This window comes from Eschrichtius robustus, chromosome 10 (genome assembly GCF_028021215.1).
Source record: "Eschrichtius robustus isolate mEscRob2 chromosome 10, mEscRob2.pri, whole genome shotgun sequence".
NCBI classification, from domain to species: domain Eukaryota; kingdom Metazoa; phylum Chordata; class Mammalia; order Artiodactyla; family Eschrichtiidae; genus Eschrichtius; species Eschrichtius robustus.
Window position 1 is genome coordinate 92319089 of NC_090833.1, and position 71136 is coordinate 92390224.

General features: G+C 50.4%; 2 protein-coding genes and 1 long non-coding RNA gene across 4 annotated transcripts in view; all 3 read right to left on the reverse strand.

Moving 5' to 3' along the window:
• The window catches only part of SUSD3 (sushi domain containing 3), an 18909-nt gene extending 18826 nt beyond the window's left edge, over window positions 1-83 (reverse strand). Inside the window, exon 1 of the mRNA XM_068552931.1 lies at window positions 1-83. This exon is cut by the window's left edge and continues 5 nt beyond it. Coding sequence (XP_068409032.1) covers window positions 1-83 — 83 coding nt within the window.
• Window positions 84-17853: 17770 nt separating this feature from the next.
• FGD3 (FYVE, RhoGEF and PH domain containing 3) lies at window positions 17854-51203 on the reverse strand. 2 transcript variants are annotated; one of them, XM_068552355.1, is made up of 16 exons: window positions 50724-51203; window positions 40872-40961; window positions 40027-40163; window positions 38270-38426; window positions 36921-37059; window positions 36272-36330; window positions 34387-34533; window positions 33956-34048; window positions 32671-32750; window positions 31256-31286; window positions 30242-30349; window positions 29120-29182; window positions 21346-21468; window positions 20906-21046; window positions 19035-19181; window positions 17854-18768 (listed from the first exon to the last, which is right to left on the reverse strand). In XM_068552355.1, the coding sequence occupies exons 1-16, from the start codon at window positions 51192-51194 to the stop codon at window positions 18526-18528; spliced, it is 2229 nt and encodes a 742-aa protein (XP_068408456.1). In that variant the 5' UTR covers window positions 51195-51203; the 3' UTR covers window positions 17854-18525. The 2 variants fall into 2 exon arrangements, with proteins under 2 accessions (XP_068408456.1, XP_068408455.1); XM_068552354.1 differs by having other exon boundaries at window positions 19035-19130; window positions 50724-51194.
• A 9-nt stretch (window positions 51204-51212) lies between these two features.
• On the reverse strand, window positions 51213-55337 carry LOC137770024 (uncharacterized). Its single transcript, XR_011075115.1, has 3 exons — window positions 55230-55337; window positions 52155-52338; window positions 51213-51243 (listed from the first exon to the last, which is right to left on the reverse strand). It is a non-coding gene; the product is annotated as an uncharacterized lncRNA (long non-coding RNA).
• Window positions 55338-71136: the final 15799 nt, after the last annotated feature.

A 71136-nucleotide genomic window follows, 5' to 3' on the forward strand; every position in this document is an offset into this window, starting at 1 on the left:
CAGTTCCCCGGGGCGGGCGTGGCGTCCCCCATGCGGCCCCCGGGCCTCGCCCTGCGGCTGAGGGTCGTGGCCTCCTCGCGCATCCCTGCGCGCTCCGCGGCGTTCGGCCAGACTACCGCGCAGGGGCCAGCGGGGGCTGGGCCGCCCGGTCACGCCCATCCAGGGTTGAGGGCGGGGCCGACCCCGCAGGAACCCAAATCCCCGAGGGGGCGAAGCCAGCAGAGCGGGAAGTCTCGCTCCAGGGCTTTGCGCAGGTGTTGACCTCTGCCCCTGCGCCTCCGACCACCAGGGCCCCCCACAGACCAGGTGTTTTTGGTGAGTAGCACATGTGAACCCCATCTGTGTCACTGTGGGTCAGGCCCTCTGTGGTGGGTGTCGATATTGTAGGTCCTCAGTGAGGGACCCCCGAGTCGTGGGGGGCAGGATTCAGACCTCCAGGGTCTGGCCCTGGGCTCACACACTCGGGGACCCTGCCGTATCCTTGCTCCTCCTACCCAGCTCCCTCTGAAGGGGCCCCTGGCTAGGCTCAGAGCTGCGGCCCGCCCCTTCCTCTCCCTAGGACCCCGCCCAGCCCAGGCGCAGCACCCCGCCCAGGCCCAGGCAAACACTGAGGGAGCTCTAAGACAACAGACTCAATAGACGACCCCCTCCCCCACCAACCCCCCCGCACCCCCCCTCCCCCCGCCAGGGCATCTCAGGGTAGCTCCTGATCAGGTGACCAGCCCGGTAGAGCTGAGGGAACGTAAGTGGAGGATTCCTGGGTCTGTCTTCGTTTGCAATCCTAGTCTAATGATGGATCCTTATGTCTATCTTGGTCTACACTATCTAGGCCAATGGTGGATCCCTGGATCTGTCTTGATCTCCACTACCTAGTGTAATGGAGACTCCCTGGGTCTGTCTTGGTCTGCACTCCTAGATTAATGGTTTATCACTGAGTTTATCCACCATTAGACGAGGTAGTGGTCACCAAGATAGACATATGGCTCCATCATTAGACTAGGAATGCAAACCAAGATAAATCCAGGGATCCATCCTTAGAATAGGTAGTGGAGAACAAGATAGACACATGGATCCAACATTTGAGTACAGACCAAGATAGATCTTGGTCTAATGAAGGGATCCTCCATTAGACTAGGTAGTGGAGACCATGACAGATCCAGGGGTGCGCCATTAGCGTAGGTAGACCCAGGGGTCCTCCATTACTAAGTAGTGGAGACCAATAGACCCAGGGATCCACTATTAGATTAGGAGTGCAGGCTAAGATAGATCCAGGAATGCATCATTTGACTAGGAATGGAGACCAAGATAGACACTGGGACCCTCCATTAGACTAGGTAGTGGAGACCAAGATAGATCCAGGGATCCAACAATGGACTAAATAGTGGAGACCAACCTAGGCACAAGGATCCACTATTAGACTAGGAGTGCAAACCAAGATAGACCCAGGGATCAAACATTAGACTAGGAGTGAATACCAAGATATATCCAGAGATCCACCATTAGGCAGTTAGTGACAGAGAGAACAACTGATGCAAAGGCCTTGAGATCTTAATACTTTGGAAGCTTGAGGTATAGCCAGAAGTCCAGTGTGGCCACCCCTGCAAGTCTGTGAGGTGGCCCAGCTGGACAGGCCTGGCTCTGGAGTGCATGGCAGGTGGCAGCGAAGAGGTGGATGTCTTGTGGGACAATAGAGCAGGGTTCCAGCGGGCCAGCCCCTCCCCACCTTTGCTTTCGTAGCCTGGTAGAAGCTGATGTTCAGTGCGATACATAAGGGCCCTGCCCTTTCCTGGGTCAGAGTTGTTTCACCCCATAATATCTAATTCCCACTTCCGACTTGTGGGTCACACATAATGACTTTCTTCATTTCCCTTGATGTGAACCAAGCGTGTATGTCCCATCTGCCACATCAGGAAGCCAGGTGAGTCCACAGGGCCCACTGTGATCTGCCCCCTCCAGACCACACTCAGGGACATGGGACCCCAGAATTCCCTACCACGTGGCCCCGTACCCACCTCTGGGATCTTGTGGCCTTCTCATTGGCTCTGGTCTTTTGTGCACCACTGTACCCAGGACAGCTGCCTGTAGGTGCATGAGCAGGGCTGGGAGGGGAGGTCTGGTGTGGCCCTTGAAACTACAGGGTAGAGCTGGTGGAAGCTGCCTGCGGGCTGCCTACAGCACCGCACGCTGGCCCAGGCCTGCTATGTGTATGCATCCTGGGGCTGCTGTAACAAGGTACCACAGACTGGGTACTTTAGGACTACAAAAATGTGTAATCTCAGGGTTCTGGAGGTCAGAAGTCTGAGATCAAGGTGCTAGCAGGGCTGTGCTCCCCCTGAAGGCACTGGAAAGGGTCTTCTCCATGCCTCTCCCCAGCTTCTGATAGTTTCTTGGCTTGTGGCAGCATCATTTCAATTTTCATACAGCTGTTTTGTCCCTTTGTGCATATCTGTCTCTGTGTCCAAATTTCCCCTTTTTATAGGGGTACCAGTCCTATTGGAATAGGGCCACCCTAATGACCTCACTTTAACTTGATTGCCTCTATAAAGACCCTATTTCAAAATAAGGTCATGTTCTGAGGTACTGGGGGTTAGGACTTAATCACTTGAATTTTGGGGAGGACACATTTCAGCCCATAACAGCCTATAACATAACAAGAATGAGACAACATGTTTTCTTGGCCATCTGTGGCATGGTTACATGTTCTGGGTATTCAAGCATGTGGCGCTGGCCTCCGTTTGTACCGATAGGGAACTGGTGGTGGCCTGAGACTTCTGTCACATGCTACAGGAAACTATACACCTCGTTATACCTCAGAACACCCACTTGTGTCAAAGACGTCTTCAGAAGCAGTGGGAGGCACTGGGTTTGGTTCTGGAGGTGGAACCTCAGTCAGTATGAACCTTGATCTGGACCGCCCCATCTACCTTTGCTGGGACTTCTTGGAACGGCGTGCTCCTGGAGAGCACCAGCAACACCTACCATGGGTAGGGAGGGAAACTGAGGCCGGGGAGGCGAAGGCACTAGTCTACCACAGACTCAGACCGCTTGGGCCACCACCTCGTCCCCCATCCACGTCAGGGATGGCAGTTCTGACAGGCATCCTGTGCCTGAGCCTTAGTATTCTGATCTGAGGGATAGAAAAGATCCTGCCACCCTCCCAAGGTGAGGGAGACTGTGACATGGTCAAGGAGGAAGCATCTCCTGAAAGGTGGGTTACACAGGCCCTGCCAGTGTTTGGACTTGCTGCCATCCCTATCTGCACCCCAGCTCTCCAAGTCCTGGCCCAGACTGGGAACAGTGCCTGTGCTATGCCAGGCTGGTGTCTCCTGGCCCTCAGGCCTTGGCCGCCTACTCAAGGGAGCCCTCCCAAATGCCCTTCCTGGACAAAGCCGTTCCATGCTGCATGACCTCAGGCCTGTGAAGCAGACAGGACATATGGCTCCGTGGTGGAGGCAATGGCAAAGAGGCAAGAAGAACCCAGCAGAGACACTTGAGGAACTGACCCAAGCCTTGGCCTCTCTGCATTTGGGGTCCAGCCCCTACCCCATTACCTCTTCCCCATCTGCGTTGGTATCTGGGAGCACACAGTATGCCCAAACAAACATTTGTTGAATAAATGAACTGGCAGGAAGGAACCAGGGAGGTGCGTGAAGGGGGAGGGGTCTGGAAGCTCTGGGTCTTGGTGTTCTGCTCTGTAAAATGGGCTTACACACATGCTACCAGAGACTTTGAGGGGATGATGAAGATCTGGCTTGGGGGTCTCCTCTTCCCTCAAGGCTTAGCCTGTCCCAGAGAGCCTTCCTCAACTTGATTGTCCTGACACAGCGTCCACAGGCCATGGTGGCGGGGTGCGGGGGAGGCGTTGGTCATTGGTGTGTTTCCCTCAAATTGGATAATCACTTTAGAAATGTAAAATGCTTTTTGTTTTTCTTTAAATGTTCTTCATTTTTTCCACCACTCAATATAAAAATAAGATTTTTATCCTAAAACCCTCTCATAAAGGACCAAGTCCAGAAAATTCCATCCCAAAATGAGAGTCAGGGAAGCAGGGTGGTCTCATGGGCTTTGCCTCTTTTTTAAAAAAATTATGTTTTTAAATTAAGAGCAATTATTTTAAAAAGTAATCTAAACTTGTAGCTCCAATGAGCTGGGTATTTGGGGAGAGAATTTTCCCAAAAATATTTTCTGCCAGGCTGTTTGGCATCCTCCACACACACTAGTCCTCTGGCTGCTCCACAGGAAGGCAAGAGCTGGTCCTCTTCTGTAGGGAACCCCGGGCTGGAGCCCACTCCCCACCAGGGCCCAGGCTCTGACCACTGGGCTGTCCTCCCTGGCCCTAGGTCTGTACAAGTGAGGCTTTCCTTGGCTTCCAGGAGGGAGACAGGTGACTCACCCCAGGTGACATCAAGCCACCACCCACAGGTTCACAGTGATGGCTTGGAGACATGTAGCAAGGAAGCTGGGAGGAGGCAGGCCTATGGGCTGTACGCTTTCCTCGGGGGGCAAAAGCAGGTGATGGATTCACAGAACAGAGAAGACCAGGCCCTCCTGAATGCCAAGCCTGCTCAGCAGCCAGGACACAGGGGGCACAGGAGGGACAAAGGCTGATGGGCTGCTTCCAGGGCTCCTCTTCCACCTCTGGGCAGCCAGACTATGGGTCATTTTTTCCTGCCTCTTGACTCTTTTCTGAGTTGTCTGAATTTTTTACAATAAGCATGAATCTATTCTCTCATCAGAAAACAGGAAACTCATAAAGATTTTAAGGGTGGGATACATGTAAATGGTAACACACATTCACAGGACAGTTCTGAATTCTACCTGTCAGAAAAGATATGGACTGGCCCCTCGTTAGCAGATGGGGAAGCTGAGGCTCAGAGAAGTGGAACTGTCCCATCTAAGGCCATTTGCCAGCTAGGATGATGCCTCATGACTGTGGTCTGAGGGCTCACTCATAATGATAGGGTTTGGCTGTGCCCCCGCCCCCGCCGGGTGGGGGCAGGGGTATGTTTTCACAGCCAGAAGTTTTCCTAGGTAAGCCTGGGGTAAGAACTGCATAGGCAGGTCCAGGGCAATCCAGAGGCTTAGTGGTTATGAGCCAGTTAAGCTTCCTTGATGCCATGCACCTGCCCAGCCAGCTTGGAGGGAGCCTGAGTCCCCAGTCACAGAAGTATGAGAGCCTGCCTCCCCCTGCCTAACACAGACCCTGTGGCCTCTTGGCCCTCATCAGCCCCTCAGGCTCAGGGCATTTTAGCTACTTCTGCAGCCTGCTGGTTGACTTTGGGTAAGCCCTGCCCCCTCTCTGGGCTCCTGTCTCCTCCCCACCCCCTCTCAAGCCACACCTGCCAAGGCTATGGCTCAAGGGCACCTCAGAGGCCCAGGCTTGTGGCCTGGCACATGCCTTGTGGGAAGGCATTCCCTGGGCCTCCTAGGGGGTGGTCTCTCACAAGGCCTGGAAGGCTGGCCAAGGCCATCTGCATGGACAGATTGAAGAGACCTGGCCTGGGACAGGTGCTTGGAGGGCTCCCATTTTACAGATGGGGAGTCTGAGGCCTGGGGAAAGGGTCTGTCCCTAGCAACACAGCTCATCCCCAAGGCCCAGCCTCTGGGGCCTGACATTCTGGCTCTCTGTGCCTCTCAGTTTTCCCAAGATGGGCATGTTAGCACTCCTCATACCAGGGCCAAAGGAAGGATGAGATGTACAGTGCAAGTCCAAGTGTGTCCAGCATGTGAGCCCTATAGTCAGGGCTAGTAGGAGGGTCAGGACAGAAGAGAGCAGGAAGGGGCTGCTCTGAGTCCTGCAGGCTGTATACCTGCTCTCACCTCCTCACTCCCTGTGCTGACAGCTGTGCTTTTCCAGTAATCATCAGGAGCGCTTCGCTGTCCCCGTTTTACAGGTGAGAAACTGAGGCTCAGGCCTGTGAGTCACACGTTTGCTAAGTAGCTGCTTTAGTCAGCTGCAAGGGATAGAAACCCAGTGTCAACCCAGAGGAGATGGCTGCTGGCAGCTTCAGAGTTCGGAGGGAAGTCCTTGAAGCTCAGGATCCCAGAGCAGGGGAGCAACTCTTTCAGCATCCCAACACCTCATCCCAGAGATGCACTGGACCATGTGTTCATCCCTGGACCAATCGCTGTGCCAGGCAGAGGCACTCGATGAGCCAGGGTTCCAGGAACCTGTGGCTGCATAACCACAGATACTGTTTACAACAGCAACAGTCATTTCTGCTCATGAATCTGCAGTCCAGGCAGGGCTCAGCACCTTGGCTCTGATCCACCGTGAGACTCCACTGGAAAGGCATCCCAGGGCATTGGCACCTCTCCACAGGGCTGCTTGAACTTCCTCATGGCATGGTGCTGTCTTCTAGGAGCAAGCGTTCCTGAAGACAGGGAGTGGAAACTGCCTGTTTATCCAGGCCTTGGCCTGGAATGTCACTTCTATTGTATTCTATTCATCAAGCAGCCATGGAGCTCAGGTTCAACAAGTGGAGACAGACCTCACCTTTCATAGGGAGGATCCTCAGCAAATTTGAGGGCCACAAGCACTAGGCCAGACTCTTCTTGGGTATCTGATGTGCACCTGCACACTAGCAGGCCATTCCAAATTAGAGAACTTAGATCAGATTCAGACCCCAAATGCAGGTATGACCTTACTGAGTTCTGATAAAACATGCACAAGCAGATGCAAACACAGGAGGACTGGAGGACACTAGTCCAGGGTGTTAAGTGCTGACAGGGGATACAAGTAATGTCTGTGTTTTTGATGCTTGTCCACATTTTCTGAACTGTTCAGAGGAATGTACACTCTATTTGTCTGGCCTTGGGCTGTAACGATGCTATCTGAGGGCAGGCGGGCAGAGCCTATAACCAGAGACAAGGTCATCTCTCACGTACCCACGTGTGGAGTCCTGATTATGGTGCCCAGGAGTTTTCCTTCCCATCGAAACCCAGCTCAGCACAGGTGGGTCCAAGCTCATGCAGATCTTGGATATTGCTGTACTCTGTTCTCCCCTGTCCTCGGTACCCCCATGGTCCCAGTCCTCCTGGAGATCACCTTGTTCTCATCTCCTTTGAGAGGCTCAAGGAGGGCCAGGGGAGGCCAAGGCTAGCCCATCTGGTGAAGGCCAAGACCCTGAGGGTAGTGCATGGGCTGGATCTCTTTGTATCTCTGTGCTCACTGGGGCCCCTGTGCAGCAGACAATCTGTCATCTGAACACTGTGATCCTCGGTGGGGGACATGCCCCTTCAGCCTTCAGAGGACTGTGGGCGCACAGGTCCTGCTTTCCCTTGCTGATGGCCACCACCTCTTAGAACCAGACTCAAAGGGTGATTAGGTTAAAAGCTCCCTGCCCAGCTCTTCCTTGACTCCCTATCTTATTCCATCCAGTCATCAAATACCTGCTCCTGCCTGGCTCTGTGCCCCATGCTGCTGACCTCTGTGATCTCTTGGGTCCACAGGGCCCAGGAATAAAGCCTTCAGTTAAGCTGACTTTCCTTGCAGTCTACCCAGCCCTGTGGCTCTCCTCGTGCTTCCACAATTCACTCAGGTGCCACTGCTTCCAGGAAGGACTCCTTGCCTACCCAGGCTGGCTTGGGGCAGACCATAGGCTTGTGACTCCTTCTCTCCCACCCAATAGACAGATTGTACCTGGAGTGCAGGAACCACACCTGGTTCATCTCCTTGGCCCCAGAGCCCAGCACAGGCTGAGCACAGGGCAGGTGTCACTAACTGTTTGAGGAATCTGAGAATGAGAGATGGTCCAGGTAGATAATGTTGGTGACACCTTGGGCAAACTCCTGCTATTCCTTTCTCTCCACTCACCAAATTGAGCTGTGGATCAGATTGTGGAATTTGGCACCAGTGACCTTAAGCTCAAATCCTGGTACTGCTGTGGTGACTTTGGGCAGGTCACCTGTGACAGATGCTGCCTGTGCCCACCATGTCTCCTCTGCTAAGCTCACTCAGGGCCCTAGGCCCAACTCCCAGCTTCCTGAGTCTCCCTCTGGGGTCTTGTGTTAGTCATGTCTTTTATTTTCTGTGTTCTGATGCTTTGACACAGGCCAGGCTGACCCTGGAGGGATGACCTCCAGTTCCTAGAGATAGTAAAGGAGTTGCCATGAGCACATCTTTCATATGCAAACCAACACATCCAGCGCCAACGCCACAACAACCTCACACTCCAGACCAGTGTCCACCCGCCCTAGTCACCCCAGGGCCAGCTACCAGACAACTAGCCTCTGTGCCCTGGTCCACTAAAATTATTCAAACTGGCCAGTCCTAAGCCTGCTCACCCTGCTCACTCGTTCCTTCCTATGGAAACCACAGTAAAGGCTCTCACCACATGTCCCCTTCTCCCTCTGCCTCCTGAGCAAACCTGGTGCTTCCTTGTGTGGCCCTACATGGTGCAGTGTGCTCCCAGCACCCTGGCCCCTCAGGCAGGTTAGCTCTGAGGTGCTGGTTCTATACAGTGAGAAAGCTGGGCCCTGGGGCTCTCCTGTTGAACATAAACCGTCACAGAACATCAACATCAGACAAGGTCACTCTGTGAGACAAAGAAACAATCAACTGTACCTATCCTGGTGATATAAGTGCCTGCTGCTTTGCTACCAGCTACAGCTTTTGCTTCCCTTCATTCCTTATACTTTCTAATAAAACTTACTGATACTCAAACACAGAACAAGCCCCACTTCCTAACAGCATCCAGTCCAGCTCTGCTTCTTTGAACCTCTTCAAAATTGCCTTATATGAGCCCAAACCCTACTCAAGTCCTCCCTAACACCGTTGCACTGAGACACCTTACGATTTCGCATGGCAAGTGTTTCACCTCACCTCATCATGGCAGGTCTAAAAACCCCGGCATCGTCCTGGGGTCTCTGCTGGGACAGGGTGAGTGGCACACAGGCTTCCCCTACAGCCAAGCTTCAGTTGCCTCCAGACCTAAGTTGCTTGATACCACACTCTGTGTATCAGTGTCCTGGGGCCACTACAACAAAGTACCACAAATTAGGAAGCTTAAAACAACAAATGAATCCTTGGCATTCCTTGGTTGGAGCTGCACCACTGCAATCTCCACCTCCACCATCACATTTCTGTGTGTCCTTTCTCTCTTCTTACTAAGGACACCACTGATTGGATTTAGGGACCGCCCTAATGCAGTAGGACCTCATCTTAACTAATTACATCTGCAAAGACCTTCTGTCTTGGTCACATTCTGACATTCCAGGTCGACATGAATTTTGGTGGGGGACACTATTTAACCCATCATAATCTACCCTTTGACCCCCTCAAAAGTCACTTTGGTCCCACTTTCAAAATACATCCACCCCATCCCAACATCTCCCAAAGTCTTAACCCATTCCTAATGGGAGAAAAAGGAAGGAACGAAGGAGTCACTGGTCCAAAGCAAGTCTGAAGCCCAGCATGCACATTCCAGTAGATTTCAAGGCCTGCAAATAACCCATTGTGGCTTGATGCTCTGTCCTTTGGGTGCATGAAGGTGGCCCTGCTCTCCGGGGCTTTGGCAGCAGCTGCATCCCACCTTCTTTGGTCTCTGCCTCTGCATCCGTGGCTCTGCCCTCCAAGCCATTCTTTCTTCACTTCATTTCATCTCTGGGCCTCTCAATCTAGACTGGCAGAGTTTCCACTAATGTAACAGTCTCAAAAGCCTTGTTGGTCTTCTGCATAATTCACAGGGAGCTACACCATCAGGTAAGAGGCTCCACAGATCTTTCCTGAGTAGCCCCATCTCTCTTCCTGCATTCCGCTGAGATGGTGGAGTATACCCGACAGTCACAGATTTAATCTCTTCAACAGTAGGTTCTCCCACAACATCTTTGGTGCTGTCTTTAGACCACACTTTCTGAACAGTGAATTTCCTAATTTTAACAGGCTGAGGACTTCCCAAATCATCATGTGCTGGTTCCTTTTGCTTAACAGTTCCTTCTGCAATTTATATCTTTCCTCTAAGATTTTACTACAAGCAGCAAGGAGAAACCAGGCCATATCATTCATATTTTGCTTAGAAATTTCCTCAGTTAAATATCCAAGTTCATTCCTTACAATTTCTACTTTCCAGTCAACACTAGAATACAATTCAGCCAAGTTTCTGCTGCTTTATGGCCTTTCCTCCGGTTTCCAATAATTGGCTCTTCATTTCCATCTGAGACCTCACCAGAAGCACCTTTCATGTTCGTACTTGATACCAACATTATGTTCATGACCATACATGTATTCTCTGAGACAATAGAAACTTTCTCTACATTCTCCTCACTTCTTTCTTTTCTTTTTTGGAGGTTCTTTTTTTTTTTTTTAATTGAAGTATAGTTGATTTACAATGTTGCATTAGTTTCAGGTATACAGCAAAGTGATTCAATTATACATATGTATATATCTGTTTTTTTGAGATTATTTTCCCTTATAGGTTACTACAAAATATTGAGTATAGTTCCCTGTGCTATACAGTAGGTCCTTTTTGCTTATCTATTTTATATATAGTAGTGTGTATATGTTAACCCCAAACTCCTCATTTATCCCTCTCTCTCACTTTCCCCTTTGGTAACCATAAATTTGTTTTCTATGTCTGTGGGTCTATTTCTGTTTTGTATATAGGTTCATTTGTATCATTTTTTTTAGATTCCACATATAAGCGTTAACATATGATATTTGTCTTTCTCTGTCTGACTTATTTCACTCAGTATGACAATCTCTAGGTCCATTCATGTTGCTGCAAATGGCATTATTTCATTCTTTTTTATGGCTGACTAATATTCCATTGTGTGTGTGTGTGTGTGTGTGTGTGTGTGTGTGTATCCCGTCTTCTTTATCCATTCATCTGTCAATGGACATTTACGTTGCTTCCATGTCTTGGCTATTGTAAATAGTGCTGCAATGAACATTGAGGTGCATGTGTCTTTTCAAATTATGGGTTTCTCCAGCTATATGCCCAGGAGTCCTCACTTCATTTTGACCTCTCTCTCACCAGAATTGCCTTTATTGTCCGTATTTCTACCAACAATCTCTTCAAGGAAATCTAGGCATTTTCTATCATGTGCCTCAAAACTCTTCCAGCATGTATACATTACCCAATTCCACAGCCACATTTTTAGGTATCTGTTATAGAAGCATCCCCCTTCCTGGTACAAAATCTGTATTAGTTTTCTACAGCTGTTGTACAAATTTCCAAATTTAGTGGCTTAAAACAACAGAAATTTATCCTTTCAAAGTTTTGGAGGCCAGGGGTCTGAAATCAGATGTTGTCAGGGCCGTGCACCCTCTGGAAGCTCTAGGAAAGGATCCTTCCATGCCTCTTCCAGCTGCTGGCCACTCTGGGTGAACTTTGGTGTTCCTTGGCTCATAGCTGCAGCATGCCCATCTCTGCCTCCATCATCACAAGGCCTTCCCTGTGTGTCCCCTCCTCTTCTTCTTATAAGGACACCAGTCATAGGACTTAGAGCCCACTCTATCCTCATCTTAACTAACTACATCTGCAAAGAACTTATTTGCAAATAAAATCACAATCTGAGGTTCCAGGTGGACATAGATTTAGGGTGGGGGACACCATTCAACCCAGGAAGCCAACTTGTGTTGGCTTTCTTCCCTTCTCTGCCTTATTCTTCATTCCCCTACTATTCTTCCTGGGTTGCCTCCCAAATAAACTCCTTGCATTCAATCCGTGTAGCAGGATCTGCTACTGGGAGAAAACTACCTAAGACACAGGCCCCCTGCTGTGAGTCAATGGGGACCCACCTAAGACATGCCCGCCTCCACCCTGTGAGCTACTGGCAACCCATTTAAGACATAACTCCTGGTGCTGAGCTACAATGTCCCCCTCTGTCAGTGGAGTGAAGATAATGGCCCTTTCCTCTAAGGTTTTGGGAGCACAGAGGAGAGAATGCCATAGGGCTCTGGGTTTAGGACCACACACAGGGAATAGCCACTCCCTACTTCTGGGAAGTGGGGTACTTTGGGAATGACCCCAATATTTTTCCTTGAAGTGGATGGGCTGCTCTTTTGTCAGTTTTCCAGTGCCCCTTGGGGGCAGATGTTGTTCTGGGGGCCTATAATGTACTTTCTGAGTTCTGATAGGGCACAAGGAAGTGGAGATCCCTCTCCAGGATGGAGATTCATGGGATGGTGGCATGTGCATTTTCAGCAGGCAGAACTGGAGTGCTTAAGACCAGGCTCCCGGGGCAGGCCTGGCCCTGGCAGGAAATGGAAGATTTTTGTCCCTCTCAGGGATACTGCCAGCCTGGATTCTGTTGGGGAGAGAGGGTCAAGGCAGGACTTTTTGGGGGGTGCAGGCTGGTCCCTGCAGATGGGGTCTGCGGGGTGGGGCAGGGCCATAGAAGAAATCAGACTCCAAATGAACTTTGTTCTCTCATGGCTGCTTCAGGTGAAGTCAGAGATGGGTTTCTTCCTGCCTCTGTTCTCCCATCCTGGTATGGGTTCCCCGGGAGGCCCTTCCATCCCGTTCCAGGATGGCCCCCCTCCACCCTCAAGTGGGGGGGACTATCTTAGGTCACGTGGCCATCTTGGACCAACCCCAGCAGAGGGAGCAGGAGAGCTGGTCAGTGAGCCTGTGCCACAGGAGGGCTAGCTGGAATCCTTCCCCTGTAACCTTCACTTTCTAGGATCTTGGGGCCAGGTGGCCCACCCGAGCCACCAGCTCTTCTCCTTGGCAGGAAATTCCCTAGGCACTACCTGGTATTTGCCATCCTGCTGGTCAGAGAGGACCAAGTCCAGTTTGGGGACAGCACAGTGGGGCCATCAGGAAGGTAAGACAAGGCTGAGAGAGCAATGTGGGTGTGCGACCATCCCCAGGGATCCCTGGTATGCTCCCATCGGGGGGGCCACTGAGGCCCAGCAGACAGCGGCTTGAGCACACCTGGGCTTTGAGGGAAAGAAATCTGCAGGCTGCGAGATGGCGCGGGTGCCATGGGACAATGGCTTCCTGGGGCTGCAAGGGCCTCCGTCAGAGCTTTGCACCTGTGAGCAGGGCACCAAGCCCAGAAATTTGTTGGGTCAGCAAGACCAGGCCTGGTGGGCCTTGTGGCCAGGAGGGTGGGGGAGGCCAGCTTTCTAGGACGGAATGTGCAGAATGCAGGGTGGGAACCTGGCTGCTCCCCATGGCCTTCCCTAGCCCCACCTACTTCTCTGGCCCTCAGTTTTCTCTCTTGTAAATGGGGGGCAGTGGTGGGTGTGGGAGGGTATGTGACCAGGGAGCAGCCTGGCCTCCTGTCACAGCTGGTTGCCTTGGGACCATCTGGAGCTCCTCGGATCACTTGGAGTACTTAGGAATACCTGGAGCCCCCAGGGGACACCTGGAGCCTCACAAGGACCATCTGGAGCCCCTGGGGACCATCCGGGGCCCCCTGAGACAAACTGGAGACCCTTAAAGATCCCTGGGGCCCTCGGAAACACCTGGAACCCCTCAGGACCACCTGGAGCCTCCTAGGACACCTAGAGTCCCTCATGGACCACCTGGGGCCCTCAGGACCACCTGGAACACCTTGTGACCACCTGGAGCCCTCTGGGACCACCAAGAGCCCCTTGGGGACCCCACGAGGAGGGGGAGGTGACTGAAAGGAATGGGCGGTGGGGGGTCCATAGTGCAGCCACCCTCTGTTGCCAGCTGGGCCTCCTAGAAGGATCATTCAGAGAGAGCTTGTCTGCAGACACATTGCAGTGGCTCCTGGGGAGGTGAGCCCACCCTCCTTCCTAGATGCCAAGCGCTTGGACTAGCTGCTCAGAGGGGCTTGGATTCCAGGGCCCTGTCAGACCCCAGGAGGTGGGGAGGCCCTTTGAGCATCTAGGGGATGAGGGCTAGAGCCCCCCAAGGCCTGGACTCTGAGGCTTAGGGTAAGCAGGGACTTCAGGGGCTGATCCTGCCACTTCCATGTGCACAGTGGTCTGCTGTCCCCTTGGAGGGTGGTGAGGGATGGGCACAGGTGTGCGGCGGACCCACCTGGGTCCAAATGCCCCTCTGCTGATTTCCTGGGGCATGGCAGCCCCTTTGGGTCTTGTGTGCTGGTTTCTGCAATGGGACCAGACATCTGAGGAGGAATTGGCTCTATGTCCTGGAGACCTGGGGACCTCAGAGGAGGCAGGAGAGCACTGGGCCTTTATGATCTCAGGCAGCATCTGTCTCTCTCTGAGCCTCGATTTCCCCAACTGTTAAAAGAGGATTCCATACCCAAAGTGCTCTGGAGCTGCATGGCAAGAACAAAGTCTCTGAGCTTTCACCCAAGCTGTTGGCAGATATTAACTGAGCACATACTCTGTGCCAGGCACTATTGTAGGTGCTTCATTCTGCTCTCAGAACTTCTGTTCTAGATGAGGAGACAGAGGTTAAACAAGAGGGCAAATATCCCAACAACAAGTAGAGAGACTGGGGCAAGGGCTCTTTGTTGAGGTTCACGGAGCAGACTCTTGCAAAGTCCTGCAGGAAGAAACCCCAGGCAAACAGAACAGCATGTGCAAAGTCCCTGAGATGGGAAGGAGACTGGTGTGTTCTGAAGGTCCAGTGGCTGGAGCCTGGTGACCTGGGGTGGGAAAGAAGCAGTGCGGGGGCACCGGACAGGAGAAAATGAGGCTGGAAGTGTGACAGGGCCAGAGGCTACAGGGCCTGAGTCCAACCCCTGAGTCCCAGAAATCCAAGTGGCTGGCACACCAGTGCCCAGCACACAGGAGGTATGCCAGCAGTGCCTGCTGCGTGAAGAAATGGACAAAGAGTGAATGAGTGACTCCTGGCTGGGTCCCTAACTCATTGTGTGACCTTGGGCAAGTGTATTTCCCTCCCTGGGGCTTAGTTTCACTGCCACTAAGACACCCTGAGTTGTCATTATTTTCAGCGAATGGCTGGGCTGGGTGCCTGGCTGCAGCAGGCCCTTGTGTATGCTGGCTCCTTCCTCTTCCCAGGACTGTGAGGGACACGGCCAGCATCCCCCCCGGGCCTAGTGGGGAATGTGTGTTCCCCAGGCTGAAGAGGAAGCAGCCCCTGGGGTCACAGAAGACCCTCAGCTCAGGCCTTTGACTCCTGTGACAGTTGGGTACTTCAGACCCTTTCCTGCCCCATCTGGCATTCTTTAGGACCCCAGAGGCCCCAGGGGCCACCTCCTGCTCAGCCCACTGGCCTTCCTTCTCCCTCTATCCAGGGGATGGCCTCCTGTCCTGCAGGGTTGGGGGCTGGACTTGGGGAGGAGGAGGAGGAGGAGCAGACAGAAAAGGAAGGACAGTGGAGAGGCTGAAAGCCAGTGTGCATCCAGCCTCCACCCTCTGTGGGTGGGCAGTGCAGAGTGCCCAGGCCCCAGGCTATGGGAGCAAGATGAAGGTGGACAGAGGTGGGCAGTGTGCAGGTAGGAAGACGCCCAGGCCACACACATGGTGTGGCAGCCTGTTTCTCACAGTCCTTACTGGGGCATCCAGAGGGGCAGGCTAGATGCCCCTAGCCAGAAGGGTCCCTGGGGACAGACCTGCCTTCTGGGGCCATGCACCGGCCACCCACGCCATGACTTCAGACTCCACAATAGTTATTAACATTTATCAGGATATTTCACAAGAACATCTGAGTTTCTTTCATGTCCTGAAAAGCTGGAAGCTCTGGCCGCACAGGTCCATGACTGCATGGGGACAGCTGGCAGAGGCTCCCCTATATCACCATGACTGCTGGCCTCCAGCATGCCTGTCATGGGGGTCTGTGTTGAGACTTGCTGGAGACACCAGGCCCTGTCTCCAGCTCTGCCCTGGTTGCCCCCATTGCAGCCAACTGGATCTGTTAAGACCCCCAAGCCTGCCCCGTGGCTCTTGCCTCCTGGAGCATCACCAAAGGAGACCCCGTGGAGACCCCATGACCAGGCCTTGTCTCCCCCAGGCTCCCTCTGCTCCTCGCTGTGTGTCACTGGCTCCTGCAGGCCTTGGTGGCCCTGCACTAAACTTAGGCACCCTTCCTGCAACCCCTCCCCCAGGGTGTCCTGGTTGGGAGTGGGGCTCCTAGGGACCTCCTGCCACACCCCCTGCCATGCCCACTCTCCTTCCCTGCTTCTGTTCCTCCCCTGTGGCTGCACATCTTCTTCTCAATGTCTCAGTGGGAATAGCCACTCCAAAGAGAGGGATTTCCTTTCCTCTGTGTTCTCAGGGCCCAGCACTGTCCAAAATGGACAGCGAGGACATTTTTCCTGGTCCTGCTGCAGCCACAGCCTTTGGGACGCCTCCTGCTTTCACCCTTGTAGCTGGCCCCAGAACATATGGACCGTGATGGACTATAATGTCCTGGTGTACCCTGAGCTGCTAGGGACAGAATGCCCACCTCGCCAGCCTTCCGATGTGCTGACTGAGGACAGGACCCTCCTGAAATTACTGTGGAAGCTTGTGTGCCAGGCCCCCCAGGCTGTTGGGTGGGAGAGGATAGGGCTCAGGTCTGCCCTGGGGCACAGAGAGCTCACTGGGAACCGGCCACGGGGACCCTGGGCAGGAACCCACAGTGGGGGCCGCGGGTGAGGACCCTGGATGGGGGGGGGTCCAGTCTTGCCCCCTCAGACCCCAGCAGAGTGGCACCATGTCCAGCAGGTCAATTCCGGCTGCCCACTTGGCCTGGAACTGTGGCACTCTTGGAGGCATCCTTTCTGTGACTGTTTCCTCAACTGTCAAGTGGGAACATCCTGGGGTTGAGGTGAGACTGGAGTATTACAGAGTTGACCCTGAGAAGGAGCCCCAATAGGTCCGCTCAGTCAGTGCATGAGGCAGAGAGAGCAGAGCTCCAAGGGAGAAGGGGCAGGACCAGCAGGAAGAGGCCAGCTGGGCTCCAGGTCCCTTCAATGCCTCTGACACCTGCTGTCCCTGCCTTGGCTCCATGGGCAGGGACTTTGCTGTATTTCCTTGAGTAAGAGCACAGTTGGAAGGGCCTGGCCTCCCCTTCCCAGTGGGCAAGTTGCTGGTATCAAGCAGCTTCAGAACACCCACTGCAGGGTGGTGAGCTCTCACAGATGCAGGATTGACGCCCAGGTATGCAGCAGGTATACAGCTGCAGCAGCATCCAGGCATAGCAGGGTGGGTATGTGGGGGACGGCGCTGACTCATGCCTAAGCTCACCTGTGCCCTGCCCACCTCACCTGGGTCTCTACTTTAGCTGCGTCCTGTCCTACCTCACCTGGACCCTGACCACCTCACCTGGGCCCTGCCCACTTCACCTGGGTCCCACTCCCAACTCACCTGTGCCCTGAGCACCTCACCTGTGCCCTGTCACTCCTTGCCTGGGCCCCACCCCCGCCTCACCCATAACCAGTCATCCATTTCTGGCTCCCACAATGGCCCTCTCAGCCCACAGGTATGTGCCCTGCAAGTCTGCCCATGGCTGGGCAGTGATAGGCATCCCTGCAGGGTGCCTTGCGGATGTTAGAGGGATGGGGGTCCCAAGGGACTGGACACCACTCAGTCATCAGTCCCTAAGTCCCTCTGCTCTCCCTCAAGGGCCTCGGGGCTCTGGTGCAAAAAGACCTCCCTGACATCTTTGTGAGTAGCCAGCACCCCCACGATCCCATATCTAAGTCTGGCTCCACTTGCTACAGGGGCAAATGGCCCTATCTACCTCACTCGCATGACCAGGGACACAGAGCAGGTCTCCAGGCATGGCACCTTGTCTGAGGCCCTGCTGTCTAATGCCGCTGCATCCTGGGGCAACCACAGGGGTGTTACTTGCACCCTGCAGGCCTGGATTGGGGTCCAGGGCCTCATTACTGGCTGTGCCCATCTGTTACCCTCATTCTCCATCCAACCACCAGCAGGCCCACTGTGGGGAGACCCTGCCCCAAGGCTGTGTCCACCTGTTGGCTGCCAGCATTTATTTATGTAGATAAGCACTGTCCGCCACCCACCAGGGAAGGCAGGCACAAATCTCAGCACCACCCCCCCCCAACGATGCCTGTGTGGTCCCCCTGTAGTTTCGCAGCATGGCTATTCAGGAACCCACCACTCGCCCCCTTGGGCATCTCCAAATGGGGTGGCGAGCTACAAGGTGGCACAGGGTGTGCCCAGTCCCCGGGAGAGGAAAGAGGAGAGAGGTGGAGTCCAGGGGGCCAGTATGTTTCAGCTCACATGGATGTAGATGGTATAGATGGGTGGGCAACTGTCAGGAGGGGTGGCATGACTGCAGACATCCACCAGGTGTCCCTGGGCACCACCCATGAGCTCCTTCTGTCTTCCGGCGCAGATGACCCCTCACTGCCCACTCAGATGGAGTTTTCTTGACAGTCACCCCACGCCCCACTCTGGGCCACACTGCTGGGCCTGAGGGCAGAGGCCCGGGTCTTTGAGGGACGTGCTGGGTGACCCTGGGCAATTGGCTGCCCCCGTTTGGGCCTCATTTTTCTCCTCTCTGATGTGGAGGAACCCTCCAGGGCCAAGTGCTATGTGGCCTGTTGGTCCCTCAGCAGTCCAGGCTCCCTTCATGCCTGCATGTGGCCTTGATGCCACCTCTCAGATGAGTACAGGCCCTGCCGTGGTGGCTGTACAGCTAGGAGACGCGGCAGAGACTCAGCTCATGGGGCAGCTGGGGCCTGGGGCTGCTGGGCCCCCGGGCTGGCCTGGGCCGGGTGCCCGTGGGCTGCTGAGCTCAGGGCCTCCAACCACTGCTGCTGCAGCTCGGCGGACGGGGCACTCAGGTACAAAGACTGCTGGGCCTGCTGCAGCTGCCACACGTGTCCAGCATCCAGCCTCTCTGCGGGGTCTGGCACACTCACCCTCCAGCCAGAGAGGGGGATGGCATGCAGCAGCTGGCCATCCTGCAGAAAAGGAGAGGAGCATCAGCACCTCGGCCCCTGGAGTCCTGGCATCACTAAATACCATCTCCCACAAGTGGGCAGCAGAAGGGTGATTCTGGACAGCCGGGGAAACTGAGGCCCTGGGGTCACATGAGCCACCCACCACACGGGGTTGGCCCCAGGCTGCATGGTCCAGGCCTATCTGGGCGCCGCGGGCTTGAGGCTGTGGGCTGCCGGAGCAGGGTGGACCCCCACTCCCAGTGTGGCCCAGCGGACAGAGGACACACCTGGCTGCCTCCTCGAAGGTGCAGCACCAACTCCAGGGATTCCGACTCAGAGATGGCAGCCCACACCTTGCTCCAGGCTGTGCCGCCATCCGACACCTGCAGGGGGCCACAGAGCAGGCTGGGCAGGGGGTCCACAGTGGCTGGCTTCTGGGGACACAGAGGACAAGTCAGGTGGAGTCTCCCTTGTAAGAGCCACTCTCCAGGAAGCACCAAGGCCGAAGCTCTTGGGGGAGAGAGGAGGGGGAGACAGACTGGACAAGGCCTGGGCCAGCCTGAGCTTCCCCAGGGTCACTGCAAGGCCACTTGGGATTGGGCTGGACCTTCTAGGCAGTGAGACCACAAGAAGGGTCAGGACAGAAATAAAGATAAGGTAGGAAAAAATGGAACAGCAGGGAACCAGAATGTGGCGGCTGTTGATGATTTTCCTGTACACACACACACCTCTCACATATAACACCACACACACCACACACATTCACACACACATATACACCCATACCACCCCCCCAACACCCACACACACCTCACACACATTCACCACACGCACAGTACACACAAACATACACACTCACATACACATCACACACACACACCACACACCCACCCCTCCCTTTCTTCTGATGTGTTTAGAGCAGTCATGGACACAACCCTTAGGTCATCAGGAAGCCCCTCAGACACACCTGGCAGAGCTGGTTCCTGCTTGGACCTGAGACCTGGGTCTCCCAAACACAGCATTTAAAGTGCATGGATGAGGGGGCCAAGGGGGCTGAGCAAGGGGCTCCCCTCTCCTCTATCGAGATAATCCTACACTCAGTTCTAATATACTGATGCACTTGACCTCTAACATACAGAGACCCTAACTGGGGCTCCAACCGGCCCACCCGGATGACCCTCCCTGGAACCTTTGGGAAGGGAAACTGACATTATAAATAGCTTCCCAGAAGACCCCGATGTGCAGTTGGCCTTGAGAATTATGCACTATGTTATGTGGAGAGAATGGAAAAATGCACTTTTTTGGAAACCACATTCTCACTTTTCCAGCTTTCCTGTTACCTCAACACATAGGTACAGTGCCCTTGAAGGAGGGCCTGGAAGGCAGCAGCCATGCTCAGGAGGACAGGAGGTGAGAAGGGGTCTGGCGTCCTCACTGCCCCCTAGCCCCCTGATGGCTTGGGCAAGGCAGGGGCAGCATCTCCTTTCAGCAGGGCCTCCAGGCCTTCAATCAGAGTGACCATGAGTGAAGATGACACTTGTGCCCATCTGCTGTGGGCTGAATTGTTTGCCCTCAAACCCATGTGTTGAAGCCCTAACCCCCCATGTGACTGTGTTTGGAGATGGGGCCTCTAAGGAGGTAATTAAGTTAAAATGAGGTCATATGTATGGGCTCCAATCCAGTATGACTAGTGTCCTCATAAGACGTGGAGATTAGGACACAGACACCCACAAAGAGAAGACCGTGTGAAGACACAGGGAGAATATGTCCATCTACAAGCCAAGGAGAGAGGCCTCAGGAGAAACTAGCTTGCTGACACCTTGATCTCTGAATTCCATCCTCCAGGACTATGAAGAAATAAGTTTCTGTTGTTTAAGCTGTCCATCCTGTGGTATTTGTTATACAGCCTGAGCTGACTAATGCACCATCTAACTCCTGAGTGCAAATGGTTCCCAAGCTCTCAGCCGTGACTGGATCCTAAGAGCCCAACACGCACACATGTGATATTTGGCATTCAACTGCTAGCTGCTCTCAGTGGCCTATGGACCCAACTGAGCTCTACCAGTCCTGGTCTCAGGGAAGGCGACAGCTCTAGCACAGTCTGTCAAGGCTTCTGGGGTCTTGTGTCTGGAAGGCTCACCAGACCCAGCCCACCCACCTCTGTGCTCTGCTTGGGCTCCAAGGGGTCCTCGAGGCTGGGGCTCGAGGGGGCCACCGGCTGGGTCAGGAAACACTCTCGGCAGACACGGCTCTGCCTGCCGTTCTCGGCCTTGAACTCGGAGCACTTCCCACAGATGACCTGCAAGACAAGGGCACCTGTGACCCCAATGCCCAGGGACAGAAGACTATCCAGAAGGAGGCTGGAAGGAGAGGTGTTAACGGCATGTGGAGGGGAAGGGCTTGTCTGTGAGCCATGGGAGTCGGGAGCCTTGTCCACAGGGCAGAGACCCCAAGTCTGTCCCCTGCTGGGCCTCCAGGACCTGCCTTCTTGCTCAGAAGGTCCAGGATCCAGGGGTCTGTGGGCATGGAAAGAAGATTGGGAGGAGGAACTAAGCACATGGAGGCCCCAGCAGCTGGCCTCCTCCCACCTGGACTCACCGCCCCGCACAACTTGCAGTGGTGCTTCCTTTTGGTGATGGAGTTGAAGGTCTCGCCGCAGCTGCTGCAGCCCTGCTTCTCCTTGTCACGTCTGGTCTTAGAGGACCCTCTCCTGGGCTCAAGCTATGGGAGGCAAACGGCTGCAGTCAGCTTCCCAGCGCATGTGGAGTGGCAGCTGTGCGATACACAGGCAATGCACATGCAGGGCAAGAAAGCCGGACGTGCAGAAGGGAATTAAGCAGGAGCCACACTGGCCATGGCCCCCTGCCCAGCCTCACTCCCCAGAAGCTGCCCTGCTGTCACACAGGGTGAGATTCCAAGGGGAACAGGAACTCTATGCTTGGAATGACTTGTCCCACCACAGAGGTCAGTGACTTTGCGTGTCTGCAAAGATAACAACCGGAACCCACACTGGGGGAAACGGTGGCTGCTCTGCACAGGAGCCCAGACGCCAAGGACTGGGGTGTCTGCACCCAGCATCCATCCAGGTGGCCTTTGCTTCCACGCTCTGTCCTTCATTGGACCCCAGAGCATGGTGCCTGCTCCATGCCAGGCACTCAGGGGTGCGCAGTTGCCCACCCAACACATGCGAGAGCACTCTCCTGGGGTAGGAGCAGGGTCAGGGGCTGGACTCCCCTCTCTATCTCCTCCGATGCTGCCTGAATTTCCCACAAAAGAGGGCAGTGATGAGTCCTTTCAGCAAGACAACGGGAAGTCATGAAACATGGTGTGTGTTCAGAGAGGTTAGAAGATCTTTAAGGCTAGTCACAAGAACACACTATAAAATGCTTTTACTTCTTTTTTGTTTGTTTGTTTGTCTTCTTTTACATTTAAACAAGCTGTTTTGTGTAAGGTTTCTCAGAAAGTTTTACAAGAACCACATCAAACTCCTTGGAGCAAAGAGGAATTGGAGAGTGGCAGGCAGCAGTGGGAGAGAGGTTTTCATTTTATTCTATCACTTTACTTTAAAAAAAAAAAAGTATTTATTCCTCTTTTAGTTAAACATATTTACAAATTTTTAAAAATCTGATGCAGTCTAAAACTAAGGAACAGGTATATAAATCATACATGGGAGGTAGATGTCAAGGCGACATGTTGGAAGACTGTTTAAAGGTGTCAAGTTATATTGCTAAGGGAAACAAGCAAGTTGCAAAATAACGTACAGTAGCGTATAATGTTTATACCAAAAAAAGTACGTGCATGAAAAAAAGACTGGAAGGAAGCACACCCTGATGATCTTATTGGCTGTTTGGGGTAGAGTTACTCTTATCTGACTCTCTTATCTGGATTTTCTCAAGTGTTCACCGAGAACAGCTTGTGAAAGAGGAAGAAAACCAATAGACACGTAGAAAAGCAAACCAGCCACTCGCTGACCAGCCCCCCCAACCCCTCCCACCTCCTGCCTCACATTCCCATTGAGGACTGTGTTCCCTCTGCACTGTGGACAGCGGTTTGAGAGCTGGGTGAGGGAACCTATGTGGTCCGCTCTGGCTGCCTACCCCTGGCCATAGTGACATCAGTCGTGTCCAGGACCCCAGCCCCACCTGATGCAAGGGCTTGGGAGGTGAGCAGGAGGCAGGAGGGAGTGAAGGTGGGAGTGGGCACCGACCATGCAGGGTGAGGCTGGGGTGGGGGCTCAGTAGCGCTGTCTGATTAGGTTTCCCCATATGATTAGGAGTGGTGCAAGTTGGGGGACAGCTCCCAGGCCCTTGCCCTGCCCCTCATCAGCCATGAGACCCTGCACAAGTCACTTCTCCTCTCCAAGCTTGGTTTCCTCATCTGTAAAGTGGGGTGAGGAACCGCCCCTGGCCCTGAACCCTGTCACAGCACAAGAATCCTGACTGGTTTTGCTGATTGCCCTTGACATGTAACCATGGCTCTCAGGAAATGCCCCATCGTTTGATGAAACAGCTTTCTAGCTTTGAACCGCCCCAGCCCCTCAGCATTTCCTCTCTGTGTGGGTAGGGGGCGCTGGGGTCCCAGCAGAAAACACAGTCAATTCACCACAAACTTAAGATTTTAAGAAATGTCACAGATATGTATCAAATTCCCCAGGATGTCCGAGCTAGAATGGCTACTGGAAGTGCTTGTCTCAACCTCTCCCCTGCACAGATGGGGAAACTGAGGCCCAGAGACACTTTTTCTGTTTAAAAGAGAAACACCTAAAATAAGTTTAACATTAGTGTTTCTGAGCAGAATAAAATGAGGTCTGAGATTTGTTTTAAAATATTCCAGAAGAAAGAAGAGTATGTGGGGGTGGGGTGAGGATAGGGGTGGAAAGACAGATAAAACATGAACAGCACAAAGCTGAAGCTGCCCCAGGCTGGTGTGGGGGTCTCGCTGTCTGTTATTTCTACTTGTATGTGTCCAAAACTTCCCTAATAAAAATTTGAACAAAATAAGCTAAAAAATATGTTTAATATAAACTCTGCAAGTTTAAGGAGAAAGAGATGCACTGGTTGGGGGTGAGGGGGACCGAAGGGAGGGGCTTGGGCATTGGAGGCTGTTCCGGGCTGACCTGTGTCCCCCAAAAGTCACAGTTTGCAGTTCTAACCCCCAGCACCTCGGAATGTGACTGTATTTGGGGAGAGGGCCTTTAAAGAGGTGATTAAGGTAAAATGAGGTCACTAGGGTGGGCCTTAACCCAATATAACTGGTGTCCTTATAAGAAGAGGAGATTAGGACATGGACACACACACAGGCAAGACTATGTGAGGACACAGGGAGAAGATGGCTATCTACATGCCAAGGAGAGATGCCTGTGAACAAAAAAAGAACAAAGAGTGCCACTCATCATCCAGTTATATAAGGGTTAAGATGCAACCACTGCAGTCACCCACGACAGTGCACCCTGGAGGGAATTCAGGATGCAAAAACAAGATGAGGCATTCTGTGTGTTGGAGAAACAGGCCCCGAGATAGATGCACATCTCAGAAAGAATTTCAGTGACCCCAGATTCTTGCATCTTCCCGTGCAGAGAAAAACACTTAAAAGTATTAACTTGAGATATCCGTTCTTTGTGATATAGCAGGAATCTTTTACCAAAATGTATGCTTGACTACCTGTATTTCCTAGCCAAAAAATTCCTACATATACTGGCTCCTCCCCTCCCTCTTACAAGCAGTTCCTCAGAGCTGTCTCCCAGGCTATAGTCCTCAGTAAGATCCTGAATAAAACTTAAACTCAACTCTTAAGTTGTGTGTTTTTCTTTAAGTCGACAGGCCTCAGGAGAAACCAGCCCTACCAACACCTTGATCCTGGACTTCCAGCCTTCAGAACTGTTAGAGAATAAGTGTCTGTGGCACTTTGTTAAGTAGCCTGAGCACACTATTCTGGCCTATGCTTCCCAGCTCTGCTGCCTCTGCTCATAGACCCCACTGTGGGCCCCACCGCTGTGAGGCCAGTGCTGGCCCCCTGGTACGAGGAGCCCTGGGACCAGCTGGTGCCTCTGAAGGTGATAGGGACACTTGCTCTGCCCAAGACCCCATCCCCCTCCTCCTCCAGCTCATGACCCCCGACCCCACGGACACTGGGTGTAAGAAAACCTTGGGCCCCCTCTCAGTTTATTCCATGCAGCTCAGGACCACAGAGCCCTGTGGGTGGAAAATGGGTGGCACAGACCCGACAAGCAATACTGACGCTCCCCACAGCCACGTGCCTTACTGGAGGCCACCCCTGTCACCCGACCTTGGCTGCCAGCCACACTCTAGCCCTGAGGCACATCTGTCTGCCCCACTCAGGGCTCCTTCCCTTGAGACCATCTCTCAGGACTGCTGGGGCTCAGACATGAGAAGAGAGGGGAGGGCCCATCCCTGGGTCTGCCGTGGCCCAGGAGCCTCAGCCCTCTACCAACCTTCAAGGTGACCCTGCCATGCCTGTTTTCCAGGTGAGGACACCAAGGGCACTTGAAGTGGGAGTGGTCAGCGACAGGGTGGCTGGATCAGCTGTTTTGCCTTCAAGCACTTACATGTGCTGCAGAACCTTGGCTCTCCAGACCCTGCGAACAGCGCTGCACAACTGCTGAGAACACAGGGAGGCCATGGGGGCTACTGGGGCATCCGTGAGGGGCAGGGCTGCCCACGAGATGGAGGAGAGGCTGTAGCGGGCCAGGGGTATGTGGCCAAGAGCTCAGCTCCTGAAGGTCAGCAGGGACCCCATCCTGGCCAGAGGGACCAGAGGGCAGTTCCTAGAGCCGGGCATCTTGGGGCTGGGGCTTGGAAGAGCGACCCATCCTGGCTTCCTTTTTTAGGCTGCAGTTCGGTGATCAGACAGGGTCTGAGTACCAGCTTTCTTGGCTGGGTACCAGCTTCCTCGGTGCTGAAGACTGTGAGCCGCCATGGCCTATGCTTGATGCGGCTCCCCCAGGTAGTTCCCGACACCGAGGGCTGGTGACCAGGTGGCTGAGGTGAACCCACCTGCATCGTTAAGGACAGGTCTTCCTGGCCAACCATACTTCCTTTTTGGATGAGGATATAGAATAAGTCAACCAAAGGGAGGGGCTCAGATTTTCTCTTTGGATGTGGAGACATTGGAAAGGCCTGGGCCAAGTCTAACCAGGGAGGTGTGGAACCGTGGCTTCCCCAGTAACAGCCAAGCAACTTCACCCAAAGCGCTCCAAATGCACAAGCATGGGCCTGGGAGGTCTGTGCTGAGGGCCTGTTTTATTCAGCATTTTCTCTTCAGCAGATTCACTTACAAAGCAGGGAAGCAGGAGGAAAATTCAGGTAAGAATCGGGTCCCAAACAGTGGCCCTGACAACCAGCCTCAGAAGATGGAGCCACACAGTTATCATTGGTCCTAAAGGGTGTGGACATAGGCATGGGTCTTAGGCCCGGCCCTGTGGCGGGTGCAGCCCAGGCCCTCTGCCCTTCACAGGCAGCCCTGTCCCGGGCTTGGGGTGGAAGGGTGGCACTAAGTTTGTGCACGCTGAGCGACGGGTGGCAGGGGTGGGGCCTTTCACGGCATCGCGGAAGGGTCCATGTGTTGCCATGGTGGGTCTGGAGCCCAGGGAGGCCTTTTGGACTCTGACATTTCTGTGCTTCCGTGAAGAGAGATGCAACTTTTGCAGAACGGGGAAGTTTTTGGATTCTGCAAGGCCCCCTTGCAAAACTTCCTGGTTTGGGTTTAGCTTTTCTTAGGAAAGAGGGCCTTGTGGGAACTGTGCGTCTGAGGACACCACCAGGAAATCAAATGAGCACACTAAGAGTGAGTTTACATTTCCTCTCCAAAAGCTTACATCTGGCATGTTGTAGCAAAGATCACTCTTTCTAGTGCCAGAATTAAAACCCACTTTGGGGTACTTTCCACATATATCCACTGAGCACATCTCGGACTCACCCAGTATGGCAGGAGCTTCACTGAGCTCTCTCTCTTCTCCCCACCCAAGGGAAGGTAAGGGTAGAGGGGGAGGAGTTGCCCAAGGCCTCATGTCAGGACCCACTCCACGTGTTAAAACATTAAACATGTGACCTTCAGGTCCCTTCCAGCTAGAACATTCTCTGATGGGCACTGCCTGTCATGTGTGCCAGCCCCACCTCCTGCTCCTCTCTCTCTGCCTTGGCACTGGATCTTCCTCAGCCCTGTCTCCCTGACCACACAGCCCGCAGCCACTTCCACTTTTCCCTGCATCCACGGACTGAGGCCTGCCTGTGGACTCACCCTACAAAGAATGGGGGTTGCTCACGGCCCTTGATGCCTTCCGGCCTGCCCCAGGCCAAGGGTCGGATAGCAGAGGGTCCTGCAGGGGGTCCAGCTCAGCTCCCCTGCAGAGGCAGGGAGAAGCAGTGTTTCATGCAAAGGGCCATCATGGAGGTTGTCAGGAACCCTGGCCAAGGGACCCTGGAGCTGATTGGAAAGCTGCAGAGGCCCCATCTGTCATTTTTCTCTGGGCAGTTAGTTACACAGATGAAGCTTGAGTGTGCAAGCTGCTTTTCATGACATTCCTAGACGTTCCAGAAAGGAGCCCAATAGCACACTGCCAGCCTCACACGCACAGTTTGGTGATTCAGAAAGCTGATGGTGGGTTGCTTCATGTGAGAAACACTTGTCGGTGACTCTAGGGTCAGCCGCGAGGGCTTCACAGATGAGGCCCTGGGGCAGAGTAGGCATAATTGAGGCATTCTGCACAGAGGGGATAGCAGGTGCAAAGGCCCTGGGACACGGCCAAGTGAGGGAGGCCAGGGCATGGTGGGGGAGGGTGGGCTGGAAGGAAGCCAAGGCCAGACAGAGCCACAATGCAGGAAGCCCCTCAGGGAGTTTGAGGGGCTGTGACAAGACCATCTCTCCCCTGCTGATAGTGCTGCTTTCAGATTTCCTGACTCTGAGTTCAAACAAATTAGCACAGGCTCCTTTTGGTTCTCGCAGTACCACCATGTGTCAGCAGTAGCACTCAAATAAGGGGGTTCCCTCCTCTCACTTGGTCCCTGAAGCCCATGATGCCCTAGAAACGCTCCATCCCTCCCTGGGAGCCCAAAAACTTCTCAACGTTTTCCCAGTGCCGGCAGTCAGAGACACGTTGGGTCAGGGGTCGTGTGGTGACCTGGCAAAGCTTCTGCTCTTGTAACAGAGCAGGGGACTGGGGCATCTGGGCACATCTGTTCTGGGGCCTCAGCAGGGGCTCAATGCTACCCAGCAGCAAGGATCGTGTGGGAGGAGAGGACTAGTTTTCTTACTAAAAATCTACATCAGGACAGGAACACTTACTCCCCATGATGAGCTAGACATCCGTCCCTCCCTCTGCTGCTGTCCCAGGAAAGTCAAGTCCCACCACAAGGCCTTTGAGCCAAAGGCCAGGTCTCCTCACCTATCAAGCCCATTTCCTCTTATTAAAATGGGTTGACCCTAACAAGTGCCAACCCAGAATGGCTGTGATGACCAGCAGGGTGGCCCTTGTAGCCAGAAAAGAAGGAGCTCTGCAAGTTGGTGCTAAATTCAGGCAGACTTTGCTGTCCAACTGGGGAGCACCTGCCACCAAGGGAGTGCTGGCCCAGATGAGGGATGTGAGATAGAGAAGTGGGGGGGAGGGAAGGAGAGGCAGGCACAGTGAAGAGAAGGTGGGGGCAGTACCGACCCACCCATGGAAGAAGTTCCCCTTTAGGAGCAAACCCCCTGTTAGGGGTCAGGCTGGGGCTCAGGCCTCCACTCATTCCTTCCGAGCCTGGAAAACTGAGGGATAGGGCAAAGCGAGGATGCCCAGGAGAATCCCCTCTCAGGATGCAGGGTACAGCACCTCCTTGGTAGTCTAGACTTATAAATGTCATCAGACTTCACGACTGTTAGGCCCAGTGGTTAATAATGATGCTTCCCTGTACTGGATACTCACTGCATGCAAGGCGCATACATTTACCCTGTTACTAATCTCCCAAACTGACAGAGCAGGAGGGACTCGGGCATAGTCCCGTGGCCTGGCCCTGTCAGGGTGGGGACATGGACACAGGCTATCTGACCCTGGACCACGCCTTCTCCGCCCACATTGACTGAGCCTCCTGAGGGCCAGGTACCGCCTTGATCCACATTTCATCCAGGCATACTTTACCTGTGGTAAAGAGCACAAGTCTTCAGAAGAACTCAGCTGTGTAACCTTCACCCACCCAAGGAAATGGACATTTGGGTCCCAGAGGGCTTGCCCCAACCCTCCACCAACAGGCCCCAGGGGCCATCAGTGTGAGGACCCAGGTCACATGGAAGGGGGAGGCTAAACCCTCACCCTCAGGTCACCCTGGTCTGACCCCAACTTCCACCTCCCACCCCTGTCAAAGCTGGGGGGGTCACTCACCCCTGCAGCACCCGCTCCACCAGTGGCTACCACTGCAGGCACCTCTGAGTTGGCGCTCACCATCTGGAGGGGACAAAGACAGCTGGCATGAGCAGAGGTTCCGTGGCCACATGCTGACATCCAATGCAGTGTTGGAATGCCACCATTCCTTCTGTCTGGTCACAGGGTCAGGAGGAAGACTGTCGGGGCCTAGTGTCTGCTATGACTTTGGGAATCTGTCCTCCCTGGCCTGAAGGCATCTCAGAAGAGTTATCATTTCCCAGCTGGGGTGGAGGGCGGTGGGCAGGTATGAACCTCCTTGAGGCCCCCCAGGCCTAGCCAGCTGCATCACACCATGTGAGGTGGCCCTGGCCTCTAGCTCTTTCCTCAGGCATCTGTGGAGAGCTCAGTGCCCTGCCTTCTATGGTCAGGCTCTGTCTCTGCACCAACTTTAATGGCAGGTATGGGGTGGGGCAGGGGGTTCTGTTTCCAGGTCACCTCTTTTCAAGGTAGGGGACAGTACGTTCCCTGCCCGGGACAACACAAAGTTTTCTTCTAAAATAGTCCAGAAAGCAGACAAAATGGAGATTTGATGCAAATATTAAGTGGATAATGAGGTGGCCTGTGGGCCACAGACCAGTGAGACCACAGGGAGGGCCAACCAGGCCTGGTGTCTGGGACTCAGGGCTGCTCAGCCAGGCTGGGCTGGGTATCCCTTAGCTTCAGGGATGTCCCTGAGGCATGGAGTGAGGGACCCTCACTGTGAAGTCATGTTTGGTTGTACCCAGACAGCGGGAATGGCCAAGGCCTAGGGTGGACCCATCTGGCCCTGGGTGGGGATCCTGCTTCCTGGCTCCCCCCAGGCCTGGGGACAGTTTCCCATGGGGAGCAAGCTACCCCTGCTGATAAGATCACAGCCCCTAGGTGCATGTGATAGGACAATGCCTCATGTAGCAGCTTTATCCAGGCCTGTCCTTCCCTCCCTCCTGTCCAAGCGCTGACCACCCCAGCTACGAGGTACAAGGGTCCCCACATGCATGCTCAATAAAGGTGGGCATGAGGAGAGCATGGGGACCAGCTTCCCTCCCAGACACCAGTCCTTGTGCAAAGGGCCTGGGTCACCCCAGGGACACTGGCACTCACAGGCGGGTCTGGAGTGAGGGAGGAATCCTCATCCTGGCCGAAGGAGCCACTGAAGGCCTTGAAAGTCTGGCTGTTCTGCTTGTGCTTCTCAATGGTGGCCTCAATGACCTGAAACAAAACCACAAAGAACAAGGGCCCTCAGAGGGCATTCCAGGAGGGTGAGGACAAGGGTCCTGTGGTCATTGCGTTTTCCCCTGACCAACAGGCTCACATGTCCTCTGAGATGAGGAAACGAGGCTCAGGGATGTGATCAGTGACTGACCAGGTCCCCATTCCAATCTCCATGGGTCCCAGTGCCACCCCACATGCAGTACTCCAAGCCAAGAGCAGATGCTCTCGGAACATTTTATATGGATTCGAGGCCATGTTTCCATTTCCTGCAACAGCATTCCCATCTAATATCTGTTTCAATTTCCTTTTTCTCTTCTCACTCAGATTTCCATCTTACGAATTTTGGGAGCCACAAATCTAATGGTTAGCATTTGGCCTGGTGGTGGTCTGCCAACCTCGGTCACTGCCTTGGCCTCCGCTCTGCCGTGGCCCTCCTGACCTGTGCCCCCACCATGGCTGGTTCTGAGCTGAGCCTGCTCTGGCTGCCCCAGGACGCTGCCTGGCCTGTCTCTGGAAGCACAGGCTCCGTCCTGGGAGTCAAGCTGCTCGTCCTGCAAGACCCACTGCTCCTGCCAGCCATGGAGAGAAGGACAACATGGACCCACCTTGGAGCTGCCAGACAGTGGAGATCCTCCCCAGGGTGAGGGCACCTCCCTGCATGCCCACCTCCAGGCCTTTATGTTTATTTGTTTACTGGGGAGCCCCAAATAAGAGAATGGACTCAAAGGTTTGTGGAGTCTGAAGGTGCTTATAAACTTGGTCACCCCATCACTTCAAGGTGGATAGATGGGTGGGTAATACCTGGGGGGACACGGAGCCATCCCATCCCTTGCTCCAACATGAAATGGCCATACCGCTCAAGAATTTGGTCATTTGGTTACTTTAAAACTTTAGGAGTTTCACCTGAATCCATTCTTTCTTTTCCTCTTCTGTCCTATAAAAGCCAAAAGAGTATTTTATTCATTTAGTCTTGGATACTGACTGTAAACCACCTGATTCCTCTCAGCCCTGCAGTACATGCCTGCGCTGCTCACTGCCTGGAAGTGCAACTCAAGGCTTGGGAGAGTGGTCCCAAAGGCTCTGGAACACTGTGGCCAGTATCACCAGGTGCAGTCAGGTGAGGTTAAGTGTGGCCTTGTGGGTGCAGGTGGGGTCAGGTATGGCCAGATGAAGTCAGATGTGGCTGGATGTGGTAAGCTTGGTATGCAGAGCCCTCTGCAGGGGATGTAAATCAACACGTCCCTGGGCCACAATGGGTCATTGCAAAGATCTCACATCATTGGCGGAAGTGAGAGATGGGCTCTCCCAAGCCCTGCCACAAGTCACGCACCATCTTAAAGGGTAGTGTGACAATAGCCACCAAAATTTAAAGTGGACATGCTACCCTTTGGCCAGCAATTTTACTCCAGGAATCTACCAGATGGAAGTAACGACACATATGTACAAAACTTGGTTCATGGATACTGCTTGCAGCACCATTTGCAACAGCAAGACCCCAGAGGACCTAGGTGCCCGTCAATGGGAACCAGCCAATGATCATATTGGAAAATTATGGTGCTTTAGAAAGTGGTGCTCATATATGGGATGATTTCTGATAAATTAAATGAAAAAAGCAAGATGCAGAACAGACTAGATAGAAAATGGTCATCTGTGATTTAAAAAATAGATACAGGGCTTCCCTGGTGGCACAGGGGTTAACAATCGCCTGCCAATGCAGGAGACAAGGGTTCGAGCCCTGGTCCGGGAAGATCCCACATGCCGTTGAGCAACTAGGCCCGTGCGCCACAACTACTGAGCCTGCGATCTAGAGCCTGCGAGCCACAACTACTGAGCCCGCGTGCCACAGCTACTGAAGCCCATGCGCCCTAGAGCCCGTGCTCTGCAACAAGAGAAGCCACCACAATGAGAAGCCTGAGCACCACAATGAAGAGTAGCCCCTGCTCGCTGCAACTAGAGAAAGCCCGGAGCAGCAACAAAGACCCAACGCAGCCAAAAATAAATAAATAAATAAATAAATTTATTTAAAAAATAAATAAACAAAATAAAAAATAGATATATATGTATGGGGACAGAAATTCCGGAAGGATACTTCAGAGATGGTTAAGAATGTCTTCTGGAGGTGGGGAACAGGGGGTGGGCAGAGGCTTAATTTTCCTTGACTTCCCCTTAGTACTGTTACATTTTAAACCACAAATAAGCAAGTAAAATGAATAAAAACACATCGAAGGGTTATCCAGTTTAGAAAAGGAAGCCATCTGCTAAAATTTCAGGTCAAACACATTCACACAGCAGCAGACACCAAGGCAGCTGAAACCTACCGAGTTTGTAGCTCCAGGGACCTTTTCTTTCCAGTTATGATGAATGTGTGGGCTGCATTTGACTTGACGACATCCTGCACCTGAAGGCATACAACAAAGGACAAAACAAAAACAGTAGGTCACTTTTAGCAGGTCCTGAACTGTGGACTCACACTCTCAGACTTGGAGGTCTTTCCCTGAGAAGTGGGGCGCAGAGGTGACCCAGTGAGTCTGCAGGGAAGTGCTCGGCTTAGGGTCATGGTTGCTGCGGGCCACTCCATGAGTCAGTCCATGGCGGAGGGTGGACCACCGACCTACTCAGGCAGGGCTAGGACCACTCATCCACTGTTCTTGGAACTGTGCCGGCCAAACCTGCCTGCTCTCAGGGCTTCCCAGGAAGTCAGCCCCAGTGCCTTTCCCCACAAAGTTACCCACAGGCACTCCCGACACAGGGGTGGGAATCCTAGGAGAAGAGCCAGGAGGATCTCCACTACTCTGCTGGGGTTTCTGAGGCCCCATGGGCAGGTACCTTGGACCTGCCGGTGTCTGCAACAGGGAGCCTTCCCTCATCCCCTTGACACCGCACTCCCACAGCCCTTGGCTGGATGTGGCCCACAGGCTGGCCACTGTCAGAGGGAATTTTTTGTATCACTAATGCACCCCTTCACTTTTTAGAGTAACTAAATACTTTGATTTAGCCAGTATTTTTGGAGTGCCCGTTAATTCAAAGCACTCCCCCACAGGAGAGGGGGACTGACTCCAGCTCCAGCAGCCCCACAGCACGAGACATCGGTGGACTCAAGGAATAGGGACAGCAGGAACAACAGGTCATCTGGACCTTGGATACAAGTGACTGCAGAACCTCATCTGGGCTCCAAATTGGTGCAGGAGTGGAGAGAGCATGGGACCAAGGACCAGGGAACAGGCAGGATGGGCACCCCATCTGCATTCACCCCAAGTTTCCCTTAGAGTCTGTAAATGGGGCCCTTAGGGCTGACTTCACAGGGGACGGGAGACGACCCAGGTCCTGGCATCGTCCTTCATCCTGCCAACATGAATCCAGCAGCGCACTGGCAGGTAGGCCAAGTGGAGGGACAGGGGATCCTGCCCATTCAGCCCAGGATGCTAGGCCAAGGCGCCCTCAGAGATGTTCCCTCACGCCTGGGTCAGGATAGAAGCAAGGCCCAGAGAAGCAGGCAGGCAACCAGTTGCACAGCAGTGAGTGCTTTGGTGGCTAAAGCGCTGTGTCCCTACATCTGCTCTGTGCTTTCCCAGGGGAACAGATTGGTGGGAGGGGTTCACCCACCTGGAGGCCGGAAATGTCCATCTTCTCCCGGACACTGAACTTCTGGCCCATGAGCCGCAGTTTGGGCACACAGTAAAGGATCATGCTGTTGAACTGCGATAATGACGGGCAGGTATGGGATGAGGGGCGGTTGACTCCACAGAGGAACACCCCAGGGAGGAGGTGGGGCGTGGCTCTGGCAGGAGTGGGCAGGGCTAGGCGGGGCTGGGCTGAATGTGGGCGTGGTGAGGGCATGCTAGGGGTTGGACTGGGGGCGTGGCTTAGCGGTGGGGCTCTGCAGCTGGTTGGGCCTGGGTTGGGTGAGGGTGTGGCTGAGTGGCTGGGTTGCGCGGGCTCTGCACCTGGGCTGGGTGTGGCATGGCAGGGGCATGGTTCTGCAGCTGGGCTGGGCAGGACTGGGCAGGGCTGGGTGTAACCGGATGGGGGCTCACCAGGAAGAGGTGGCGGTCCTGGGTCGTGCCATTCTTGGCTGATAGCTTCTGGATGTGGCCCTCCTTGATCAGCTCGTTTGCAGGGTTGACGATGTCCTCCTCCCCACCCAGTCTCTCGTACACCTCCAAGAGCTTGTGCATTTTCTCCTGAGAGAGACACGGGGAAAATCAGATAAAAAGGATCTAGAGTGAAATGTCACCTGTTTAGGTTGCCATGGGTGCCCCACTGTGGGCCTGACCTCAGGCCCATCTGGTCTGGGGGCTCCAGACCCAGTCCCGGGGACAGGCAGGTAATGAGGACACAGGACGTGGACCACACATAGCAAGAGCTGCCCCAAAACAGGCGGCCTGTCTCTCATTTCTCCCTTTTGAGAGATATGGGGTCAAAGAAATATTTCACTTTCTTTTTTTTTTTTTTTTTTAAGAAGCTCATTTAGCTTTTTTTTTTTTTTTTAAATTTTTTTTTTATAGCTACTTTATTTATTTATTTATTTATTTATTTATTTATTTATTTATTTATTATTTTTGGCTGTGTTGGGTCTTCGGTTCGTGCGAGGGCTTTCTCTAGTTGCGGCAAGCGGGGGCCACTCTTCATCGCGGTGCGGGGACTGCTCTTCATCGCGGTGCACGGGCCTTTCACTATCGCGGCCCCTCCCGTTGCGGGGCACAGGCTCCAGACGCGCAGGCTCAGTAATTGTGGCTCACGGGCCCAGCTGCTCCGTGGCATGTGGGATCTTCCCAGACCAGGGCTCGAACCCGTGTCCCCTGCATTAGCAGGCAGACTCTCAACCACTGCGCCACCAGGGAAGCCCTCACTTTCTTTTTCCTCTCAAAAAACAACAGTGTCCATGTGAAAGTAAATAGGTCTCAGGACTGAGGCAACCAGGGCTGGGTAGGGACTGTGGCGGCCTGGAGAGCCGGCCCACTTAGGGGGCACCTCGCCTCGTCCCAGGTTGCAGTGTGGGCCTGGGGTTTTCAGAGTTTTCCAGTAAAGCCAGGAATTTGGATTCTCCTGTGAAATGACCTGATCTCTAATTCTGGGCAAGGATTTAGAAATTCTTACACCATATCCAGGCAGTGTGCAGGCCAAACAAGGGCCTGTGAAGACAGGGCCCACTGGGTCAGAAGGCAATGGTATGGGCTAGGAGGCCTCCCCATCGGCAGAGCCTATTACTCGGGGGCGTTAGATCAACAAGAGGACACCATCTCCTCCACCTTCAGGCTGTATTTGGAGGTGGGGCCTTTGGTAGGTGATTAAGTTCAGATGAGGTCATGGTCATGGGGTGGGGGAGGGGTGGGGGCATGATGAGATTAGAGCTCTATTAAGAGAGACACCAGAGAGCTCGCTCTCTCTTTTTGCCATGTGAGGACACAGCGAGAAGGTGGCTGTCTACAAGCCAGGAACCAAATCCGCCAGCACCGTGGTCTTGGACTTCCAGCCTCCGGAATGGTGAGAGTAAATGTCTGCTGTTTAAGCTGTCCAGTCTACAATACTTTGTTAGAGCAGCCCCAGCTGACAGAGCTTCAGTGAGTGAATGAACGAACAAATGAATGATGCTAACACCAAGAGCTAACATTAAATTATGCCAGGTCCTGTTCTGAGCACTTTATGTAGAGGGATTTTATCCCCACAACAGCCCAAAGAGACAGATTCTGTCAGTGACCTCATTTTACAGATGGGGAAACTGAGGCATGGAGCGCTATATAACTTACCAGCAATCACCAAGCTAGTAAGGGACAGGTCTGTCTGGCTCTCAGTGGAGCCTCTGTGTTCCTGGGGGACAGGTGGGTGAGTATGCATGCTGACAGTGCCTGGCCCACCCTGTGCCCTCCCTGCCCCAAACTACTGGTCCCTCGGGCATCTTCCAGGGTCGCCCACACTCACCATTTTCCGAATGGCAGCGTTGGAGTGGTTGGCAGCTGTGGAGATGAGCTCCAAGGACCCTGCAGGAAGAAGACAGAGTCAAGCTGCAGGGCGCCTGGTGACTCCACCCAGGTAGTTGCCCCACGAGGCTTAGTGTCAGGTTCTGCCCTGCTCCTGCCCTTTCCCACGGCTGTACCAGGCTTCTCATGAGACCTGGCCCTGGGTGTGGGGGTGCGACCCTGCAGACGCATCCCATTTGCTGGGGGTCCGCCAGGGCTGGCATGCCACTCCCCTGTGCAGACCTTGCCCCATGCTGCCCGCCAGCTGCTGCCCATGCACCAGGAGCAGCCTTGCCAGCCCCATAAGGTCCTCCGTGGGGCCTAAGCTCTGCCAACACTTAGCAGCCCCCTCCACAGAACCATCATCCACCCCTCGTACTACAGTGGGGGCAGGGGCGGTTTTCCCTTACACTTAGACTCTCAGTCACCTCCTTGTTTAGGGGTCACTTGGAGCTCTCTCCTTCTCTCTGTCTCTATCTGTCTCTCTGTCTCTATCTCTTTGTCTCTCTCTTTCTGTCTCTGACTCTCTGTCTCTCTCAATGTGGGTTTTCAGCAGGGGCCCCAGCTCCCACTGCCCAGGAGCTCCTCAGCCTGTGGCCGGCTTGGCTCACTCTCTGCATCCTTCCAGTCTGGGGCATCCTCTGGGAGCCTCTTCAGATAGTCCTTGAGCAGCAGCTCATAACGGGGGACCCTCTGCACGGGCTCCAGCATATGGTGCTGCAGCGTCAGGTTTCCGCACATCTCCTGCTTCTGTGGGGGAGATAGAAGCAGTGTGGGGCACCCATGGACACATGTGTGGATCCCCCAGGAGGCTGCCTGGAGTACTGTACCCAACTGACTGCAGACCACATCTTACAGCAGAGGAAACTGAGGCTTGGAGAGGTTGAACGACGGAGTAAGGAGCTGGACCCAAGGCAGGGCTGCTCTAGACCCAGCGCTGGCCTTTTTATACACATCCTCATTGGAGACTGTCTGTGGGGACAGCTGGGAGGGCCCAGACATAAGTGAGGGGGTGAGCGTGCTAGGAGTGCAGGCAAAAGGGGAGAAGGAAACACTCTGATAGTATCAGAGCTATCCTCTCTGGGGAGGGACAGGGATGCTGGGAGATGCAGGGGGATCTAGGACCCTATGCTGAGAAATCATGGGTGACCTGATTACAGTGGGATCTGGGGAAAACCCAGAAAGTTATCAAGGGGCCACCCCAAATCCGAGCCTGGCCTCCGAACCCTCAGCACAGAGGGACTCTGTGCCCATTAACCTTTCAGGGTACAGTGAGGAATGTAGGTGCACGTATGCATGTGTGAACACATGTGTATGTACACATATGCACATGTGCCTACGTATTACGTGTGTGCATGTACGCATGTATGTGCATGTGGCACATACTTAAAATATTTTTTTAAAGAATTACTTTATTTAAAATTGGTGAATGTGGCTAATTAAAACCCCAAAATTTTGTATGGAAAACAAAATCATACATAAAGTTAAAAAATAAAACATCAATGGAGAAAAATAATTTGCAACACATTTGACAGTTAACAGCTGACATTCTTAACATATAAAAACCTCATGAATCAATAAGAAAACAGACCAACATGGCAGTAGACAACAGCAACCAGAGGTGTGAACAGGCTGTTTGCAGAAAAAGAGAAAGAAAAGATCAATGCAACATTTTCCTAAGTGCTTCCACTAGCCATTGAGGGATGCTGTGGAGGGAGACCAGCATGTTTGGATCCAGGTCCTATTGAATAATAGTTTGTGATGACACAGATCGCACAAACTTTTTGAGCCACGATTTCCTCACCCATGAAATGAGAATGATGATTTGTCTCTGGGAGTTATTTTAAGGATCAAAACATCAATAGAGCATCTGGACACATCCCACAATTTTACTGATTTTCTCCATGTTGAAACACAAACCCAGCACTGTGCCCGTGAAGCAGAGGTGGGACCGCCCTACCTGGATGCCTTGGACAATGTCCTTAAATACCAGTGAGCGCTGGGTCCAGGTGCTCACCAGCTCCACGGCCCGGTCAAAGTTCTTGACATATTCACCATACATCTTGAGGAATGGGGCCAGCTTCTGCAGGATGTCTCCAAGCCGGGGGTTTGTGTTCCTTCGTGGGGGAGTGAGATCGTCAGACAAACAGCTCCAGTGAAGGGCCACGGTGGGCCAGGGACTTCACCAGGGAGCTATGGGACAATGGCCTGACTCCCAGCTCTGTGTGATGGTGGGCAAACTGGTCACCTTCCCTAAGCCTTACTTTCCTCCCCTGTATCACATGGGATGGAAAATAGTGTGTTACCTAGAAGATCATGTAAAGTACTTCAACCGTGCAGTCATAGAACGATTGCTCAAAACCAGGAGTTGCTAGTAATAATGGAATCACTTTAATGATGAGCCACAGTTATCAAAAAGAATCAAGAAAACCCCATTATACTTCTTCTGTATGAGCAAAGATTAGGAACAATGGGGCAATCTAACTCTGGCAATGTCATGGGAAAGCAGCACTGTGTAATAATGAATGGTTTGGACAGGGATTTGGAAATAAATTTCAAGGAGCAGAAAATATATTAATAACCTTTGACCTTAGAACTGTGGGGGATTTATCCTAAAGAAATAATCAAAAAGAAGAAAAAAAGGCATATGCATAAAGTCATCCTCTGCAGCATTACTAGGAACGTGCACTCAAAGGCCCACCACCTGTGAAGACGGATGGACAAGCTGCTGGAGTCTCCTACCATTATTATACAAGGAGTGTCTGTGTGCTGACAGTCTCTCCAGGGCCTTGAGGAGAAAACTCATATCTAGCAGGTGTGCACTGCATCAGACAGAAAGCCAGTCTAGCCCTGAGCTTTAACCTCATGGCCTTGGACACAGTATAACCTGCTCTGCAGGTGGAGCATGTCTTTCTAAACATTTACAAATTGCCCTGGACCCTCGCTGAGCCTTGCAGGTGCAGGGACAACCCCCAGTCAAGCCCCCTGGCCTCTGTGTTCTCCCTGGCCTGGCTGCAGCTTGGAGAATGGCCTCTTCCCCTCTTACCACAGGAGAACCACACACTGGCTCAAGTCAGGCCAGTGAAGAGGGGAGACAGCAGAGACCCCAAAGCAAAGCTGCAGCAGCACCCAGAACAGAGGGGGAAGCACATAATGTGGAGAATGGCAAGCTGGGGGCCATGCCTGTAATGTTTTATTATCATTTCTTACAGCTGGGCAGTCCCTCTGCTACAAACGAACGGAAGCGGCAGAGGGACAGATGGACAGCCCTCTGGGGACACTGCTGAGGAAGAAAATCATCTCATTTTTTAAAGCAGAGGTGCAATATACACTAGGAGGGAAAATAAACCAATAAGCACTGTCTATTCACTGGTGTTTGCAGATGGCAAACCTCATTTAAATTCCACAAAGCCCCGAGCAGGTATTAAAGCCCCTTTAGTTTGCAGATGAAGAAGCTAAGACACTGAGAGAGCTTGGGGTCAGGGTTGGCCCAGGACCCTACAGAAAGAGAGCCCAGGGCACCATGAGACAGGCTCCCTAGGTGCCTCCTGGCTTTTGGGCATGCAAACCCCAGATTTAGAGGCTGCTTGGCAGAGAGTATTCAACAAAACCACTGCAATAGTGTCACCATGACCCTCAACGACTAAGGGCATTGGAGCCAAACTCCCTGGGAGATGCCAGCCCCTACACTTCCCGGGCACCATGAGCTGCACTTACCACTCATTCATGATCCGTGTCTGCAGCTCAGGCAGGAGGAACTGCCCGTGGAAGCAATAGATGGAGGAGATGTTAGAGAAGATGCCTGTGGTGACTTCCGAAGGGATCCCTGCTTCCATCAGTCGGGTGCAGAAAACCTGGGCACGGAGAAGCCCATGCAGTGGTCACTGAGTGTGGGTCACTGCAGATGGTTACGATCATGCTTCTGCTGCAGGTATGGGAGCTCAAGAGAGGCTGCCATTGCCTTATGTTTTCTTAGTGAACCTTCCACTTCATCAAACTGGCTCAAAGAACCTTATGGTCTTAAAGCAAGCTTACTTATGGCTAAGAATTGGGGGTGAGGCAGGGACAGTCCCCTCTAGATAGGGACAGGCCATCTTTCTTCCATCTGCCTTTCAAGGGAAATGGATGGTCCTGATTTCCTTTCTTTGCTTTGTGAGCTACAAACAGAAGAAGCACCTGTCAAAACCCAGTTTCTGTTGGAGTTTTACTTCCTGTGCTCATAAACCCCAAGTTGCCAGGTGGACAGGGAGAGTGCCACCCACTGTCCCAACTATTTATGCAGAAAGATGTCCAGAGGCCATTTACATGCTCAGATAATTTAACTGCCAAGAAGAAAAAAACCCCAAGGTGACTGGATGAGACCGTTGCCCCAGAGCCACAAGTTCTGAAAGCAAAAACTAAGACTTTCTGGAGGAGACTTAAATTTGTCCAAGTTTTAGTATTCATGTCAGTCATACTCCAACAGCAAGCCCTAGCCAATGCTAAGATAGAAAGTTTGCCTCTGAAACTGCCCACTGAAACTCTGGAAGTGGACAAAGGCAGGCCCAAGCCAGGAGGGCTACCTGGTCTAGCAGGTGCAGACGCTTCACATAGGTCTCCTCAGTGTGCAGCAGCTCCTGGGCAATGTGGAGCAGCTTCTGGGGCTCAGAGCACTGTGAAGAGAAGAGCCATAGCTCACCTGGGGAAGATGAGTTTTGGGGAGGCAGCATATGACAAAGGCTACCCGCTGTATGCCAGGGATGACCAGGGCCCCCAAAAGGCCAGAGGAGGCTGCTGGGACTGGGATGTGGGGCTCAGTTCTCACAGATGGAATTTCCAGGGAGGTTTCTGGGGAAGACATAATAGTTTCTACCAACCCCCCCCCCCCAAACCTTCTGCAGCCCAGAGAGAACTCTATCTTCCCGGGGCTTTAACTACAGAGGAGCTGCAATAGCCACCTCAAAATATATTGTGGAGTGACATCAGCAAGGTGGCAGATTAGAAAGCTACAGGCCCTCCCAACAGGCACATGAAAAGATGCTCCACATTGCTAATTATTAGAGAAATGCAAATCGAAACTATAATGAGGTACCACCTCACACTGGTCAGAATGGCCATCGTTAGAAAGTCTACAAATAAGAAATGCTAGAGAGGGTGTGGAGAAAAGGGAAACCTTCTACACTGGGAATGTAAATTGGTGCAGCCACTATGGAGGTTCCTCAAAAAACTAAAAATAGAGTTGCTATATGATTTTGCAATCCCACTCCTGGGCATATGTTCAGACAAAACTATAATTCAAAGAGATACATGCACCCCAATGTTCATTGCAGCACTATTTACAATAGCCAAGACATGGAAACAACCTAAATGTCCATCAAAAGATTAATGGATAAAGAAGATGCGGTACATATATACAATGGAATATTAGCCATTAAAAAGAATGAAATAATGCCATTTGTAGCAACATGGGCTAGAGATTATCACATTAAGTGAAGTAAGCCAGACAGAGAAAGACCATATGATATCACTTATATGTAGAATCTAAAATATGGCACAAATGAACTTATCTGTGAAACAGAAACAGGCTCACAGACATAGAGAACAGACTTGTGGTTGCCAAAGTGGGGGAAGGGATGAACTGGGATTTGGGGATTAGCAAATGCAAACTACTATATATAGAATGGATAAACAACAAGGTCCTAGTGTATAGCACAGGGAACTATATTCAATATCTTGTGATAAACCATAATGGAAAAGAATATTAAATATATATATAACTGAATCACTTTGCTGTGCAGTAGAAATTAACACAGCATTATAAATAAACTATACTTCAAGAAAATATATTAAAAAAAAAAAAAGAAAGTTATAGGTCCTCCTTCCCTCACACATGAGTTAACAGTATACAAATAAGAATACCTCTGTGAAAACTCTGGAGACCAGCTGAGAAGCTACAGCTTCCAAGGCATTGTAAAACTAAGAAGAGATTCTATCAAATAGAGAATGAAAATTGGCACGTTTGGAACACCCTTTTGTGTTCCTCCCTCATGCAGCATAGCACAGCACAACTGGGAAGAACCCCCTCCCCCCACACTAGGGCTCCTCCCTCGGGATGGAAACAAAGGAGTGAACTGTGCATCCAAAGTTTTGGCTCATCTGGAAGCTGCCTGAGGGACTGGTTTCGGTCTTGCCTGATTTGGAATGCTGTCATGACCAGCACCAGAGTTTGAAAACAGAGGGGAGCAGCATGTTAGAGCTGATGTTCTGCAAGCAGATGCCAGGGGAGCAAGAGATCAGAAAAAGTTTAATAGGTCTTAGAAATTCCAGCCTGATTGGCTAAGGTTTTCCCTGCACAAAGCCAGCATACAAAGACTGGAGAGATGATTGTTTTTCAGATGCCCAAATTCCAGCAAAAAATTACAAAGAAACAGGGAAACATGGTGTGATTAAAGGAACAAAATAAAATTCCAGAAACCAAACCTAAAGAAACATAGCTCTATGAGCTGCCTGTAAAAAATATTAAATACCTGTCATATAGATGCTCAATGAACTAAAAAAGAACACAGACAACTAAGTGAAATCAGGAAAGTGATGCATGAACAAAATGAGAATATCAATAAAGAGATACAAACTATTAAAAAAAAAGAGCCAAACAGAAACTCTAGAACTGAAAATTGCAATAACTAGACTGAAACATTCAAGCTAGGTCATTTGAAATCATAAATCAGAGAAACAAAAAGAAAAAACAATGAAGAAAGCAAAGAGAGCCTAAGAAACTTATGGGATACTACCCAAGGGACCAATATATGCATTTTGGGAGTCAAGTACAGCATACTTGAAGAATTAGTGGCTGAAAATGTCCCAAATATGAGGAAAGAAATGGACATACAAATTCAAGAAGCTTACAGAACTCCAAATAGGATAAATCCAAAGAACCACACTGGGACACATTATAATAAAAAAAAAGAGGGGGTGGGAGGAGTGGGATGATATATTTAAAGTGCTGAAAGAAAAAAAAAAACTGTCAACCAAGAATATGTACCCAGCAAAGCCATCTTTCAAAAATGAAGACGATGATACAAAAACCAGACAAACATATCACAAAAAAAGAAAATTACAGGCCAATATCACTGACGAACATACACGCAAAAATCCTCAACTAAATACTAGCAAACCAAATCTAACAACACATTAAAAAGATCATACACCATGATCAAGTGGGATTTATCCCAGGGATGCAAGTATTCTTCAATATACACAAATCAATTAATGTGATACACATATTAACAAATTGAAAAATAAAAACCATATGATCACCTCAATAGATGCAGAAAAAGCTTTCAACAAAATTCAACACCCATTTATGATAAAAACTCTCCAGAAAGTGGGCATAGAGGGAACCTACCTCAACATAATAAAGGCCATATATGACAAATGCACAGCAAACATTATTCTTAATGGTGAAAAACTGAAAGCATTTCCTCTAAAATCAGGAACAAGACAAGGGTGCCCACCCTCGCCACCATTATTCAACATAGTTTTGGAAGTCCTAGCCACAGCAATCAGAGAAGAAAAAGAAATAAAAGGAATCCAAATTGGTAAAGAAGATGTAAAACTGTCACTGTTTGCAGATGACATGGTACTATACATAGAAAATCTTAAAGATACCACCAGAAAATTACTAGACCTAATCAATGAATTTGATAAAGTTGCAGAATACAAAATTAATGCACAGAAATCTCTTGCATTCCTATACACTAACAATGAAAGATCAGAAAGAGAAACTAAGGAAACAATCCCATTTACCATTGCAACAAAAAGAATAAAATACCTAGGAAAAAACCTACCGAAGGAGGCAAAAGACCTGTACATAGAAGACGATAAGATACTGGCGAAAGAAATCAAAGATGACACAAAAAGATGGAGAGATATACCATGTTCTTGGATTGGAAGAATCCACATTGTGAAAATGACTATACTACCCAAAGCAATCTACAGATTCAATGCAATCCCTATCAAATTACCAAAGGCATTTTTCACAGAACTAGAACAAAAATTTTACAATTTGTTTGGAAACCCAAAAGACCTCAAATAGCAAAAGCAATCTTGAGAAACAAAACTGGAGCTGGAGGAATCAGGCTCCCTGACGTCAGACTATACTACAAAGCTACAGTAATCAAAACAGATGGTAATGGCACAAAAACAGAAATATAGATCAATGGAACAGGATCAAAAGCTCAGAGATAAACACATGCACCTATGGTCACCTAATCTATGACAAAGGGGGCCAGAATATACAATGGAGCAAAGATAGCCTCTTCAATAAGTGATGCTGGGAAAACTGGACAGCTACATGTAAAAGAATGAAATTAGAACACTCCCTAACATACACAAAAATAAACTCAAAATGGATTAAAGACATAAATGTAAGGCCAGACAGTATAAAACTCTTGGAGGAAAACATAAGAACACTCTTTGCCATAAATTGCATCAAGACCTTTTTTGACCCACGTCCTAGAGTAATGAGAATAAAAACAAAAATAAACAAATGGGACCTAATGAAACCTAAACCTTTTGCACAGCAAAGGAAACCATAAACAAGACGAAAAGACAACCCTCAGAATGGGAGAAAATATTTGCAAATGAAGCAACTGACAAAGGATTAATCTCCAAAATATACAAGCAGCTCACGCAGCTCAATATCAAAAAAACAAACAACCCAATCCAAAAATGGGCGGAAGACCTAAATAGACATTTCTCCAAAGAAGATATACAGATGGCCAACAAACACATGAAAAGATGCTCAACATCACTAATTATTAGAAAAATGCAAGTCAAAACTACAATGAGGTATCATCTCACACTGGTCAGAATGGCTATCATCAAAAAATCTACAAACAATAGGGCTTCCCTGGTGGCGCAGTGGTTAAGAATCCACCTGCCAAGGCAGGGGACATAGGTTTGAGCCCTGGTCCAGTAAGATCCCATGTGCCACAGAGCAACTAAGCCCGTGCACCACAAATACTGAGTCTGCGCGCTAGAGCCCGCGAGCCACAACTACTGAAGACTGCGCACTTACAGCCCATGCTCCACAACAAGAGAAGCCACCACAATGAGAAGCCCGCACACCTCAATGAAGAGTAGCCCCCGCTTGCCGCAACTAGAGGAAGCCTGTGCACAGCAACAAAGATCCAAAGCAGCCAAAAAAAAAAAAAAAAAACTACAGTCAATGAATGCTGGAGAGGGTGTGGAGAAAAGGGAACCCTCTTACACTGTTGGTGGGAATGTAAATTGATGCAGCCACTATGGAGAACAGTATGGAGATTCCTTAAAAAGCAAAAAATAGAACTACCATATGACCCAGCAATCCCACTACTGGGCACATACCCAGAGAAAACCATAATTCAAAAAGACACATGCACCCCAATGTTCATTGCAGCACTATTTACAATAGCCAGGACACGGAAGCAACCTAAATGTCCATCAACAGATGAATGGATATAGAGATGTGGTACATATATGCAATGGAATATTACTCAGCCATAAAAAGGAGCAAAATTGGGTCATTTGTAGAGACATGGATGGACCTAGGGACTGTCATACAGAGCGAAGTAAGTCAGAAAGAGAAAAACAAATATCATATATTAATGCATGTATGTGGAATCTGAAAAAATTGGTGTAGATGATCTTATTTACAAAGCAGAAATAGAGACACAGAAGTAGAGAACAAACGTATGGATTCCAAGGGGGAAGGGGGGGATGGGATGAATTGGGAGATTGTGATTAACATATAAACACTATTGATACTATGTATAAAATAGATAACTAATGAGAACCTACTGTATAGCTCAGGGAACTCTACTCAGTGCTCTGTGGTGGCCGAAATGAGAAGGAAATCCAAAAAGAGGAGATATATGTATACATATAGCTGATTCACTTTGCTGTACAGCATAAACTAACACAATATTGTAAAGCAACTATACTCCAATTTATAAAATAAAACAAAATAAAATAATAAAAATTTTAAAAATGAAGAAGAAATTAAGACTTTCACAAATAAACAGAAGATAAAGAGTTCATTACCACTAGACCTGCTATACAAGAAATGCTAAAGTAAGTCCTTCAAGTTGTGAAAAGATGGTAGATAGCAACATGAAGCTGTACAAAAATATAAGGTTCTTCAATAAAGGTAAATGTATGAACAAATATAGTAACCTGTACTATCATAATTTTGATAGAAAATAACACAAAAAGGACAAAAACATTTAAAAACTATAAATCTATGTGAAAGTGCATACTATATATATAAATACATAATTTGTGACATCAATAACATAGAGTGTCTGGGAGGGGGAGCTGTAAAGGAGTAGAGTTTTTGTATATCATTGAAGTTAAGTTTTTATCAGCTTAAAATAAAATGCTATACAGATGAAAAGATGCTCAACATCACTAATTATTAGAAAAATGCAAATCAAAACTACAATGAGGTATTACCTCACACCAGTCAGAATGGCCATCAGCAAAAAGTCACAAACAATAAATGCTGGAGAGGGTGTGGAGAGAAGGGAACCCTCTTGCACTGTTGGTGGGAATGTAAATTGATACCTCCACTGGGGAGAATAGAATGGAGTTTCCTTAGAAAACTAAAAACAGAATTACCGTATGACCCAGCAATCCCACTACTGGGCTTATACCTTGAGAAAACCATAGTTCAAAAAGACACATGTACCCCAATGTTCATTGCAGCACTATTTACAATAGCCATGACATGGAAACAGCCTAAATGTCCTTCAACAGATGAATGGGTAAAGAAGATGTGGCATATTTATACAATGGAATATTAGCCATAGAAAAGAACAAATTGGGTCATTTGTAGAGAGGTGGATGGACCTAGAGTCTGTCATACATAGTGAAACAGTGAAGTAAGTCAGAAAGAGAAAAACTAATATCAAATATTACCACATATACATGGAATCTAGAAAAATGGTACAGATGAACCTATTTGCAGGGCAGGAATAGAGACACAGATGTAGAGAATGGACGTGTGGACACGGCGGGGGAAGGGGAGGGAGGGATGGATTGGGAGATTAGGTTTGACATAAATACACTACCATGTGTAAAATAGATAGCTAGTGGGAACATGTGGTATAGCACAGGGAGCTCAGCTCAGTGCTCTGTGATGACCTAGATGCATGGGATGGGGGGGTGGGAGAGAGGTCCAAGAGGGAGGGGATATATGTATACATATAGCTAATTTACTTTGTCGTACAGCAGAAACCAACATAACATTGTAAAGCAATTATACTCCAATAAAAAAATAAAAAGCAGATGGAAGATCTTTAAAAAAAAATACTATAACTTTAATTATTTTATGTAATTGCAATAGAAAAAATGCATAGAATATACACAAGAGGCAATGAGAAGGGAATCAAAGCATATTATTACAAAAAAATCAATTAAACTTAAAAAAGGAAAGCAGTAAGAGAGGGACAAAAAAGCTACAAAACATACAGAAAACAATGAAAAAGGCAATAGTAAGTCCTTCCCTACCAGTAATTACTTTAAATGCAAATGAATTAAACTCCCCAATCAAAAGACATGGATTGATTGAACAGATTTTTTAAAAAATCCGATTATATGCTACCCACAAGAAACTCACTTTAGATTTAAGGACGTACATAGGCTGAAAGTGAAAGATGGAAAAAGATATTTCATGGAAATGGTAAACAAAAGAGATCACGAGTGGCCATATTTACATCAGACAGAATGGACTTTAAATTAAAAAACCATTACACAATACAAGGAAAGACATTATATAATGTTAAAAGGACCAACTCACCAAGAAGATATAACAATTATAAATATTTATTCATCAAACCTCAGAGTTCCTAAACATATGAAGCAAACTTTGGCAGAATTGAAGCAAGAAACAGATAGCAACAAAAGAATAGTAGGAGATGTCAGTACTCTACTTTCAATACTGGATAGGACATGCAAAATATCATTAAGGAAGCAGGGGATTTGAATAATACTGTAGATCAAATGAACCTAACAAACATATGCAGAACACTCCATATAACAACAGCAGAACGTATACTCTTCTCAAGTGCACACAGAACGTTCTTTAGGTCAAACCACTTGTTAGGCCACAAAACAAGTATTAACAAATTCAAGAAGATTGAAATCATATAAAATATCTTTTCCAATCACAATAGAATGAAACTAGAAATCAACAGCACAGGGAAAACTGGAAAATCCACAGATATGTAGAAATTAGAAAATACGCACTTAAAGAAGAGTCAAAGAAGTCACAAAGGAAATTAGAAAATAACTTGAGACAAATGAAAATGAAAACACAATATGTCAAAACTTATGGAATGTGGCAAAAGCAGTGCTAAGAGGGACGTTTATAGCTGTAAGTGCATACATGTAAAAGGAAGAAAGATCTCAAATCAACAACCTAACTTTACACCTCAAGATTAGAAAAAGAACACACTAAACCCAAAGCAGTCAGGAGGAAGGAAATAATGGAGATTAGAACAGAGATAAATGAAACAGAGAGTAGAAAAACGATGGGAAAAAACCAACAAAACTAAGAGTTGTTTTTTGAAAAGATAAACAAAATTAACAAACCTTTAGCTAGACTTACCCCAAAAATGAGAAAGAACTCAAATAAATAAAATGAAAGAGGAAATATTACAACTGATACCACAGTTGAATACAAGGGATCAGAAGAGATGGCTCTGAACAATTAAATGCCAACAATTGGATAAGCTAAAAGAAATAGGTAAATTCCTAGAAACACACAACCTACCAACACTGAGTCATGAAGAAACAGAAAATTTGCACAGACCAATAACAAGTAAGGAGGTTAAATAAGCAATAAAAAACTTCTCAACAAAGAAAAGCCCAGAAACAGATAGCTTCACTGGGAAATTAATACCAATTGTTCTCAAATTTTTCCAAAAAAATTAAAGAATAAGGAACACTTCCTAACTCATTCCATGAGACCAGCATTATCCTGATACCAAAACTTTGGGGCCTTGCTGATCCTGGAGGGACTGTCCCTCCCAGGGTTCGCTGATTCCTAGAGATGTAAAGGATTCGCTGGCAAGAATGTCTTTCAAGTGCAAACCAACCCATCCAGAGCCCACACCCAACCACCTTCTTTATACTTGCTTTTCCCCTATTCCCCGCCCTAATTACACAGGTCCAGGTGCTAGCTATCCAGGGACAGCCCCTGTGCACAGAACCCGCTGAAATTATTCAAACTGGCCAATCTTAAGCCTGTTTACCCTGTCTCACCCATCCCTCTCCTCAGAAACCACAATAAAGACTCTACTGTAACTTATATAGTATTTGTACATCAACTATACTTCAATTAAAAGAATAAAATCATTACGTGATTAAGAAAAGACTCTTGCTCACAATTTCCACTCCCTCTGCCTCCTGCCCCACCTTGGTGCTTTTCCCTCTGGTTCCCCATGGTGTGGTGTGCCCCCTCCTCTCGGGAACTATGAGTAATAAACTGTCTTTAAATGGCAGTCATCTCCTGATTTGTTGGCTTCACCATTCCTGAATAATAATAAAACTTAGATTAAAACATGCCCCCAGCCCACTCGCTGGGAATATGGCTTTCAGCAGTGCAGGCCTGTGGCTGCCCTTTGCCCACTAAGCCTGCCTCTTGATGCGGCCATGTTAGTCCATGCCATCTCTACCAGGAGCCAGCAGGTCTGACCCTGGCCAAATGCCACCTGTGCTTGTCTTGGGACCCAGTCACTTGTAGCTTACCTACGCTGTTCTCCTCCCATGCACAGGCGGTCTCTCTAAGCCGGGGCTGTCGGCTTTACTTCCATGTCCCCACAAGTCCCAGTGTAGAGCCCAGAGCCCAAAACGCTAAAGGGACACAGATGAGCTTTCTTGCAAGGCCGAGCCCCCACGGGTGGGCACACCTGCTTCCCGGGGCCATCTACACGGGGCTCCCCTCGCATGCCTGGGCTCCCTTCCTGCCTCTGCCACACCCCATGGGAAACCCTGGGGTTTCTCCATTCATAAAATAAGGTGACAAGCATGCTGTTTTCCTCATGGGGGCTCTGCAAGGCAGGCAGCAAGCACTGGCAAAGAGTGGTGGCAGCACTGTTCCCTCTAAGATGAACCGCCACAGCCACCCTGGGGTGGGGACCCTGTGCCACTGTGGGGCCATGGAACTAAGGCTTGGGAGTGAGATCATTGTCTGATGTGTCCGGGAGACCCCTGCCTGCGTGGTCCTTCCCCAGGGCCTGCCCACCAACCCATAGCAGGGGCTTCTCTGAGTATGGTGTCTGAGTGTACACCCTGCTACTGGCACCAGGCCTGGGTGATGGCACTGTAAACCTCAAATACCCTCGGAGGAGAACTCTGCAGCCCCTGACACCTGGGACGGGAAGGTGGCCTACCTTGGCTGGATCCGCGTCAGCCCTCAAGGGGCTATTCTCGGGGTCTGGCTCCTCACTGCTGCCCTCGCCCATATCGCTATCGGCCTCCTCCTGTGGGGCCTTGCCACCTGGGGCTGTCTCCAGGTGCAGGCCTTTGATGGTGGGGCCTGGGCCAGCCTCGCTGCCGTCCTCGCAGGAGAAGTGCTCGCCAACCACGCTGCAGGAAGGGCTGTCTATCCCGCTGTCCCGGTTAGGGATCTTAGTGCCGCTGCTGGGCTCACCCACAGAGCCCATGTCCCCCGCAGAGGCCTGGCGGCCAGGGCTCCCGGAGGCAGGGTCCCCGCAGTGGGCTCCAGGCCCAACAGGGAGCGCTCGGAGCTTCCCTGGGTCTGTGCTTGGATGCTCCAGGGAGGAGCTGCTAGGCCCAGCATCTGGCTCCCCCCGGGTGGCAATGGGGGCTGGGGGCATTGAGGACCCCCCTCCTGGCTCCATCCTCAGAGTTGAGTTCTCTGAGCTCTTTGAGGGGCTGGCCGGGGGCTTCCTGTCAGGGAGAAATGAGTGTAGTCAATGCCAGCTGGGCCATGGACCAGCCCCCAGGTGGGGCCCTCTGGAGAAAATCAACATGGAGGAGGGGGAATGGGGCTGAGTGTGAAGTGAACACCCTGGTCAGCCTCAGCTGGGTCCTGACTAGGCAGGCTTTGGGGCAATGGCCAATGGAAAGCATTTTATTCTAAAAATAAATTTCTTCATTAAAAAAAAGAAGGAAGAGAGAGAGGGAAGGAGGGAGGGAGAGAGTGAGAAAGAAAGAGAGAGAGAGAAAGAAAGAAAGAAAGAAGGAAGGAAGGAAGGAAGGAAGGAAGGAAGGAAAGAAGGGAGAAAAGAAGGAAGGAAAGAAAGAAAGAAAAAAGAGAGAGTGAAAGAAAAAAAAGGAGAGGGAGGAATGAATTCTGTAGCGTGAAGCTACCTGCCCCTCAATGAATTCAGAATATATGTGTAAAAGAATAGCGATAACCATCATGAGCACAGTGAATCTGGTCTGTACTGTGCTTTGGCATCCGTGGCACTCTATCCTACCATGTAGCTCTGAGGTGAGGCAGGATGCCCATCGAGACCCTCCCTCAATATCACTGTCGATATTCTGTCTGACAGGTGACAGACAGCTTTTTCCAGAGACCTGGAGGCTGAGGAAGCTGAATCTTGGTCCCCAGTTCCTCTTCCTGCTAAGCACTGGAGCTACTTCATGCCCTCACATGGTGCCTCTTCTGGAAACCCTCGTGGAGGAAAGGCACCTTCAAATGTCAGTCTAGGTGCACAGAGAGGGTCAAAGGTGAGACTAGACTGGGAGGAGATTGACATTCCCCAAAATCTTCCACTTGAACCCCCCGTGGAGCTGCAGAGGAGGACAGGGACCAGGAGTGGCAGTCACTTATTCCTGGGCAAGAGGTGGGTTACCTGAGGCTGTCAGGCTCCACAAGGACACTGAGGTGGAAGGGTGGGTGCCAGGTTCCCTGCTGGCTGCGTGCCAAGTCGTTTGAGTTGGCCAGCCCAGGCCTTGCACAGGGTTGGTGGGCTGGGAGGATTTGCTGAAAATCTTTTTCTTGCCCAGCAGTTTTGAAGTGGAGCAGTTCAGGAGGTTCTAAAAAAAAACGTGAAAGGAGAATGAAAACCACCTTCTCCACTGGCACTTGGAGCAGTGTGGGTGACAGACCCAGTGCTCAAGGGAGAACATGGAAGGGCATCTTCGTGCCACCACCCAGTGCAGGAGACCCCCAGGCAGGTCATAGAGGTCTGTGGGTGGATGGAGCATGGCTGAGTCCCTGGTCCCCGTGCAGCAGCTTCTAGGCCCTGGCTTAAAACTGGGGCCAGAACTGAGCTTGTTCCCAGTCATGCAGTGACTCAGGGAGAAAGGGTCCCCTTGAGTGTGCAGTGCCCACTGTGTCTGAGGAGAGCTGGCTGGCATCTCCACGCACCCTCCCAGACACAGGCAATCACTCAGCTCTGCTGCCAGTGGCTTCTTCACACATTCCCTTCCTCCCTTGCTAAACGAAATAAAGAACCATCGGTGGAGATGCAGTTTCCCCTCCCCGCAACACACACAACCAAAAAGGTGTCCTGAAGCCTGACCCTCGGCCACCCATGCAGCAGAAGGGCCTCCGGTCAGAGCGTGCTCAGAAGAGAAGCATGAGCCACCTCTGTGCGTGCGTGGCCTTGAGGGCTGGCGAGGCCCCAGGAGTCAAGCGCCAACTCCAGCCCCTGTGATAGTCTCCTGCGCTCTTGCCTTCCAGTGCAGTCAGATTTCTTCTGAGTGGACCTTTCTTTAAGTGACACCAAAACCAGTGCAGGGTGCACATTTAGTACTGGCTACTGCCACACTCTTAAAGAGCTTAATGGGGAGAAATATCAAGATTTCTAAACAGAAAATGCATGTTTTGCTGCATTTTTCTCATAGCACAGGTGATAAATTCCAGTTTCCGGAAATCAGACATGACACAGCAGTCAAAATATGCCAGATGGAATGCAGGCCACGCACTCAGCTTTGGTGTGTCCAGTGCAGCCATCTGGTGCCAGGTGGAGCCTGCTGCAATCACACCTCAGGGATTCCTGCTTCTGGTCAAGATGGAGTAACAGAAACTGGAGATACTCTCTCACTGGAAACAACCAAATCATGGATAAAACATACGAAACAACAGTTGAGAGACACCTTACACCAGGCAGCAAAGTGCGGTGCTCCTGAGAGGTGGGTACAAGTGCAGTGACCCCTCTCTCACCCCAGCTTCCTGCCCAGCGAAGGGGATCCCAGGTAGACCCCTGAGTAAGGAAACAGAGCTGGGAGTCCAGGAACATGAAGGCAGCTGGAGGTCACAGGATAGAGCACTAGAGAGAGCGCAGAGAGCTGACAAGGGCCCTCGGAGATGGCTCAGTGCATGTGTGAGGAAACTGCAATGCTGGAGAAAGATCTACTTGAGAGGGTCAGAGGGAACATCAGCTGGTGCTCACACAGGGCAGGGAATATGCCTGTTTCCACCAGCTAGACTGGAAACCCCAAGATCCACAGGGAGTTAGAGAACTTGGAAGGGTCTTGCCTCAGTGTGGGGCATAATTAGCCCCACGGTGAGCTCTGCTCAGGTCCCACCTAACAAATACTGATGAATTTTAACAGGAAAGTCCATCTGTTTACAAACAACTTAACTGCATCCCTAAACAATGCCTAAGGACAATTATAAGAGCACAAACATATTCAGCATCCAGTAAGGTGAGATTTATAGTGTCTGGCATCCAACCAAAAATTACCAGACATGGAGGGCAGGAATTCACAACCCATAGTGAGGAGAAAAAGTCAGTGAGTTGAAACTGACCCACATATGATACAGATGTTAGAATTACCAGATAAGGTCATTAAGGCAGCAGCAGTTACCCACATTATATTTAAAAGGTCAGTAGAAACATGAAGAATAAAAAAAAGATGCAAATCCAACTTCCAGAGATGAAAACCACAAAGTGTGTGATCAAGACCCACTGGAAGGGATTGATGGCAGATTAGATATTGTAGAATAAAAATTAGTGAGTTTAGAGAGACAATAGAAGCTATCTAAAATGAAAGAGCAAGAATGAATTGTGAGATGTGGAAAAACTTTAAGCAGCATAATATCTGTGTAACCAGAATATATATGTGGAGTCTCAAAAAAGGAGTGAGCTTGAAAAATATTTGAGAAAAATAATGACCAAAATTGATACCAATTCTACACAAATCTTTCAACCACTGAGGGGAAAAGAGAATACTTCTGAACAACATGGATGAATCTAGAAATAATCATGCCAAGTGAAAGAAGACAGACAAAAGAAAAGGCACCTACTTTTTTCTCATTTACATAGAATTCTACGAAATGTGCACTAACATGTGGTGCCAGAAAGCAGACCGGGATGTTGCCTGGAAGGAAGGGTGGGTGTGGTGTGGGGGTTACAACGGAACACAGCGAAGCCTTCAAGGGCTGACAGCTGTGCTCATCATCTTGGCAGTGGCGACACTTTCACAGGTGTATATGTGTATGTTGAAAGGTCAAATTGTACATTTTAAACATATGCAGCTAATTGTATGTTGATTATACCCTGTGGAAGGTGATACCTCCGAGCTGTGCAGACTTGGTGAGTTGCTGACACTCACCAAGTGTCAATTTTCCTTGTTACAGAAGGGACAATGAATCATGTAGAGGAGGGTGGTGAGGGGTGTGGCAGGCCCAGAGCCTGGGGAGGCTGGCCTGCCTGGATGCCCTTCAAAGGGAGGAAGTGTGCCTTTCCTCTGGCGGCCCTTCAGCCATGACCATCTCATCTTCCAGGGGTTTTAGTGCAAGGGCAGCTGAACCATGCTTGGCCAGACTGGGAAGCCCAGGGCTCAGCATAAAGACATCCTCCAGGGAGCAGAGTACATGGTGGAGGGAGGTCCTGGTTGCAGAGCAACCTTCCTAAAGATCAGATGACCCTCTGATCTGATTTGGGAAGCCACAGGATACAGCCACCAGCCTCGCTTACCTCAGGACTGGTCTCCCTGCTGCCTGTCCAAGGCCAAAGTGAGTGCAGGGCAGGGCAGTCCAGTTCCAGCCTCCCCTCCACACTGCTCAGAGGAGCCGGGGGCTAGGGTAGGGTTGGGGGAGAGGAAACACATGTTCAAGGGTGCCCAACATACACACATATAAACACACATGCCTCCACACGTGTATACACATATGCACATGCACACATACACAAATACATATAAACATATATCCAATTATATATACACGCCCACACACCCCATGTGCCAGGAGATGTGCTGAGTGCTTTTGTACTCTTGCTCAGTCACAATCACCAAGGTGGGTGACATTTCATGTTTCAGACAAGGACGCCAAGGCTGACCCTGGCCATGCTGGCCTGGGGTAATCAGCACCCAGGAGCTGGGTCCACCAGACATGCTGCTCTGAACCCCCTGGACTGGGCTCCGGGCTCATTCTGACATGCCCAAGGCCAGGGACGTGTAATCACGGAGGAGCCAAGGAGCATTTGTCATTTCTGTCTTCCCAGCCACTCAACTCTCCCTTTAGAAGCCCTGAGCTGAGAGAGTCCACCCTAGGTGAGCTGAGCCTGCTGCTGAACTCAGGACCCAGGGCCCCTGACACCCAAGGCTGCCACCACCCAGCATCAAAGGCCCCAAACCTGGGACTGGGGGAGGTGTGGGGACTGGAGAAGTACAGAGAAAGTAAATGTGCCCCACTATCCAGTGCATTGTGGACCGTTAAGTGGCTCCATCCACAGCAGCCAGTGGATGGGGTAGCATGAATGCTGTGGTGCCTGCCCTGGAGTCTCTGAACCACTTGGTAGCTGCCTGAGTTGGGCAGGGATAGTCTTACAGATGGGCCACAAGTCCGCTCCACCTGCCGCTGGACGTCCCCACCTTGGAAACAGTGTAGGAGCCCCCACTAAAACCACCGTTATGCCCATCTCACTTGCTGCCTGTCACCTGGTACCCTGGAGCCCCCAAGTGAGCAGAGACCTCGGCTGTCTTGTCACTGACATGGCTTAGTGGCCCTGGCACATGGAGCCCCAGCTGGCAGCAGCCATCAGATGTGTGAGCCTGAGAAGAAGACTTTGAAACAGTTCCAGCCCTCACTGGCAACAGTCCCAGAGAAACCCTGAGTGAGAGCCATGGGAATGCACCCCACGAGCCCCAGGATCATGAGAGATGACAATCCTCGGTGGGGCTGCTCTTTACCCTACCATGTCCAGGTGGTTGGTTACGTGAAGGAGGTAATCCAAACAATACTGAAAGCACCATAGGGCAATACCAGAAACTGCTGTGCTGCACACACCTGCATGCAGGTTGCAGGCTGGGAGACAAGGCTGCAGAAACCCACAAGGCTGTATCAGCAGTGACAAAGGTCTGGCTGCGCTGGCCATGCCAGATGCAACAATCAATGACATGTCAGCAAAGCTGCCCCGTGACCCAGGGGTGCCTGCACTCCAGTGTCAGGATCCAGAAGCGCAATACTTGCCTTGGGGCCTCAGCCCGGGAAGTGCTCTGGCTGCAGCTGGTACAGTCGGCGTTCTCCATCCTGTGTGCTGAGAACACAGAGATGGACGCAGGTACTGTGGGGTGCCACATGCTTCAAAATTCACTGGGGTCAATGGGACCTCGGGACGGGATGGGGCCAGCAGAGTGGGGAGGAAAGGAGACGGATCAGCACAGCACCATCCCAGATTGCTGGGACGCCCTGATCAGATGTTCCCCAAACAGTTCACACCATCACTTTAAAAAGTTACTGTTATTTTTTTAAACCGCATGAGTGATGTCATTTTTTTAAAGAAAACTTAGATATTATGGAAAAACAAAAAAGAAGCAAAAATTACCTGTCCGTTCTAGTACTGGGATACTGGTGAGTGGGCAGGGGCCTGCAGGCTGGACGGCAGGGGTGTGAGGTAGGTGGGGGTCCTAACGCTCCTAGGTGTGCTGCAGCTTTTCTTAGAGAAGCTGCATTTGTTTCAACACCAAATTCCAACATGAATCCCTTATGTCCTCAAGAACGCATTTCTCCCAGAAGAATTGAAAGCAGAGACTCGAACAGATGTTTGCCCCCTGTTCACATGTGAACAAAGGTTCAGAGCAGCATTATTCACAATGGCCGAAAGGTGGAAGCCTACTTCAACATGAATGAACCTCGAAGACGTGCTGAGTGAAACAACCCAGACACAAAAGGATAAATATTAAGATTATGCTTGTCTGAGGTACCTGGAGGGGGCAAATCATAGAGATAGAAAGTAGAATGGTGGAGCTGAGACTGGGGAATGGGGAGTTAGCATTGAATGGAATAGATTTTCATTTTGGAATGATAAAAAAGTTCTGGAGATGCACGGTGCCAATGGTGCATAACAATGTGAATGTACTTAATGCCACTGGGCTGTACACCTAAAAGTGGTTAAAATGGTCAATTTTATGTTATGTGTATTTTACCACAGTAAAAAATAAAAAAGCTTTTAAAAAAAGGAATGCATTTCAGAAAGGTTTGCATAGTAAGTTCTGTAAATTAGGGTCAAAGTGACAATGATTCAAAAGCACTGAAAACTTACTCCCTGCCCTGCATTCCTGTCACCCTGGTCCTCAAAGCCAGGCTTTTTCTCCACTAACCCACCCGGAAGCCTCGAGGCCCACGGTGACGTGTGGTTGTGGAGAGGCCTGGCCCCGAGCAAGAGCTGCCTGTAAACCTCTCACCCCGCTGCTGATGCATTGTCACCCTGCACTGCCCACCCTACTCCTCAGGAGACATGGCCCCCAGGGCAGGGCCTCGAACAGACCTGGGGGGTGGGTGGGTGGTTGGACTGTGGCCCACACTCTGTGTGGCTCTGGCTCTGGCCTCGGCCTCCAGACTGTCTTTTGGTCCCCCACCTGACGAGGTGAGGCTCAGAGACAGCTCATGGCCCAGCACAGAACATGGGTATCATTATTAGAGGCTCAATAAATGATTGTGGGGAAAATGCAGGATGATTTCCTGGTTGATTACATTCCTGAGACCACAGGTGCCTCACTGGGAGGGAGGTGGGAAGGCTAGAGCCCCCTGCCCACCAGGGAGGGTCAGCCAACTCCAGCTATGTAGAGGCCCTGCCTGGACTCCTCCCTGCTCTGACCCCAGGCCGTCTTCTTGGGCCTGTGGGGGCATGACAGCCCCCATGGATTGCATGATGCATCTTTGGCCCTCCTGCGTGGAGCCAGGAAGGCAGCAGCACAGTGGGCCTGAGGCCCTGCATCCAGAGTGATCAGTTTTTACCACTTATTGACCCGGTAACCAGAGATAAGCTCAACTTCCCCAAACCTCAGTTTCCTTGTCTGTAAAATTGGACCCAACAACAGTCCTGCAAAGGTTCTTAAAGCTTGAGGCAGTGCACAACACTCTACCCTCAACTGGCCACGTTGTACATTTTTAGTGGCCCTAAACAGACAAACGTGGTCAGGACACCTCACCAGGGTGATGGCCTTCAGCCATTAGCATCGCCTGAAGCTCCCAGGTCCCCTGTCACAGGGCCTGCTCAGCTACAGTAGGAGTTGGTGAATTCACACAATGAGCCCAGTAGTGATGACGTGTGCCCAGAGCTGGACTGACAGAAACTCAGGGAACGCACTGGGTACAGTGTAAGGAGCTATGACAAGAAGGGTTACATGCAGGGCTGCACTGTGCGCAGGGTGGCTGTGCCTGGGAAACAGACCACTGCACTGTTTCTTTCTTTTTTTTTTTTGGCTGCGCTGCATAGCATGTGGAATCTTAGTTCCCTGACCAGGGATCCAACCCATGCCGCCTGCACTGGCAGCATGGAGTCTTAACCCCTGGACTACCAGGGAAGTCCCTGCACTGTTTCTACTTAATCTTTTTACTTATGTATTTACTTAATATTTTTCTTTATTTCCTATTTTTGAATTTTCTATACTTATTTCTGTTTCATATTTTGTTTCTGTTTTTATTTTACTTTCATCTAGAAGGAGTATAAATATAAACACTACACACACTGTGCATTACCATACATTAAAAGCAACTATAAAAATAAAATCACAACCTTTGAAATAAAAAATAAATCCTTCCTTGCATAGGCAGGTAGATGTGTGATAAAACAAGTAGGATCTCAGGAGGGGACACTGTAAAATATTTGGAGCTTTGCTGTATGTTTGAAATGTTTTGTAATAAAGTATTTTGGGAAAAAAGTTGATCTCTGCAGTACCCAAGACCTCCAGGCCCACACTTGGGGTGGGGCAAGGGGGGCTCCTTGTTCCATTCTGACCTCCTCCATTGGGCACCCTGGGCTCATTACATATTTCTCTCTACTTTTGATTATGTTTGAAATTTTTATTTAAAAATGTAATGAAACAAAACAGTTAAGAACTTTCCAACAGCTTCCGATTGACACTGAAATCCTTGAACACAGATGTGACTCTGCCGTTCCCTCCACACTGAGTCACCTCAGAGGCCTTTGCAAGGTGCTCCTTCTAGAGGAACAGCCTGGCACAGCTCCCTGAACTCACTCCCTGCTCTGTGACAGGCCTTTCCCAGATGAGGCCGCCCCTCCTCCATCCCCCCTACCCCTCCAGGCTCACCCACACCTCCCACCTCCACTCCCCACTGGCTGCAGGCCACACAGGTGGAAATCTCACCTCCTTCACATGGTCCCCCACCTGGCAAACAGCAGGACTCAGTAAGCATGTTCGGTGAGAAAGTAGATGAATTTGAATCAGCATCTCAAGCGGTCTTATTTCCCTTCTAATATGTACTTTTACATAACCATACAAAAACGTCCTCTGGCTGAGTCCAAATTTTGAAAATATAAAATGCAAATCTATATTACAGAAGGTCAAATCCCACCTCCTACAGTCCATCACTCGACAGCCCCACGTCGTCTCATCTAACTTCACAGGGACCCTGTCAGGTAATTACAGCAAAAGGGACACCCAGACAATGGATTCAACTTCCTAAAGCCACACACCTGTACCAGCAAGAGGTCTGTGCCCTGGGCACCGAGGGGCTCCAAGTGGGCCCCACCAAAACCCCCAGAGCTGATGTGTAAGGTCAGCCACCATCCACTTCACTGGGGACCTAGGTGACCAGTCATCACACATGGGGGCTCAGACAGAGGGGACAGTATCCCAGACAGATGGAACAGCATTGCAGACAGAGGAAACAGCATCTCAGACAGAGGAAACAATGTCCCAACAGGGGAAACAGCATCCCAGACGGAGGGAATAGAGTCTCAGACAGAGGGAACAGTGTCCCAGGCAGAGGAAACAGCCTCTCAGGCAGAGGGAATAGAGCCTCAGACAGAGGGAACAGCATTGCAGACAGAGGGAACAGCATCTCAGACAGAGGAAACAATGTCCCAACAGGGGAAACAGCATCCCAGACGGAGGGAATAGAGTCTCAGACAGAGGGAACAGTGTCCCAGGAAGAGGCAACAGCCTCTCAGGCAGAGGGAAGTGTCCCAGACAGAGGAAACAATATCCCAGGCAGAGGGAACTTTATCTCAGACAGAGAGAACAGCATCTGAGGCAGAGAGACCAGTGTCCCAGACAGAGGGAACAGCATCAGATAGCATCAGACAGAGTGAAGGGCACAAAGCAAACAAGAGTGAGCCAGGCCATCTGAAGAGCTGACAGTGTGCCTAGGTGGGTGAGCCCAGAAAGGGAGGGGATGGGACCTGGTTGTTGGAGCCAGGATGGATCTCATAGCTGTGGGTAGCCAGGGGGTCATGCAAGTGAGTGACACCCCATCCAGGTTTGGATTTCACATCTCGGCTATGGTTAATACTGCCCCAAGGTTACATTTTTACTCCTATGTTCACCCACTTTTCCATGGACCTGTTTCCTCATCTGTCAGTGGGGTCGTCAGAGCCCACCTGGAGAAGGTGGCAAGGATGCAGCAAGGCAGGTGCTCCTGGCACTGGGTCAGCGACTCTTCCATGGTCACTGTTCTGGGTCCAGGGACACCCACCACCCCAGGTTCCCAAGGGGCTCTGGGCAGCAAAGCCTCACCCTTCCTCTGGGGCCTCACTCAGCACCTCATCTCAGCTTTAACCCCAACAGACCTACCACAGTCCAGGCTTCTGTGTGTGCAGAGCACACAGTCTTGTCCAGCTTTGCGAGGCACTGCATATTTGGAGGTGCTGGTTTTAGTGGGGAGACAGACATCAGCCCGAGGAGCGGAACCAGGGCCTCTGGCCTCCTGCAACCAACCAGCTGGAGACAAACCACTTCCTCCCCCTCTGCACCCGGCCCCACCCAGCCCCAGGGCCACTTGCCAGTCAAGCTGTCAGGCTCCAAAGGTTTGAGTTTGCCCAGCTTGGCATCTTGCAGTCCATGGTCTAGGGCAAGCGGTGGGTCTCAGTTTCTCTGTGGCCTTCAGTTTCCTCTCCTGAAAGAACGGCGGAGCGAGGTCACCCTGGGTTTTGTCTGAGGACTAATCCGAATAATAGCAGAGCTGCCCCAAGCACACCCAGCCTCCAGGGGGCTGTGCTCACCTCCGGAGCCTGGCAACACTCAGAGCCCAGTTCACATACAGGAAAGCTAGGTGGTCAAAGCATCTGCCCAAAGTCACAAGCTGGGGGAGGGGCTGCAAGCCAAACGTCCCAGTTGGCCACTAACATCAGCAGGGCACCAGCCACCTGCTGCCCCATGCTCAGTTTCCCCTCTCCAGTGGGGTCTCAGAGAACCCCAGGCCCAACTTTCCACCTCCAAAGGGGACTCCACAGCACCTCACTGACCGCAAGAAGCTGTAAAGGGGCTGATTGTCAGCAATCACAGGGACTCCCACACTACAAACCCCAGAGGGTCCTGGGAGCCAAGTGCTCTGGGTGCAGTCGTGCCCTAGAACATGTCCACTCTGTACAACGGGCACAAACACAGCTGCCTCTGGTACCCCATGGCTGCCCATGAGCCTCCCCCAGTCTGCGAGCCTCTCACAGGTGGTCCGCCCACCACCCTGCACTGTCTGGGCACAGTGTGGAATTCTGAGGAGGCCCTGATGGGCTCGGCCTTCCTTCCTAGTAGCACTATCATGGATAGGCCCTGTCTGTCAGTACCTAAAATGCAGATTGCAGAGGAATCTTCTGGAGCCCCACCATGTGGAAAGGCCTAACCCCCTAGGGACTGTGTTTGGGACCATTCATCCCTCCTCTGTAGGCCCAGCCTACTCAGGGACCCTGGCCTCAGGTTCATCTTTGCTAGAGTCTAAGCCACCACAGATGACACCCAACATTGTCCTGGCAGGTGTGCTCATTTGCTGTTCGATAATGCCCACAATAAGCTGACTTGTTACAAATCATGCCAGAGGCACCACAGGAAGACAAAGGGACACAAGACACCACTCAGCGCCACCACGGCAGCTTCCTGCCTTGAAAACATCCGACCCCAAATGGCTCCTGCTCTGAACTTCCCCTAACCCCAAAAGTGCCCCTTACAGGACCAGCACAGGCTCTCAGGGCTGGCAAAGACCCCGAAGCCAGCACCACTCACCTGTCTTCTGCGGCACACACACTTCTCTCCAGGACTGACTTCAGGCAGTAGCAAAACACAACTTCCTTTTGCTGGTTTTCGCAATATGGGTCACTAAACGACAGTGCATTTGCATTTCCGCACTATCACACATCCAAGCTCACTGGTTCTCCCCCTGCCTTATTTGCAAAAATACAGCCCAAACCGGCTGGAACGCTGTCCAAGGCCCAGGCCATCCTGGCCTGTGTTGGTTTAAAGTTTAACAGGTTGCTTGGGTGTCCCTGAGTTGTTCTGGGCGTGGAGGCTGCAGCCATTCTGCCTCTGCCTCTGTGGGTTTTTCTAAGCAGACCTCCAGGAGCCTGTCGCTCAGACCCTCAGAGAGGGGTCGTCAGTGTCTTCAGTGCCTGAGCAGTGGGACTGGACCCAGACCATACAGGCAGTGGCCCCTAGATCAAAGAAAGGGCCCAATGGGCCCCCAGAGGCTTCTTCAGGTCTTCTTTGGTAGGAACGGTGAAAATGGCCGCAGACGGTTGGAAAGTTGAGAGGTCCCACTGAAAACAGATTATTTCAAGATGCTCCCAGGGGTGAAACCAGTCCCCCGCCACTTCCTGAGGAGACCTGTTCCACAATGGATGCTCCAGCCCAATCCAGCCCCCCCAGCACCCACAGGGAGGGCTCCATGACTTCTAGGGTGAAAGGAAATATATAAAGATACAGGATTCCTACAAGGCTTAGACCACGAATTCTGACCTAATTTAAATGATGGATTCTTCATCCAGGCTTACATGCTTTTTAAAAAACAAAGCAGTTTCTCTGGGCCTTGGTTTCCTTGTTGTTGCAGGGGTGTCACCATAGAGCCCCCCTCAGAGGCAGTACCTAACACACAGGGATCATATGAGTGTAACGAATGAAATAATCAAAAGGGCAAGTTAATGAGATAATTTCTCCAGCCCACCCTGACCTCCCTTGGCAGAGCACACAGCCATGTTTCTCCACGAGTTTCTAAGTGATGCCCACACCAGCTGGAGAAGGGACTTCCTTCCGCCCTCAGTTCTACTAAATATTTACCAGTTGTTTGGGAGGGGGTAGGCTGAGACATGCTACCCACTTCCACCTCCAGATATTCTTCCTTTTGACCAAAGATTTGAAGAATTGTACAACTAGGACACTGATGAGCTCTCACTCACCTCCATGACTAATTTCAGTGAAAGCCACCATGCGCCAGACCCTAGGAGTATGGCCACCCTGGACCCAGGCCCACCTCTAGGATACACAGGTGCATCTCCCTCCAGGAATCTGAAGACCAAGGTGAGGATGAGATCCATCTGGCCCCCAGCCATCACTGAGGACTCAGAGTAGCCCCGCCAGCAGGTGACAGAAGACAGGGTGGCCTGTGTTTCAGGGGCACCTGGCTTCACATCCTGGCTCACAGGTTGTGTGACCTCCACACATCACTGAGCCACTCGGAGCTCCAATTCTTCTCATAAAATGGAGATAATACAGGATGCGTGGTTGGAGTTTTTGTGAGGAACGAGAGCCTGGCCTGTGGCAGATTGACCATCGGAACGCTTCTAGCCCAGGCTGGGAAGGACAGTGCCTGCCACCATCCTCCAGCACAGTCCTTCCCCTTGTTGACATCCCTCAGACAAGAGAGTGGCAGGGGGGCTCCATCAGGACATGGAGACCCAAGCCCAGACCTCTGCTGTACAGAACTGACCTAAGAAAGCAGAGATGAACCCTGGCAGCACAGCAGCAGACAAGGTATAATGACCCAAAGGTCATGTGGTGGCGGGGCATGGCCAGAAAGCAGAACTGGGGTGAAGTGCCCTCTCATCCTGAGATGGGGGTCTCCACTGGGAGGTGACACCATCCAGCAAGAAGAGTGCTTGTGGTAGTCAGCTCCCAAGATGGTTCCTGGTGATCCCACTCTTCTGCAGCCATGCCCCCTTTGAATAGGATTGACCCAGTAATGCAGCCAATAGGACACTGCAGAAATATCGAGGGTGACTTCTGAGGCCAGGTCACCCATCACATTGCAGCTTCTGCCTTTCTCTCCTGGGTCACTTGCTCTGGGGGAGCCAGCTGCCATGTCATGATAGTGCTCAAACATCTCTGAGGAGAGCCCCATGTGTGGAGGAGCTGGGCCCCCAGCCAACAGCCAGCACCAACTTGCCATGAGGGAGTGAATTACCCAGAGTCAAGTCTCTGGGTAAGACTGCAGACTCACAAGAGACCCCAAGCCAGAGATAAACTGTACCCAAATTGCTGACCCACCAAAACTGAGTTGGTAAGTGTTTCCTGTCTTTTTAAGCCACTTAAGTTTTGGGCATTTCGTTATACAATAATAGATAGATCTGTTATGCAATGATATAATATGGTCATCAGGAAATGGGCATCACCTTAAGGTCAGGGGGCATCAGCCCAAAATGAAGAGGTGACTACAGGGTATTAATGGTACACATTCCTATTTCTCTATCCAATTATTTCATTAGTGACCCAATGGTCCAAATTGTTTCCTCAACCCTGAAGCGTTCCCTGGTAACAATGTTGAAGATTCTGTCATTCACTCTCGATGGCCCTGAATAGCTTCACGAATCAGAGGCTCTTCAGCGGAAGGCCGAGTGCCCCAAGCCGTCATCCCTCTGCCCATCCATCCTCCAAAGGGGATGCTCACTCCTCCCCCAAGCAGCTCACTGCACAGGGGACAACACTGATCAGGAGGGCTCCCCCCATGGCCCCTGCTCTGCCCCAGAAAACCCCAGCCCCACCTACCAGGACAGCTGGCAAGGACCTAGGGGCAGCCCATCTGAGGAAGGCAGAAGAACCCTGAAAGCAGTCACCAAAAGGGACTTGTGTGGAACCAAAGGCTGGAGAGAATGGGTGAGCAGAGACCTTTCTACCAGGGGGAATGTTCACTCATTTCACTCAGGAGGTGATCCAAAGGGAGAGAGCCCCAGGCCAGCCATAAGAAACTGGTCTTGGGGGCACTGAATGGGGCAGAGCCCACATCCCGAGGTGGGGCTGCTGCCTAGCTCTCAGCCCTCACAGAGGAGAGTATGGGGCAGTCTCTTGGAATAAGGGACAGGCCGGCGCGGAACCCAGGAAGGTCTTGTGATATGATTTCTTTTGTGTTATGATTCCTACTCATCTTGTGTGAAACACATGAGATTTAAGCCACATTAAGTAATTCAAGATGGAGTCACAGTGGTGAATGTGAACTTCCATACTGGTTGTTTTGAAATGTCCAATACACGACTGTGAGTGTAATACACTGAGAGTGTCAATATAGATAAGGAACTTGTTTGGCAACATCCTTGGAAAGATTTCGGGAACAGAAGGGGTGACTAATAGAGACAAAACCCCCTGGGGTGTAACCATTACACCTTACTGACTTCTTAAAAGTTGAGACCACTGAGCCAAATGACTTAAAGGCTCTTTGCTGGAGGACCCGGCTCCACGCTGCTGAGGGCTGTTCCAGATGGACCTGCCGGAGGCTCTGCTGGAGCAGAAGCGACTTGCCACTCACACTTGTCAAGACACCCGTTGCTGGACCAGAGACTGCGGCTGGTGCTGAGATGCCTCCTTTCAGGACTTGTCCCTGGAGTGATTCATTACCCTCTTTCCTATTTTCTCCCTACTTTGACTAAGCTCTGTTGTGTGCTGATTGTGTGCAATAAACCGAGTGATTCGCGAATTGAATGTTAGCTACGTTTCGTGTATCTCCAATCCCATGATTCTTACCTGACTTTACTGTTGTGCCCTTCAACAAACAGGTCTGCACGAAGAACAGTGGAAAGCGTGAAGAAAGAGGTCTTGGGGGTTAAGTCCAGGGTTTACGGAGTCTCTCTATAAATTTGTTTGTCTCTCTGTACATCTGTACATTAATTTCCTGCCCAACCCTGAACTCCCTGGTTCTCCGTTCACTCCGAGAGTGCTGTGTCCCAGCTTGAGGAACAGAGGTCATCCAAAACGAGTATTTTTATAGTATAGAATATTGAACATAAAATGGCCACATATGGTTGTTTCTTATTTACACTTCCTTGAGTGTGAGGAGTACAGGACAGTACCGTCTCCACTTTCTTCTGGAGAGTGAAGTGACCACATCTTATCACTCCCGACCTCCCTTGCTGATGGTGGGCCATGTTGCCAGCACTGGACAATGGGAGCGACATACCCCCTTCAGGCCTGGCCTCTCAAAAAATGCCCACACAATCTTACAGCTCCCTCTTCCCCATCTGCCAGGCAAATGCATGGAAGTCAGGCCAGGAGCCACCAGATGGAGAGCACTGGACCCCAGACTGTCGACGAGCTAAGCAGAACCTTTGTCCCCCAGAACCCATTCTCCCTGGGGACCAGAGTTAGGGCTGGTCACAAGGGAAATTTGCCCATGATCTGGGAGATGAAAGTGAAGCGGTGCCTCCCTTTCTGAAAGTCATTGTGATTAGATGAGAGAGACCCAAACAGGAGCGCTAGCAGGTTCCAGCTCATCCCCATTCCTCTCTGCTCTCTGTCCCACTCCGCATCTCCCAACAACCACCATCAACCCAGCCCCAGAAGCAGGGTCACAGCCTTCCTCGAGTATCTCCACCAGTCCCCCTTCATGGTTCTGGTCTGCTGGTAGGACCCTTCTTTCCCAGCTGGTATTTAGTAAGCACATGCCTGAGCCAGACTCTGCCTGGGCTGGATTTGTGGGGTAACTTGGCACCCACAGGCCCACCCCAAATGCTGCTCAGAATAAGATCAACCACCAGGGTACATCCTCCGGTCATGCAAGGGTGTCCCTGGCTCTGGACATCTGATGGCCCCAGAATGTGCAGAATCAAATGTGTGGCCAGGCCTCACTGAGGTTTTCCTGCAGACACAGAGGCCAAGGGACAGCAAAAGCACTAGCTCTGGGCAAAAGTCACCTCTCACCTATACTGTATGTGTCATTGAGCTTTGTGATCATATCTAAGCCCCATATGAGACTCTGATGTTTAAGAGACTTTCCCGTGGGGACAAATTCAGAGTTTACTCACAGCCGCCAGCAATGGAAAAGCCCCTGTTAGAAAAGGGGGTGCCTAACCCACCTGCGTACATTCTGAGTGGACGCTCAGAGATCCCATCAAATCCTCTGGCTCTAAGCAGGGCAGAGAACAGAGCCTCCAGTTTCCTTGTCACCAGGAAGTGGCAGGCCTGGGGGTAGCCCTGTCTTCTTGCCTGTGTTGATCTGAGATGACCTAGCTCTTGCTGTCCTTCAGTACTGTAGGTGCCAGCGACCTCTCCCAGGACACTCTTGTGAGCCATCAGGTGGACACTCTGGACCAAGGGTGTTGGGCAATCGCTGCTTCAGTACTGGGCAACTTGGGAGACACACGGAGCAGCCACTCTTCTGGATCTTCCAAGAGCTGTCAGCCCAATGGTCTCCCATCAGAGCCCCTCAGCGCTGCTGCTGGCCCCTGCGTGCGCTCCCTGCCCCACAGTCCTCTCTGTGTCCTTGGGGATCAGGCCAAAACCACACCCCAACACCACTTCAGTGTCCCTGATGGGGTATCCTGTGCCAACACAATGACCCAGAGCTAGCATCAACAAATCCCTTCTCACCGGCCAGGCAGCAGGCAGTCCCCACTGCACAGCAGTGTGGAACCAAGAAAATGGCCTGCAAGAAAATGGTCCTGACCGAAGGGGAAAACTACCATTGTTCCAGGAGCTTTAGAAATGTTTTTCAGAACATTGAAAATCTCTCACTGTTGCTATAAATATAGAAAGATGAAAAATGGTAAAACCAACATTTATTCAATATGCTGTGACAAGACATTAGAAACATTAAGACTTAAGGTGTTTTATTTCCTTGTATAAAAACTTATACAAAGAGAACCTAATTCTCTCTTCTATCTTTTAGTAGAACTCTGGGCACATATAACATTAAAATCCAATATACTCCAAGAGTGAAACCTAATGTGAACTATGGACTTTGCATGATTATGATCTGTCAATGTAGGTTAGTCAATTGCAACAAATGTACCACTCTGGGGGAGGTGCGGGGGTTGTTAATGAGAAGGCTATGTATGTGTAGGGGCAAGGGGTATATAGGAACATCCCTTTTCCCTCTTAACATTGTTGTGAAAGTAAAACTACTCTTAAAAAATAAAAGCTTAAAAAAATTTTTTTTTAATCCAATACACTAAGTATAATATGGTACCCCAGATTGGATGCTGGTGAAATCTGACTACAGACTGCAGTTTATGGTATTCTACCAATGCCAATTTCTTGACAAAGGGAACCTGGTTTTGTAGATGCCCATGCTGGGGCAAGCTGGGTGAAGGGTATAGGAACTTGTATTATCTTTGCAGCTTGTCTGTATATCTAAAATTACTCCATAATAAAGGGATTATAAATTCAGTACTGAATATTTTAATGAGATGGAACAGTCCTGTTGCGAGGCCATGAGCAAGTTAGGCTTTCTCTCAAAATCTTGTCTCTTATGGCATTTCACATTCTAAATAACTTCCTGGTTCATGTGTCAATCAGTGAGGCAGCATGAGGGACAAAAGGATGATAAAAACAGCTACCAGATGTAAAGTAATTTGTTTGCTGTTTATCAGATTTATACATGTGGAGTTAGATGAGTTAATCTGACTCAACCTAAAACCATTTTGGTTTTATTCCAAAATGGTTCATTTTATTTTTTAAGATTCAGGTGGCTGACCTGCCATCAGATGAGTCACTCTCCATCATTTAGTCCAAATAAGGGTGTTGGGGGTGGGGGTTGGTGAGTGGAACTGTGGAATGATCCAGAAGCCAGTAACTCTGGGCAAAGGGCAGGAACCGATAATCATAGAAAAGGAAATGTGAGTGGTTTTTAAACACCTCACACATAATGAGAGAACTACAGATTACAGCCACACTGAGATACATTTTCTCCCCGTCAGATTGGCAATGACTGGGGGAGGGGGGAGGTGAGGCTGTGGGAAGAGGCTCCTTCCACATGGTGGATGGGAGGGTGAAAGGGCACATATGCCCTGAATTCAACTCTCCAGAAATCAGTTCTGCAGGCACACCTGCCCAGGTACACAACAACAGTGTGCCAGGTGGTTCCCTGCATCAGGGCTGATAAGAGCAAGTCTGAAAACAACAAAGACCCACCTAGGGGGGACTTGCTGATAAATCACATGGCCACCTGCTAACTGCAGAGGGAAATTTACACAATGGGGGGATCTGGCAAAGCCACCTCAAAGGATGATGCAGCTAGTCACTAAAATGAGATGACCAGAGCCTGAGTGACACAATGGGAAGTACCTAGCCACAAAACGTTCCATCCGTGAGCTCTGAAAGGTTTTTTTTCAAATGGTTCTGACAAAAAAAAATCTGCCTATATATACAGAGAGAGACAGCAAATACGGGAAAATATTGACACTTGGTGAATCAATTCTTACAATTTTTCTGTAAGTTTGAAAATGTTTAAAAACAGTTTAAAATGGTTATCTATAGAGAACAAGAGGAAAGGGGTGAATGAAGATAGGGGTGAGAGTGAGATTTCTCTTGTAGCTTTTTGTATTTTTAGCCATGTAACCATATTACCTAATTTTAATTTAATCATTTTGTAAGACTAAGATAATTAAAACAAACAAAAAAATTCTACCTCCTCTCATGGCTGTCTCCATGACAAAGCACAGAACCAAGACATGAGATAGCACTCCACAGGCACCAAACACTGGAGGTTGGCTTGGAAAGGGTCAGAGTAGTGCCTGGGGTGCACCACTCCCCCACCCCCAACCACCTTGTGGGAGGCAGTCTGGAGCCTCGACCAAAACAAGGATGACAATACACAGGTCACCGCCTCCCACACAGCTCTGCCCCCTCCAGGTGTCAATCCTTCATGTTCACACAGATGAGTAAGGACATGCAGTACAGTCATATTTGTAATAGGGGAAAATTGGAGGTGTTCTGGATGTCCAACAATAGAGAACTAGTTCAATAGATTACCACAGCACAGGTCTTACTATAAAATATAAAATGATTTAATTTATTAAGTAAAATCATTACTATAATAATAAGATTAAATTAAATAAAAAATCAAGACAGTGTGATATTAGCATAGGGATAGAGAAATAGATCAATGGAACAGAATAGAGTCCAGAAATGGACTCACATTCACATGATCAAGTTGATTTTCAGTGAAAGTGCCAACACTTGTCAATGGGAAAGGAAAACCCTCTCAACAAGCTGGAATAAGTGGTTATCTACATGGAAAAATGAACCTTGACTCTCCACTCACACCACACACATAAAAATAACTGGAAATGAATCACAGTCTTAACTGTGAACAATAAAACTAAAAAGGTTCTAAGAATAAATAGGTGAAAACATTCATGCATTCAAGGTAAGCAAAGATTTCTTAAGCTATAAAAGGCACTAGCCATGTAAGAAAAACTTGACTAACTGAACTTCATCAACATGAAA

Excerpts from the sequence above, each read along its gene's own strand:
- FGD3 (XM_068552355.1), bottom strand. The coding sequence starts at position 51,194 with ATGGAGCCAGGAGGGGGGTCCTCAATGCCCCCAGCCCCCATTGCCACC. Across the intron at positions 34,049-34,386 it reads AGGACCGCCACCTCTTCCTG|TTCAACAGCATGATCCTTTA; the intron begins GTGAGCCCCCAT and ends TCATTATCGCAG. Across the intron at positions 21,469-29,119 it reads GTGGAGCGGGTGCTGCAGGG|CTTGAGCCCAGGAGAGGGTC; the intron begins GTGAGTGACCCC and ends TGCCTCCCATAG.